This window comes from Dendrobates tinctorius, unplaced genomic scaffold (assembly GCF_039654945.1).
Source record: "Dendrobates tinctorius isolate UK_male_01 unplaced genomic scaffold, ASM3965494v1 ptg000041l, whole genome shotgun sequence".
Taxonomy (NCBI): domain Eukaryota; kingdom Metazoa; phylum Chordata; class Amphibia; order Anura; family Dendrobatidae; genus Dendrobates; species Dendrobates tinctorius.
In genome coordinates, this window is record NW_027361709.1 from 3,845,989 (window position 1) to 3,918,077 (window position 72,089).

At 44.8% G+C, this 72,089-nt stretch overlaps 1 long non-coding RNA gene across 2 annotated transcripts; it reads right to left on the reverse strand.

Annotated features, from left to right (window-relative positions):
* Positions 1 to 22,024: 22,024 nt before the first annotated feature.
* LOC141088883 (uncharacterized) lies at positions 22,025 to 51,082 on the reverse strand. Of its 2 annotated transcripts, XR_012232089.1 has the most exons (4): positions 50,767 to 51,082; positions 40,405 to 40,552; positions 24,312 to 24,481; positions 22,025 to 23,279 (listed from the first exon to the last, which is right to left on the reverse strand). It is a non-coding gene; the product is annotated as an uncharacterized lncRNA (long non-coding RNA). The 2 variants fall into 2 exon arrangements; XR_012232090.1 differs by lacking the exon at positions 24,312 to 24,481 and having other exon boundaries at positions 50,767 to 51,081.
* Positions 51,083 to 72,089: the final 21,007 nt, after the last annotated feature.

A 72,089-nucleotide genomic window follows, 5' to 3' on the forward strand; every position in this document is an offset into this window, starting at 1 on the left:
CTTGTTTTTTTTTTTCCTATTTCTCACAGTATTTGAAGTTTATTGGTTGCAAAGAATTTTCCTAGCAGGAGAACCTAATTCCCAGTCTAGATTAATACTTTATCACCACCGGGACACAGATTGGCAGCAGAGAAAGCACAAAGAGGTTCATTACATTCTGGGCATGGGTTCGAGTGTGATACACATTGGACGTGTTGTGATGTCTCCAGTCCTTTCTTTGTAGACTCTATTAAGTGCTCGGTGGTAGATCCAAAGTAACTAGACTGGCACTGTGGGGAGGAGACCACAGGCACTTGATGCCAGGTCGTCCAAGTGTTAGACGGGCAAAAATATGCGATTATCCTGGATTAATAGTTGATACTGCACCTCCTTTTCTGCTCTCATGTGGATATTATTCATGGTCTTCACACCACAGGAGAAATCAATACGCCCATCTACATGACTATGTCTCCGGGAATGGCTTGTTATACTGTCGTTTCACGATCCCCCCTCAGTCCCAATGACTCTCGCAGTCGTCAGGACTCAGCAGGAAAATTTTATTTCCCAGAAATTGTAAAACAAAATCGTCCTTCACCAATCCAAGAAGTTGGAAAATGATAAGAATTGTCAAGTATCTCAAGTTGTGTCTGGAATCAATAACCGGGAAGATGTGTAGTGAAAGTGATCGTGCAAAGTATCGCCTGCAAAATGGTAAAAACTATGAAAAATGACAAAGAAATACAATACATTGCTTGTAAAAAGGTAAAACAATGAAATATTACACAGATGTACAATGTAGTGCCGGCAAAAGGTAAAAACTATAAAAAAAAAATGCAAAAAACTACAAAGTACTGCCTGCAGAAAGGTAAAGTTTATCAAAAACTAGAGAGAAATACAATCCATCGGTGACAAAAAGGTAAAAACTATGAAATATTACGCAAATGTGCAATGTACTGCCTGCAAAATGATATAAATTATGAAAAACTACAGGGAAATACAATCCATCGCCTGTACAAATGTAAAAAGGTAGAAACATTGCACAGAAATGCAACACTTTGCCAGCCAAAAATGTAAAAACTATGAAAAACATACACAAAAGTTCAATGTACTGCCTGCAGAAAAGTGAAAACTATGAAAAATTACAGAGAAATATAATCCATCGCTTACAAAAAGGTAAAAACTGAAAAAAATACACAAATGTTAAATTTACTGTCTATGAAAAGGTAAAAACTATAAAAAAAATTGTACAAAAGTTCAAAGTACTGCCTGTAAAAAAGTAAAAACTATAAAAAAAAAAAATTGCACATAAATACAATAATGTACTACCTGTAAAAAGTTAAAAACTGTGAAAAATTACAGGGAAATACAATTCATCACCAGTAAAAAGGTAAAAACTAATATATTGCCTGAAAAATGGTAAAAGCTACGAAAAATGTCACAAAAGTTCAATGTACTGCCTTCAAAAAAGTTAAAACTACTAAAAATTATGGAGAACTATAATCCATCGCTTGCAAAAAGGTAAAAACTGAAAAATTACACAAAAGTTAAATGTACTGTCTGCAAAAAAAACTATAGAAAGTTGCACATAAATGCTATCCTGCAAAAAGCTTTTCAAAATTGCAGGGCAGTGGAAGGCACACTTATTTGCTAATTAGTACAATATCTCATATTCCCTCTTCCCATATTTGTTTTTGACCAGGGACCTCCACCAGTCTTGATCAGTAAAGTCTCAGAATGCAAATTATTGCCCTCTCACTATCCCACATCACACAATAATGGCTGCTGCATTTGACTGGCCCCCAGAGGCCGTGGGGTACTCGGTGCCGGGCCCGTTGATTACAATGGGAGATGCCACAATGGCAGTGACCCGGTTCGTGGCCTCAGGCGGTCAATGTAAAAGGGGTAGAGTGATGGGGATAAAGTTGTTGAGATGATTCGTGATGCCATCTGTGGTTTCTGGTTAGTTTGACCAGCGCTGCAGGGTTGCTTCTCTGGGACAGATGGTGTGCTCCAGCAATGATGTTGAAGCTCCCCACAGGTGGAGCTGTAGTCCCAGGGCAGTGTAGATGAGGTTGGCAAGTGGGGAGATGGTGTAAAGTAGCAGAGCCGGGTGTAAGACGCAAGAATAAGTGGAGGACACAAGGGCATGTAGTTCCAAGGCTTTACTCACAGTCTGGTGCACACAGACGCCCGCTTCGGTGCCATGTCCTCCAGGTCAGGGGCTCAGTCAACTCTCAGGCAAGGTGAAGTACACCTTTCCAGCACTCCTCCAACATGTGCCTTCTCTGAAAGTCTCCACACTAGCGCCTAATCTGAAGTATTTGTAGTTGCGTATTAAACTCAAGTTCCTCCTTCTTGATGTTACTTAGAACTCTACTTGTACGGCAGACAGCTGTAGCCTGCTTCAGGGACTCCTTGCTATCAAGTCCCGACTCACCCACGTTGCTGTTGTGCCCCCAAGACTTAGATGGGAATAAAGTGGTGACGACTTCTATTCCTCCGGTTTCTGCTGTAGGAACATCAGTATCCATACAACCTCTGGACCGGACCCCGGCCATGCGCTTCAAACTTGAGGAAGGGCTCTGCTCTGACCCTAGCCCTTAGTTCTCTTCTCCTTATGTTCCGTACTAAAATCAGGCTTTCTATGGCTCTTTCCTGTGCCAGCAGCTCCAGGTCACAGGAGTCTGCTGCAGCACTTCCTTCACTCTATCCCTCTCAGGGGATCTTCTCTCACAGACTGACCTTTTCCTAATATTCTCCAGCTCTCTTCTGCAGTCTAAGCTCCACCCACCTCCCAGCAATCTTCGTGTTCCTAGCAGGGAGCCATAAAGGTTGCTCTACTACACTGCTGGTGTGCGTGTGGGATGTGAGTGTTGGAGTGTATTCAGGTGTATCCACCTTACCTGGATAGTGGGGTACCATACCTCAGGAGGTGCAGTACCTTTGTGGCGACTGAACCCTCAGGGGCGCCACACATTCCCTGCCTCTGCTTTTACACTTGCTACACTTGTAAGGAGAGCTTTAAACTAGAACAACATGGGAAGAGAAGCAAAAGACCAGAAAAAGCCATACACCTGACAAATGCTATTGAGAACTCTGCTATTAGAAGTGGAAAGGAAGAACAAAGACAAAAGAATCTAATTAATAAAAAATATTGGAGAAAGAGAAACCAATCACAAACTAAAATGTTTCTATGCTAATGCACAAAGCATGGGCAACAAACAAGGAGAATTGGAACTACTAACACAGGAAAAGAAATATGATGTCATTGGAATCACTGAAACTTGGTGGGACAATACACATGATTGGAATACAAGACTAGAAGGATACAACTTATTTGCAAGAAACAGACTTGATAAACGAGGAGGGGGTGTCGCATTGTATGTTAGAAACGCGTATATCTGCACAGAGATTGAAGCTTCAGAGACTGGGAGTTCTGTGGAAACTGTTTGGGTAAGAATACAAGGACAGAACAATGGAAAGGACACCATTGTAGGCATTTACTACAGGCCGCCTGTGCAAGCTGAAGATATGGATGAACTCTTTATGCATCAAATGGCCAAGTTCTCCAAAAAATATGACATAGTTGTCATGGGAGGTTTCAACTATATGCTGTATTATTATTTAGTGTTAGGTACCCGTAAGCGTGGAGATCTTTGACGTAGGTTACGGGCTCACGTATTTTGGCCAAAATATCAGCTAATACTCCACATTTTTTTAAATGTGTTTTTTGCACTTTTTATTCGGGGTGCAGTTGGGCCCATTTGGTCTTGTAAACTGCGGTGTCTGTTGTTCACACGGCATGCATTTTTTTAGCGCTGGGCAGCCCGCCTGAACTAATAGAAGGGTGTTGGTACTAGGCTGGCCTGGATGCTGTGCGGGCCATAGTGTGAACAGCGCCGCATACAAGTTGTTTTGTGCATCAACATACCAGGCAATCGCCCCCTCCATGTATTGGTAGGCTGGAGCAGTTGCTTGATTGGTATTTTTGCACCTGTGTTGCCATCTTTATTATATGGGTCCACTGCATCCTGATAGTGCATTTGTTTGGAGGCCTGTATGGGTAAACCTTGTTGTTCTTTTGCTGTTCTCATTATTGAAGGATTTTCAAGTCCTCTTTTTGTACTGTGCTGTATGAGATTTCAACTATCCAGACATTTGTTGGGAATCTCTCTCAGGCAAAACTAACAGGTCAAGGAAATTCTTATCCTCTCTTGCTGACAACTTTATCTTCCAAAAGGTAGGGGAGAAAACAAGGGGAACTGCAACCTTGGATCTAATCCTTATAAACAGGGAGGAAATGGTTGAGGAGGTAAAAGTGGCTGGGACCCTAGGAGGTAGCGACGATGCTATTTTAGAATTTTGGATAACTAGAGGAGGAAGACCTGTGAAGACTCAGACGTCAAGGTTAGATTTCAGAAAGGCAGATTTTAAGGGATTCAGAAAGAGAATTGGAGGGATCCAATGGCTGGATATCCTTAAAGACAAAAATGTCCAAGAAGGATGGGAAATCTTAAAAAATGAAATTCTCAAAGCACAATTGTTAACAATTCCAAAAAGAGGGAAGAATAGGAAGCATTTAAGGAAACCAGGATGGATGAACACAGAACTTAAGCACATGCTAAAAAGGAAGAAAAAAGTTTATAAAATGGAAAGAGGGAGGCATATCTAAAGAATATAATGCTGTCTGCAGAACCTGCAGGGCACAAATCAGATTATCTAAAGCTGACAATGAATTGAGGCTTGCAAGAGATGTCAAAAGCAATAATAAAGGATTTTGGGGATATGTCAAAAGTAAAATAAAAGTCAAAGATGCTATAGGATTTTTACAGGATGAAAATGATGAAATGGTAAGACAGGATGTTGAGAAGGCCGAACTTTTAAATTCCTATTTTGCATCTGTTTTCTCTCAGAAAGGAAATGTAACATCAACTGTTCTTCACTGTCCTATTAAGGGAATAGAAGAATCCGGGATATCTATAAACAGAAAGATAGTGAGGAAACACTTAGCTAACCTAAATGAATTCAAGTCTCCAGGTCCAGATGAATTACACCCCAGAGTACTGAAGGAGATAGCAGAAGAAATTTTTGAACCCCTCTCCATAGTCTTTGAAAATTCTTGGAGAACAGGAGAAGTCCCAGAAGACTGGAGAAGAGCAAATGTTGTTCCTATCTTTAAAAAGGGGAAGATGGTGGACCCAGGCAACTATAGGCTGGTGAGTCTGACTTCTATACCAGGAAAGATCTTTGAACAAATTATTAAACAACATTTATGTCAGTACCTGGATAAGAATGAAGTGATTAAACAGAGTCAGCATGGGTTTGTAACTAATAAGTCGTGTCAGACTGACTTAATTTCCTTCTATGACGGAATCACTGATTGGGTGGATCAAGGAAATGCTGTAGATATAGTATATCTTGACTTCAGCAAAGCATTTGACAAAGTATCTCATACAATCCTTATTGAAAAAATGACTAAGTATGGAATGGACATGGCAACTGTAAGGTGGATTCATAACTGGCTTAGTGATCGGACCCAAAGAGTGGTCGTAAATGGCTGCACATCCAGTTGGAAGAATGTCTCAAGTGGGGTACCACAGGGCTCTGTCCTGGGCCCTGTGTTGTTCAACATTTTTATCAACGATTTAGATGAAGGAATTGAGGGTAAACTGATTAAATTTGCTGATGACACAAAGCTAGGAGGGATAGCTAATACTAGATAAGAGAGAGAGAGGATTCAAAAAGATATAAATAAACTGGAGAAGTGGGCAGCAACTAACAGAATGGTTTTTAACAGGGAAAAATGCAAAGTACTACATCTGGGCAATAAAAATGAAAAAAGCATATACAGAATGGGAGTAATAGGGCTAAGCAACAGCACATGTGAAAAAGACTTGGGTATACTAATAGATCACAGACTGAATATGAGTCAACAGTGTGATGCAGCAGCAAAAAAGGCAAATGCAATTTTAGGATGTATTAACAGAAGCATACAGTCTAGATCACGTGAAGTCATTATTTCCCTCTACTCCTTTTTGGTCAGACCTCATCTGGAATATGGTGTCCAGTTTTGGGCACCACATTTTTAAAAAGACATCAACAAACTGGAGCAAGTTCAGAAAAGAGCGACCAGAATGGTGACCAGTCTGCAAACCCTGTCTTATGAGGAAAGGTTGCAGGATTTGGGAATGTTTAGTTTGCAAAAGAGAAGACTGAGAGGAGACTTAATAGCTGTCTACAAATATCTAAAGGACTGTCACATTGTAGAAGGATCATCTTTATTCTCATTTGCACAAGGAAAGACTAGAAACAATGGGATGAAACTGAATGGGAGGAGACACAGATTAGATATTAGAAAAAACTTTTTGACAGTTAGAGTGATCAATGAGTGGAACAGGCTGCCACGAGAAGTGGTGAGTTCTCCTTCAATGGAAGTCTTCAAACAGAGGCTGGACAGACATCTGACTGGGATGATTTAGCGAATCCTGCTTTGAGCAGGGGGTTGGACCAGATGGCCCAGGAGGTCCCTTCTAACTCTACGATTCTATGAGTCCATTCTGATTGACTGCAGATGTAGAGTGATAACCGCAGGATCTTGTGGAGACGCTCGCCCATTGGCACCCAAGGTCAGGTCAGCCTTTTCTGGTGATGCTATCTTTGTCAATGTATAAAATAATAATGGTAGCCATTTTAGGAGAGTTGTGTAAAACGAATCACAATTTTTTTTTACATTCAACACGCCCAGTAAATCCCTAAAATTTCAATACAAATTTTGATTTGCATTGAATCGATTCTCTCGTCGTAGTTGATATATGTTCCCTGATATTAGGGTTGATGTGGAATATGCAAACTTTTGCAGCACAGACGGAGCGGAGGTCTTCTCTCCCCGCCAGCGCTACTACCAGAAGTCTCAACCTGTTTATTGACTGATCGGACACTGGGGTCTCTAAAATGATTTCTGTCAATTCTTGCAAAATCAGTAAAGAGTTAACCAGAATGTGCGTGACGCCAGAGCGCGGTGACTCAGCTCTCCATATGGTTTCTATACGTTGCATGGTGGACCGGGGCTTATTTTCGGCATTTAGCTCATGATACACAGTTTCAGCTACTTTAAGTCTCTCATCATTCACATTTCCTGTATATATGGATGATATATAAAAGTCATTCGGTGAATCCACAGGCACCATATTCTGTTCAGTGGATACAGCAGAATATATTCCCGTCCATTGCTGCCTGAGAAGCCATAACATCCCCATAGTCTGATGTGCTCACGTATATCACGCTCCGACGCTTGTCAGTGGAGGCTCTAAAGTTTCAATGAGCGAATATATCACATCCCAGCAGTAACCATGATGCCTTTATTGCAAATCGAGCTGCGAGTTCCTGCACAGAAAAGGTTTTGTGCTTTCTTCCCAAAAATGGTGCATAGCTGCTCTGCTTCCAACCACAAAACAGAATTACAGGACCCTACAAGGAAGATCAGTGACGATCAGTGGCCATGGAGGCCCATTGGACCCCTCAGTGCTGATTAACATACAATTATAAAGGGCATTTTCCCAGATATGTCGGAAATCTGGGTTCTTAAGACCCTACACGGAAGATCAGTGACGATCAGCGATTGCAAATCACAGAGCTGAAAACTGTACATCACCACAGCTCCGTAGAGCGTTTGACGTCCCACCGCCTCCTCTGACATCGCATCTCCTGAAGTTGCTTGCAATTTTTGGCAAAATATTTGGCTTTTAGTGCAGAGAGTAGAACTTTAAAAGAGTTATTCCAAACTTGGCAAGTTATAACTTGCAGATCGCTGGGATGTCCGACAACCACGGTAACCCCCCACTGAGCCCAAGAATGGGGCACTGTAGAAACAGATTTTGGTGTCCTTTGCATCTCATTTATTTGGTAGCAATGTTTGGTGAATGATGTGGCTGATAGTTCATGAGAGTACAATGTTAAGGGGTTATTCCTAATTTGGCAAGGTATCATCTATCCAGGTCACTGGCCGTCTGACTGCTGGGACCCTCATACTACCGAGAATGGGATTCTGAAGAGTGGTGCCGAGTGGTGGCCACGCATGTGCATCTCCTCTCCACTGTCTGTGGGACTGCTGATGAAAGCCGGTTCGGTCTTTTGCAGAGGTGACAATGTGGCGCCCCCAGGAGTATGGCCGCCACAGTGGCTTTGCCTTCCTCCAGGGAGGGTGAGGTCATGCTTGGAAGCAGTGAAGGGTCTCTCTCGCAGTTAACCTATACATGCAACACAGTTCCACTCCAGGCCAGCAGGGGGGACTCTGAACCGGAATTGAGGGGAGGAGTGCTCTCTGAGGGCCAAGAGGAAGGAGTGGTCAGTTAGTGTGAGGAGGGACACGTGTGCAGACGTGTGGAGAAGCGCGGAGATTGAACGGAGAGGAAAGGCTCATCTCTAGTGAGAGTGCATGAACTGGAGCCTGGTCTCCACGGTTGTACGGATACTAAAGGTCCTGCAACAGACACCAGAGGAGTAGGAGGCTGTAAATGCCCTACCCCCATCTAAGACTTGAGGGCACCACAGCAGCTTGGATAGTGAGCCGGAGCAGGAGAGAGGAGTCCCCGAGATAGGCTACAGCTGTGTGCCGTGCAAGTAAGGTTTTTGAGAACATCTGTCAGGAGGAACTCCAGTGTAACTCAGTACTGGGAGTACTTTATTCGAATAAGCGCTAGGAAGGAGACTGCACAGCCCATCTGCTGAGAGAGCATCCCTGAACTGCTTCCAGGCTAGCCTGCTCCTGTACCATCTGTAATCAGGACCCTGGACTGCATTTATCAAGTAAAGGTACAGAAATTGCATCCCTCTGTGTCTCTGTCTGCTTCCTACTTTTCCGGCACTGCTACATCCCCGTGCCAACTACATCTACACTGCCCTGGGACTACAGCTTCACCTGTGGGGAGCTTTTACATCTTTGCTGCACCATACTATCAGTCCCAGAGGATCTGCATGCAACGTCGGCTTCACATCTCACTTGCCGAACACCACAGGTGGCGTCACGAACTATTCCATTAACTACAAACCACCATTCAACACCCCTAATTACTTGGGCGCCCAGGGCCATGGACCGGGTCACCACTGCTGTGACACATCCCACTGACACCGGCCCGGTACCGAGTACCCTACGGCCCTGGGAGGGCGACCCAACAACTTTTAATTTTAGCAACACTTTAAAGGTCACTAGTATTTCCCTATATAAACCGTATTCACCAACCTTTAGACCTCTTTTATAGTGTAGATGTATCGCAGTGATGGGGAATCTTTCTTGTACCAAGGTCCGTTTGGAAATTTACTTTATATCGTCCTTCGGGGGCCGTACAACTCTGCCCAAAAAGCGTGCTTAAGAGAAAGAAGAAATTAAAGGGTCAGTGGCCAGCAAAACAAAGCACGTCAGTCCCGGGATTCTGTCCGGGGAAGGGGGGGACCTGAGAAAAGGTCATAGAGGGCCGTAAATAGCACGCGGGCCTGAGGTTTCCCACCTCTGATGTAACGTCTTCATGACAATTGTCCAGAGCCATATGCTATTTGGCGGCAAGCAGCCCGTTGGGCATCTCCAGACCGTGCCTCCTCTTTCCCCACAATCACCCTCTCTCCAACCTTGACTGACACGGCTGTCGTAACCTGCACAGGTCTTTTTCCCTATTGTCTTGAATAGTCTGCGGGGATGACGTATGAGATGTCATTTATGTCAATCAAGGCTGGAGAGGTGGCAATTGTGGGCATAGAGGAGGTGCCAAGCTTGGTCCGGGGAGGCCGATTGGACCCCTCTCAGCAAAATAAATAGACATGCTGCATTCTGGAACGACACGCCGCATGTCCGTCTCTGCTGGTGAGCTACGGACGACTGTGAATGCATAGTGGGCATGGGATTTCTTGAAATCCCATCCACTATGCTGTAACATCTGGCTGCCTTACAAGTACGCAGCATTCAACCCGCAGCGTTTACTGACCGTGGGCACCTACCCTAAGGCTTCATTCCCACAATGAGTTTTTAGTGAGTTTTGTACGCTGCATATTTACAAAAAAAATGTAAGCAAAGTAACGTATTTTACTTAATGCTAAAAAGCTGCAGAAAATAAGAAACATCAAAAGCTCAAGAGAAGCTCATCGCGAGAACATAGCCTAACTCTTTTTCATCTTTTTTTCTGAGCTCTTCTCAGCTGATTTATGACCACAAACCACTTAAAGTTGAATGTGCAGGGAAACAAAGAGTCAGTAAAAGTCAAGCAGTGCTAAATTTTTAATGAAACTCAGTTCAGTTGCAAAAAAGTATTTTTTAGCCCAAAATACATGCATTGAAGTAAAAAAAAAAATCCTAAAAAGTGGACAATCCCTTGAAATGACAATAATTAGGGTTAAAAGTAATTTCTGCAATTGGTTTCAATTAAAAATGTTGCACCATTTACCTTCTAATCTGTTACTGAGCTCATTCTAATAGGGAATTTCTAACTTTTGTATCGATTTTGCTCCTCTCAGCTAATTTATGACTATAGATGGACAGACCCGTGGATGTTCGGGTCAGACGGGTTTGGCCGAACATATTAAAAAAAGTTTGGTTCGGGTACCAGAACGGCATACGAACTCGATCCCGGACCCCATTCAAGTGAATGGGAGCTCAAACATCTGGTGTTTCCCACGCTCTGATCGGCGGTAACTTTGTTACTGCCGGTCACAGAGCTGCTTTTCCCACGCTGTCACACAAATGTCAGCATGTGAGCCAGGAGCTGTGACTAGCGGTAAAAAGATTAGGTGAGTACTACAGCGAGAGCAGGCGTATGATGATGAGAGTAAACTTCAGTCGGCGCCTGTGCAATAAATTAATAAATAAAATTTTTAAATGCGATGACGTCATTGAGGTTACCGCCGGTCACAGGCAGCAGATCTCGGGCTCAGCTCAGTGTTTGCTGTATTCATGGCTCAGCGCTCACATCATGCTACTGCTCAGCCATACAATCCCGATATAGCAGAATTGCAGCACGTCATAGAACATATAGATTATTGTTGGACAGGTGAGGAATATGGTGTTTTATTATTTTTAATTTTACAGTAATAGGTGAAAGAGGGTTTGGAGAGTTTATATCAAATAGCAGAGTTTATCCTGTGTTTTTATTTTAAATAAAGGACTTTTTTCTGGATTTGTCTTTATTACTTTTGATTACAGGGTTCGTAATGGGGGTGTCTTATAGATTGTTCTTCATTACTAACCCCTGGGCTTGATGTCAACTGACAATACAAAGCTCACATCAACCCTACAAATATTAGCCCACTTGCCACTGCACCAGGGCAAACAGGAAGAGTCGGGCAAAGAGCTAGAACTGGTGCATCTACTAGATGCGCCTTTTCTCGGGTGACTGCAGGCTGCTATTTTTAGGTTGGAGACAGCTAATATCCATGGCCCCTTCCCAGACTGAGAATACCAGCTCCCAACTTTCTTCTTTATCTTGGCTGGTTGTCAAAAATTGGGGGAACCCCACGCTTTTTTTTAAAATTATTTAAATAATTAAAAAAAAACAGCTTGGGGACCCCTATATTTTTAACCAGCCAAGATAACGATAACAGCTGAGGGCTTCAGCCCGCAGCTGTCGGTTTTGCCTGCGCTGGTGAGTAAAAATAGAGGGATCCTCATGCCATTTTATTTTATTTATTGCACATGTGCCAGCTGATGAATAGTCTCATCAGCCGCCGCCTGCTCTCGCTGTTATCAGCGAGACCGGGAGTACATTGTTGAGAGTAGTACTCTCATCAGCAGACGCCTGTGACTGTCGGTAACCTTTTACCGCCAATCAAAGCTGCTGGCTCAAAAATGTCATCTATATACCTGCATGACACTGTGGGAACCGCAGCTCTCTGATTGGCGGTAATGAACTTACCACCAATCAGAACTGGTGTTTCTTGTGCTGTCACACAGATGACAGTGTGGGAAACACTGGATGTTCGGGCTGCCAAACCCGAACAGTGACACAGAGAAGTCCGTGTTCGGGGTCCGTGCATGAACAGCAGATGTTCAGTACAAACCCCGAATTTTACCGTTCGGGTTCGCCCATCCCTATGTATGACCACAGACCACATCAAAGTTGATTGTGTAGGAAAACAACAAGCCTGTATAAGCCAAACGGTGCAATATTTTTAATGAGACTGAATAGCTAAAATTAATTTTACCCCCAAATACATATATTTAAGTGTAAAAAAAAGTCCCCAAAAGTGGACAGATCCCAGTAGTGGCGCTGTTTTTTGTAAAAAAGCAGTCTTGGATTTTTAATCTTATCTAATCCCTTTAAAACGGCAGATGGAGGACACAAATTACCTCTGTGTGAGTGCAGATATTTCATTTTTGACTGCACTTTTTCTAGAACTTTGACGTTCTCCGGATTCATTTTCCTGCCATCATAAAGAAGAGATTTTCTAATTACAAAACAATTTGAAGTAAAATAAATGATATTTGACAGATGGTGGAGGCGTGAGAGGCGCCAGTCAGTCAGTGGTAAAGCTCTGGGGTACCGGACCATGAAGAAGATCAAACAAAAATTACAACCAACATGAAATCATAAATAAAAAGCTATTTTTTAGTTTTATCGGTTCACATTTTGACTCTGGTCGTCTCTTAAAGGGGTTGTCCATTTTACACTGTGCCCTTTTATACATTGTCCTACTACTATGACCCACACTGATCAGGAGATACCAGGCAGCCAGCCTTCAATTTCTTTACAGCGCCACCACAGGTGAAATACAATATTACATGGCTCCAGTTCAAATCAGTGTACTGATATTGGTGAAGTCCACAGACTATTGGGTTCTACAAGGTGAGAGACGCTACTCTGCTCTTCATTCCGATTAACAGATGAAGATCCTGATTGGGAAATTCTACCAACTTAGAATCTCTTATGAAGTGTGTTTGAAATCAAGTTTGCGGACTATTTCCATTAGGGACCATCATCATATTAAAAGCAGCTGTGGAGAATAATACAGGATGCAACTCAGGATCAGTAATGTAATGTATGTACACAGTGACTGCACCAGCAGAATAGTGAGTGCAGCTCTGAAGTATAATATAGGATGTAACTCAGGATCAGTAATGTATGTACACAGTGACTGCACCAGCAGAATAGTCAGTGCAGCTCTGGGGTATAATACAGGAGGTAACTCAGGATCAGTAATGTATGTACACAGTGACTGCACCAGCAGAATAGTGAGTGCAGCTCTGGCGTATAATACAGGGTGTAACTCAGGATCAGTAATGTAATGTATGTACACAGTGACTGCACCAGCAGAATAGTGATTGCAGCTCTGGGGTATAATACAGGAGGTAACTCACGATCAGTAATGTAATGTATGTACACAGTGACTGCACCAGCAGAATAGTGAGTGCAGCTCTGGAGTACAATACAGGATGTAACTCAGGATCAGTAATGCAATGTATGCACACAGTAATGCCACAAGCAGAGTAGTGAGTGCAGCTCTGGAGTATAATACAGAATGTAACTGAGGATCAGTAATGTAATGTATGTACACAGTGACTGCACCAGCAGAATAGTGAGTGCAGCTCTGAAGTATAAAATAGGATGTAACTCAGGATCAGTAATGTAATGTATGTACACAGTGACTGCACCAGCAGAATAGTGAGTGCAGCTCTGGGGTATAATACAGGATGTAACTCAGGAACAGTAATGTAATGTATGTACACAGTAACGCCACAAGTAGAATAGTGAGTGCAGCTCTGGAGTATAATACAGGATGTAACTCAGGATCAGTAATGTATGCACACAGTGACTGCACCAGCAGAAAAGTGAGTGCAGCTCTGAAGTATAATATAGGATGTAACTCAGGATCAGTAATGTAATGTATGTACACAGTAACGCCACAAGTAGAATAGTGAGTGCAGCTCTGGGGTATAATACAGGATGTAACTCAGGATCAGTAATGTAAGGTATGTACACAGTGACTGCACCAGCAGAATGAGTGCAGCTCTGGGGTATAATACAGGATGTAACTCAGGATCAGTAATGTAATGTATGTACACAGTAATGCCACAAGTAGAATAGTGAGTGCAGCTCTGGAGTATAATACAGGATGTAACTCAGGATCAGTAATGTAATGTATGCACACAGTGACTGCACCAGCAGAAAAGTGAGTGCAGCTCTGAAGTATAATATAGGATGTAACTCAGGATCAGTAATGTAATGTATGTACACAGTAACGCCACACGTAGAATAGTGAGTGCAGCTCTGGGGTATAATACAGGATGTAACTCAGGATCAGTAATGTAAGGTATGTACACAGTGACTGCACCAGCAGAATAGTGAGTGCAGCTCTGGAGTATAATACAGGATGTAACTCAGGATCAGTAATGTAATGTATGTACACAGTGACTGCACCAGCAGAATAGTGAGTGCAGCTCTGAAGTATAAAATAGGATGTAACTCAGGATCAGTAATGTAATGTATGTACACAGTGACTGCACCAGCAGAATAGTGAGTGCAGCTCTGGGGTATAATACAGGATGTAACTCAGGAACAGTAATGTAATGTATGTACACAGTAACGCCACAAGTAGAATAGTGAGTGCAGCTCTGGAGTATAATACAGGATGTAACTCAGGATCAGTAATGTATGCACACAGTGACTGCACCAGCAGAAAAGTGAGTGCAGCTCTGAAGTATAATATAGGATGTAACTCAGGATCAGTAATGTAATGTATGTACACAGTAATGCCACAAGTAGAATAGTGAGTGCAGCTCTGGAGTATAATACAGGATGTAACTCAGGATCAGTAATGTAATGTATGCACACAGTGACAGCACCAGCAGAAAAGTGAGTGCAGCTCTGAAGTATAATATAGGATGTAACTCAGGATCAGTAATGTAATGTATGTACACAGTAACGCCACACGTAGAATAGTGAGTGCAGCTCTGGGGTATAATACAGGATGTAACTCAGGATCAGTAATGTAAGGTATGTACACAGTGACTGCACCAGCAGAATAGTGAGTGCAGCTCTGGAGTATAATACAGGATGTAACTCAGGATCAGTAATGTAATGTATGTACACAGTGACTGCACCAGCAGAATAGTGAGTGCAGCTCTGGAGTATAATACAGGATGTAACTGAGGATCAGTAATGTATGTACACAGTGACTGCACCAGCAGAATAGTGAGTGCAGCTCTGGAGTATAATACAGGAGGTATCTCAGGATCAGTAATGTATGTACACAGTGACTGCACCAGCAGAATAGTGACTGCAGCTCTGGAGTATAGTACAGGATGTAACTGAGGATCAGTAATGTAATGTATGTACACAGTTAGGCACCAGCAGAATAGTGAGTTACGCTGAGTAGTAACTTATGATCAGTACATGAGAAATTATAAAAGGATAATAATTTTTTCCTTTACATAAGTCCATAAAGCTCAACCTTTGTTGACCAGGTAGACATTATCTTAAATAAGACATTAATACAAGTCATCAGTGGAGTAAATGACCCTTTATACACATCTAGCCCTTGGTACGGCACCACCTGGATGTGTATGTATGACTGTAGTCCTGTTGAGTGTTATGTAGGTTGTGGCTATTAAATAAGCCATGCTGCCTGTTGTCCGTCATATGGTCGTGGTTTTTCAACAACGCTGGCGGCTATGTACCTGTGCCCCTCCACAGTCCTCTGCCCAGCATCTCATTAACAGGAGAATTCACTGGCTTGAGCTTCTTTTCATCTTCCTCACAAGCTTTATGTTAAATCCACCAAGGAGCTCTCCTGGAGGCTTTGAAGTCATCGGGCGCGTGAATAAAGATGTCACGCACACGCGGTGCCTTTTAATGAGGACACAGGGTTTGATGTTGCAACACTCCAGTGCCCAAAGGAAGAAAAATTGCTGCAAGAATATTATTCGAGGTGCCTGCAAGGCCTCGCGTCTTATCTCCAGGTGTCTGGACAGCATGAGAACTAGGAGGAAGGCTTTGAAGCTCAGCGGCAGCGGTTCATCTTATAATACCCCCGGCAATTATTTTAGATTGTCAGCGTTAAGGAGTCAACACCTAGATGACATGTCATACATATATATGTGAGCAAGATGCATCCATGAGTCTCACACATGACTGGCTAAGGCTGGTTTCACATTTGCGTTAAAACAACGCTGCGCCCTGCGTCGTTGAGCCCCGCCCTGAGCCGGCTCACTGCCCGCCCCATCCGGGATCACCGCCTACTTTCGCATTTGCACGCATGCGATCGGCGCACCCTATCTTTAGCATAGGGTGCGCAGATCATGCGCTGCCAGTGTGAAAGTAGCATGTTGCGCACTTTTGACGGTGCGCCGTGCGCGCCGAAATGCAAATGCTGCATTTCGGCGCGCACGGCGCACCGTCAAAAGTGCGCAACACGCTACTTTCACACTGGCAGGCATGATCTGCGCACCCTATGCTAAAGATAGGGTGCGCCGATCGCATGCGTGCAAATGCAAAAGTAGGCGGTGATCCCGGATGGGGCGGGCAGGGAGCCGGCTCAGGGCGGGGCTCAACGACGCAGGGCGCAGCGTTGTTTTAACGCAAATGTGAAACCAGCCTTAGATATACCACTCATCGGACTTAGATACAGCTAGCTCAGCAGATAGTATCACAGATGTTGGACTCAATTCAAGTCTTTGCAAATCTCCTCCAAGGTTCTAAGAAATTTTAATAAAAACTATGTGAGGGGTGGCAGGGTCATAGTCGTGCCTGACAAAGATTGCTCGATCATGCCCTGGCTCCCCGCCACATGCATGCAATGTCCTTTTTGTGGCATACCTTTCGTTCCATTTTTGGATCCATCCGGATCCTCTCTGATATGCTGAGGTTTGCTTCCAGTCGGAATCACGCAAAGAAAGAGTGAGTCCAGTTCCATCTTAACATAAGCAACTTTACTTGGTTCCATTCTCAGTATATCCGGATCAATCAGTTACATCACAGGGATCATCACAGAGCACACCCTTTGCCTTTCCTGTGCTTTCCCTCACTTCTTCCAAAATGCTCCAGGGTCATACTGACTCGTCCGGTACCACAGCGTTCCATCGGGTCAGCCCAACTATCTTCAGGAGTACCCCTGTCCGTTTTGCCCCAGACAAAAGGGCATCAGCCCACATAGTTAGCTGCCACTTACTGCAGCTGCCCTGCATTCTCTCACTGGTGTTACCTTCTGCCACCAGGCCCCAGGCGACTGGGCTCCTTTCTTCACATTACGGGGTCAACCTGCCCTGTCTGGGCTCCCAGGCCCTACTAACTAGAATTCTGGAAAACCTACAACTTACTCACAGTTGGCCCCTCCTAATTTAACTAGTTGCTATCTTCTTCCATTTAGTCCTAATGTTCCCCCTCTAGTGGGCTAACTTGAGTACTGCACTCTCCCTATATACAATGGACACATAGCAGCATCATATATAATCATATATAGAGTAGAACATTTACAATTACCAACATTTAACTGGGACGTGTGTGAGGCTTAAAACAGTCTTTGTAACCCCTTACAACTACATGAAGGTAAAAGTAATATTTAACAATTCTCCAAAACAGTCTCATACATGATAGGGTTAGGGATAGACTGTCCTGGAATCTTCTTTAGCTTATAAAACTTATTTCCCATGTGCCTATGATTTCTTGGTGGTTTGGTGACATTTTCCAGACTCCCAATGGATTAATAAGATGTCCCTGGTGTACTAGTGATGTAATAATGTTACCCTGATGTTGCAGTGCTTAATGAGATGTCCTATGCATCCTAGTGATTTACTAATATCCTCCTGATGTCCCGGTGTTTAATAAAATGTCCCTGCTGTCCCAGTGATTTATTAACATTTTCATATGTCCCAATTTTAATGAGATTTTCTGGGTGTCCTAGTGATGTAGTAATGTTTACCTGATGACCCAGTGTTTAATGAGATATCCCTGGTATCCCAGTGATGTAGTAATGTTTCCCTGATGCTCCAGTGTTTATTGAGATGTCCCCAGCATCCTAGTGATTTAGTAACATTTTCTCATGCCCAAATGATTAGTGAGATGTCCCTGGTGTCCCAGTAATGTAGTAATATTTCCCTGATATCCTAGTGGTTGTTGGTATATGACATCCTAGTTGTCTGTACCTAGTGTCCTAGAAGCTTAGTGCTCTGTACCTGGTGTCCTAGAAGCTTAGTGCTCTGTACCTGGTGTCCTAGAAGCTTAGTGCTCTGTACCTGGTGTCCTAGAAGCTTAGTGGTCTGTCCCTGGTGTCCCAGTGATAAACTGTTCTGTCCCATCCCCTTTATTATGGTCTTTGTTTGTCCTCACTCATGTGAATTGTAGATTACTCTTATTATGTACATTTCTGCTACTTCCGCATCCATCCCGTCTCTTCATTTTCTGCCATATTCCATCAGCTAGAAACTTTGCAAACAACAGATTTTATCATTTTCATTTGTGTCGTTATCTATGACCACAGAACATCTGAGGTCGGTTCCAACAAGGTGCGGGTTTGGAATGAACTGAAAATGAGACAAATTACCTCCAGATTTTCATTTCCTGTTGACGAGAACTAGAAATGATGTTACAGGAATTACCAATTAGCTACTTAGAAGTAAAAGTGACGATACATTTAGCACACACAAGAGAATCCGGAGAAAATCTCATTAGGAAGAGAAAAAAAAAGAGCAACAAGAAGTCTCCATCTGAAAAGGAATTACTGTCAGTAGGATTTGTTTTTATTTCTATAGACTTCAGATCAAAGTGGAGGATCGGAGTATATGGTTTTACTGGGAAAAGGCACATGTCTAGAATTGTTCTGGCCCTGTGACCTGTTCCTCCACTTCAACACCATTTACAATCAATAAGCAGAAGTTCTTTATTTCAGTATTTCTAGATGTGATGCACCTTAGATTATTTCTAAAAAATAAATAAATAACATAGCATACAAACCTTCAGATTATTCTAAACATTTCCAAAAGTGTTGCGATATCTACAGAGTTACTACTGATTCTGTCCAGGCTCCAGCATAGAGTGCGATTTTCTTGTTCTTTTGGCAATTCTTTCTGTTCTTCGACAACCTTTCGCGCACAATTGGCGTCCCTCTCCCAGGCCTCATCTTCAGATAGTTTGGTATCCAAACCTCTACCGTGAACTGCTTCCTTGTCCTTGGATCTCTTTCATTACTTGTCTCTCCTCCCAGCTCTATCTTGGGTTCTGTGACCAACCCAGCTCAGTGGTGACATGGCTGAGTAAGCCTGTCTTATTGCTGAGCAAGCTTTGCCATGTACCCTGTGACAAACTAAGCTCTGTTTCATCACTACGTAACCCTGTTCATTGCTGAGCCAGCTCTGCCTTGGGTTAAGTACAAACCCAGCTCTGGTAAACCTTCTTCATCGCTGAGCCACCTCTGCCTTGGACTATGTTATAACCCAGCTCTGCTGATTTCTGAGTAACCTTCTTCATCACTGAGCTAGCTCTGCTTTTGAACCAGTGAAAAACCCAGCTCTGTTTCATCACTAGGTACCCTCTTCATTTGCTGAGCCAGCTCTGCCTTGGACTATGTTACAAACCCAGTTCTGCTACATTGCAGGGTAACCCTTTGCTGAGCCAGCTCTGCCTTCAACTCTGTGACAAACCCAGCACTGCTGCTGCATTACTTTGTAACAGCTACATTGCTGAACCAGTAGTATGACATTTGTCTCTGCTTTGTTCTCAGCTCTATTGGATCACTGTAATTCTATATCTCTGGGCCAACTAGCTATTCATAATGAAGACTGCTGACAGGTCACTGATCCCACACTGAATAGCTAATCAGAGCACCACACGGTCCCACAGGCCGTCCCGGAGCACGAGCATATCATTAACTCAAAACTGAAAATAAAGATTAAACAACAACCACAAGAGGGATTTCATCATCCAAGGTATCATTGTAATCAGTATAACGACGCCGACCTGACAGTCTTTAGGTTACCTTGCACAATCCTGCTGACAGGTTCCCTTTAACATAAAAACCTAATTTAACCACTTTACCCCCCCCCCAAGGTGGTTCGCACATTAATGACCGGGCCAATTTTTACAATTCTGATCAGAGTCAATTTATGAGGCAATAACTCTGGAACGCTTCAACGGATTCTAAAGATTTTTATTTTGTAACACGTTGTACTTTATGATACTGGCAAAATTTCTTCAATATGACTTGCGATTATTTGTGGAAAAAAAACCCTGAAATTTGGCGAAAATTTTGCAATTTTCAAACTTTGAATTCTTACGCCATTAAATCACAGAGATATGTCACACAAAAGTAGTTCATAAATAACATTTCCCACATGTCTACTTTACATCAGCACATTTTTTTAAACCATATATTTTTTTTTTTTTGTTAGGACATTATAAGGGTTAAAAGTTGACCAGCGATTTCCCATTTTTACAACATTTACAAAATCATTTATTTTAGGGACCACATCACGTTTGAAGTGACTTTCAGGGGTCTATCTGGCCGAAAATACCCAAAAGTGACACCATTCTAAGAACCGCACCCCTCAAAGTACTGCAAACTACATTCAAGAAGTTTATTAACCCTTCAGGTGCTTCACAGGAACTAATGGCATATTTTTCACAAAAAATATATATTTTAGACCCCAACAGTAAAAAATGGACCCCAAAATTTGTGCTCTTACAGCACCGATCCTGGACTGGACATCATTGTTTCAGGCAATCTGATTGCCTGAAACACTGAGAAACGCTGCGATTGGCTGTTCAGAGTTGAACAGCCAATCACAGCGATTGTAGTTGGGAGGACGACTCCATGTGCCCAGCTCCAAGGTGGCACTGAATTTTAATACTAGCACCATTATTGCGGCCGTGGTGCTGTATTAAAGGTAAGACATATCCAAGAGACCAAGACGTATGGATACGTCTAAGGTCGTCAAAAGCTGAACTCTAAGACTTAAAGGGAATCTGTCACCTATTTTTTCAACTATCAGCTGCCAGCACCACCATCAGGGGCTTATCTATAGCATTCTGTAATGCTGTAGATAAGCCCCCGATGTAACCTGAAAGAGAAGAAAAACGAGTTATATTATACTCACCCAGGGGCGGTCCGGGTCCGGTTTTGGTCCGATGGGTGTCGCGGTCCGGTCCGGTGCCTCCCATCTTCTAGCGATGATGTCCTCTTCTTTGCTTCCCGTCGCAGCTCCTGCGCAGGCGCACTGCCGGAGTACTGCAGTGCGCAGGCGCCGGACCTCTCTGACCTTTCCCGGCGCCTGTGCACTGCAGTACAGATTCCCTTTAAAGTCTAAGTCATTATTAAATACCACATTCCCTTTAGTATGTAAATGAAGGATTGGGCGCCCTTTATTCTATTCAGTGTAGAAACTTAAAATTGCAGAATTATAGACCACCTGGCTGAGAGCAGGACCGATCAGCAAAAAAAAATAAAAATAAAACTTCTTTCATTCCAGTACAATTTTGGCAGTTCTTCCTTAGCGCAGAGGGGATTATTCTCCTTTCTTTGCTCCGGTGTCTTCTGGTTATCAGAGTGAAGTAAGGACTATTATTGTTTCTTCTTGCTGGCTGCACAAGTCTCTCGCTGCTGCCTGGGGTTAATCATGGTGTTAAGCAGGTCGTGAAGAAAAAAATAAATATAAAATAAGTAAAAAAGTGAAGATTTGCTGGGAAGGGTCTGGTTGAGCGATTTCTCTTTCCTTAGAAGTTGCATCACTGAAAAGAAGCAGCGATTTCAGCCCTGGAATCTCCGATCCTTCCATTATAATCCTCCTCCATCTACGCTTTGTCTTATATTCCCCTTTACTCAATTTAAATCCGAGGTTTAAATTGTTTGAACATTTTTGAAAAACAAAAATTGATTTTTCATTGCAGAATTTTTAATTTCATTCTGTGGGGATTAGTATCATTTTTTATTTTTTGCTAACGGACCAGTCTGTGGTTATTGATGAGCAAACTTTTTGCCCAATTTATTTATTTTCTAGATTCCACTGTGAAAATCGAACCTCAACCCCATCAAACTGAATTGACTGGTAAAGATATTAATAACCACGAGTTTTCCCATTTCCGGGACTCACTTGTGACTATTGGTGGTCATGGGGCGCATTACAAATGCAGTCATGGGTTGGACTGGTTTAAAGTTGGCCAACTTTTTACGAAATTGTGTAAAATAAAAAAAAATAAAAACTATTACCCATTATTAAAGGGGTCTTTCCACCAGGTCAAAAGTTTCCTGCATTTGCTCCTATTTTATCCTTACTGCTTTGCATTGTTGTTTTTTTTTTCTTTCTTTTAATTCGAGATATGATTCTTTCCATTTAGAGCAATTTTTAATGATTTTAAAGGGGGCGTGGCAGAGCAGCCTAAAGACACATCCCCAGAAGATCCTGTAAGCCACACCTCCTTGAAAAAGACCTTAAAAATTAGTACTTAATATATAGGCCCAGATATCTGGAACCAAAAAACGTAATACTCAGGGGAGGAGCAAGAATAAAATGAGAGCAAAAAGTGCCACTTTTGATCTGATGACAGACCCCCTTTAAATCTCTTGCAGGTCCACTGCCGTTGCTCTGTTGGTGCTTGCCAGTCCTCATGTCTACCTGCAGCCAATCACTGACCTAGGTGTCTAAGTTTTCATATACGGCACATTACTGCTGATCACATGACCACTAATGCCAGTGATTGGCTGCAGTGATCATACGAATAATGGGTGTGATGTCATTGCTGCAGATCGTCGGCAGCACTGTCTGCTATAGACTTTGCCAATGGCCCCTAATCTTTATTGACCAACAGAACTATTCATCAAGAAAACTTTTAGAAACTTTGTTTGTTTTCCATCCTCATCTCCCCTCCTAACGGTCGCTGACGTTATCCTGCGCCTCTTCTCACAGTCAGGCGGTACGTCAGGAACGGCACATACCGGCACGACGTCTCACATAATATCACATCCATCTCCCATCATTAGTCAGAGCAGATGTACGACGTCGGGGAAATTCTGAAAAGTCGGCGCTCCTACCTGAACTAACACTTAGTTCTCGCACAGTTTTCCAACATATGATGATGTAAACAGGTTTATTTCTGAACCGAGTCCCCTGGGAAGCCATTAATGGTGCGATGTATGTCTTAGGATTTGCTTAGTTGGAAAACAACTTTCTCGGCAAAACTAATATTTAGAGGCTTTGTCCAGAATTTGTAAAAAAAAAAAAACAACAAAAAACATTGCTTCAGTTTTACAAAAAATAGTGCCACCACTGTCTGCAGGTTGTGCAAGGAATTGCAACTCATTTCTGTTCACTCCAATGGACCGATGTGGGGCTGTTTCTAGAAAAAATAAATAAAATTATTTTTTTAAATCCTGGAGATCCCCTATAAGAAAAAAACAAAAGTCCTAAATTATAGGAAATCCTGATTCTTATAAAGTTCTGCAGTGATTTTCCTGTGATCTAAATATTGATTATCATCATGAATATACCTTTTTTATATATATATCCATCCATAGTGAAGAAAGCGGATAGGCACTGACCGTACCGTGCAAAATAGTCCTCTATTGTGGCGTCATCATATCAACAGCAGGCAGATAAAACAATGGAGTAGGAAACCGACGACAATCGTTTCGCACTACATAGCGCTTCTACAGGTTCTGACCTGTAGAAGCGCTATGTAGTGCGAAACGATCGTTGTCTGTTTCCTGCTCCATTGTTTTATCTGCCTGCTGTTGATATGATGACGCCACAATAAAGGATTATTTTGCATAGCACGGTCAGTGCCTATCCGCTTTCTTCACTATGGATATACAGAACTTTTTTCATTGGAAGTGGCACCTGTAATCCCTGGTGTGTGTGCAGCTTCATTATCCCGAGGTCATACAGATGTGCCAGATTCCTGTTTCTTCTCTATGGTACGTGAGATATATATATATATATATATATATATATATATATATATATCTTTAACCCCTTTCCTTCCCTCACCAGGGCAAATTAGGTTTCCAGCTGAGTCGAATCCGCCATCTTTATCCAAGCTCAGGAATTTGGCTCATCTCTAAGTGTTACCTTTAAGCCAGAAGTTTCACAAAGTCCCCAAGAACCAAGCTTGGCAAGCGATTCTAGATTTACTATGCCATCCCTTTAAGAGAGCCATCCAGGACCAAGCGGAGGCCATTTGAAAGTGTAAATAAGGACACCCTGCCGCCTCTGCTGTGAATTCGCAAGCATTGTTCACTTTGCGCCCGATTACACACAGCGGCTAAGGTGTTTTATTGCATCATCACACCACAAATGATTCCTACCCATAAAGATCCCGATGCGGCTTCTCAGGTGCAGCCGACGGCTAATAGGAATATCATGCACGCACCTTAATGACAATGCTTCTCCGCCAGCACATTAACGGGGAGTAAACAGCCAGGTGTGAACAGAGCCGATAACGAGATATCATAACAGAGCCGTTGTCACCGGGTGGAGGGGGTTTCGTAGACCGGTTTTTGCAGCGCGGCGCCATCCATGTGCAATGTCGCACCTTATCGCCTGTGTGAGGTAGAGGCATGAATCCACACAGATGTCTGCTGCTATATATAACTGCTGACTATAACACGATTATTAGTAATGCTTACCTACAGAGGAGTACACAGCAGCTCTGAGCACAGGACACAGATAATGCAATCCTTAAGGGTTAATGCTGGCATTGATATGCCCTCCTTACACCAGTGCAGTAACGATCGTGGTTGCAATGTCTATGACCGTGATCAGGCTCATCCGGAAGGGAGGCCCACCAATGCAAGCCCTAATTTCACCTGGATGTCCACATTCAGCTGGAATATATTGTGGCTTAGAGACTGCCTAGGATGGAGGACATTATATCAGGAAGGGGCTCAGCATGGGGGCATTGTATCAGGACGAGGTCCAGGATGGGGGATATTATACCACGAAGGGGCTTAGGATGGGGTTATTATACTAGGAAGGGGTCCAGGATGGGGGACATTATATCAGGAAGGGGCTCAGAATGGGGGCATTGTACCAAGACGGGAGACATTATACCAGGAAGGAGCCCAAGATAGCTTATTATACCAGGATGGGGGACATTATACCAGGAAGGGACTCAGGATGGATTATCATACCAGGATAGGGGGCATTATACCAGGAAGGGGCCAAGGATGGGGAATATTATACCAGAATGGGAGACATTATACTAGAAAGGGGCCCAAGATGGGGTTATTATACCAGGAAGGGGTTCAGAATGGGGGCATTGTACCAGGACGAGGTTCAGGATAGGGGATATTATACCACAAAAGGACTCAGGATGGGGTTATTATACTAGGAAGGGGTCCAGGATGGGGGACATTATATCAGGAAGGGGCTCAGAATGGGGGCATTGTACCAAGATGGGAGACATTATACCAGGAAGGGGCCCAAGATGGCTTATTATACCAGGAAGGGGTTCAGAATGGGGGAAATTATACCAAGAAGGGACTCATGATGGGGGCATTGTACCAGGATGGGAGACATTAAACCAGGAAGGGGCCCAAGATGGGGTTATGCCAGGAAGGGGTCCAGGATGGCTGACATTATACCAGGAAGGGACTCAGGATGGGGAACATTGTAACAGGAAAAGGCCCAGGATGGAGTAAATTATACCAGGAAGGGGGTCAGGATGGCGGACTGTTGTGAGTTCATTTTCCCCTTCACAGTCGATGTCTGATGAACTCCCTCTTCTGGTGAAGGAAGTTAGTGAGGCTGATTACCAAACACCTGATCTAGTAGATGATGACTGGGTAACAGGAAATTCTGACTGGATATAAGGCAGCCAACGCCCTTCTGAGTCGCTGGTGATTTCTCTGCTGGATTCTTGGAGACCAGTCTGATTCCTGCTTCCAAAGATAAGTTTTTGCTCTGCTTTTGAACTTATTAGTTTTGCTTTGTTTTCCTTGTTTTTTGGAGTTCAGCCATCCCCGGTCTGGGGTGTGCTGAGTTCCATTTTTGTCTCTGTTCAGTTTGTCTCTTTGCTCTGTCTTCAGAATTTACCTGAGTGCTGATATAGTCATTTTGAAGTCCTAGTGACTTCAGGGCCTGTTTTTCCTATCAGACGGTTGGGACATTTTTTGGTAGGGTTTTTTACGGATTGCAGACAGCAGCTTTTCTATGCTGTCCTTTTTAGTTAGCTTAGGCCCCATCGTTTGCTCAGCCTATCTTTCTATCTGTGTTGGTGTTTTCATCTTGCTTCACCGTCATTATATGTTGGGGGCTGCCTATTGCTTTGGGGTCTGCTCTGGGGCAGTTTAGATTTCCACTTTCTTTAGGCCTATTTAGTTCTCCGGCTGTGATCGAGGGGTCTAGGGCATCGTAGGAACCCCCCACAGCTACTGTTAGTTGTTGTGGATAGGATCAGGGGTCTGCAATCCGATAGCTGCCAACCTCTCCATTTTTCTGGACTTAGCTTGTATTTTTGTTTTTTCCTCCTTCGGTGACTCATTCATAACAGCGGACATTATTCCAGGATGGTGGCATTGTACCAGAATGGGGGACATTATACCAGCAAGGGACTCAAGATAGGGTTATTATACCAGGGAGGGGTCCCAGGATGGGCAGCATTATTAATTGAAGAGGTCAAGGATGGGAGACATGATCGCTGAACGTGGCCTGGGATGGGACATTATGACTGGAAAAAGGCGAGGATGGTTGGCATGATTCCAGGAAGGGGGAGATTATTATATGTTGGGAAAACACACATATCTTTATGGGATTTAGAACACTATAAGGACCCATACATCTGACCAACATGCAGGTGGGGCAACAGGTCCAAATTTTGCATCGGGGCCCATTGGACTCTATTTCCTATAGTATATAAGTACACACCAATAGGTGAAGGACAGAGTAGCAGCCTACACTAGACGTCATATATCTGCCCTCTTGAGGCTAATTTCCCTATTTTTGCCATGATTTAGAGGAAGGACAGAGACACAGCCTATATCAGAGCTCAATAAAGGAAGCAGCTAAGCTGCAGTCAATAATTATAACTGAGGTCTAACAGAACGGAGCCTAAGAAGCAGCCGACATTGCAATAGTGGATAGGATTTAAAGGGAGCTTGTTACACTGTACATTTCATCATCCAATTTGCAGGCAGTATGTTACAGAGCAGAAAGAGATGATCAGATTGATATATAGGTTTGTGGAAAAACATTTACCGTAATAACTTGTAATTTATTGTTCTAGACTTAAGGTCTTCCTTTACTTAGGAGTCCAGTGGGAAGGTAGTCACCCATTAGGACCGCCCACTGGACTTCTACACTATGTATTAATATTAACTTAAACTGAATGAATTACAAGTTACATTAAATCTTTTCTCACAATCCTATATATCAGTATGCTCAGCTCCTTCTGCCCTATAATATACTGCCCTCGGATCGGACTGTTTCTATAACATGACAGCTTCCCTTTAAGGAGGGCAGTGCAGTCCAATCCAAGGTCAGCAAATTGATATGTAGGCTTGTGGGAAAAGATTCAGAACATCTTGCAATTTATTGCTCTATTCCTCTTGACCTGCCCTCCATACATACGCATGCTCAATTCGGCCAAGAGTGCATGTGTTCTTAATGGGGAGAGAGGAGTAAGCTGCTGCCAGACACGTCTACTGGAAACTCTTTCCATGGGAAGAAAAAGACTGGGCATTGAAATTCAATATGTCCCATGCTTATTTTCTATTTCTCGGTGCTAAGGAATCGGAAGCCCACCTTACACATGGCCAGTCCCGTCCAGCCCATTTTTCACTAATCTGTACGGTCTTAAGTCTGTTATTCCCTTGAGGTCCCTCTTGATCTCCATCTATCCCCGATTGGGAGTGCTTTGGTTACATCCATCGTGTCTTCTAACATCATGTCTGAAATCCAAACTTTTTCAAGACTTTCCAAGTCAATTGCACAAATTCTTTATCGGGGGCAAGAAAACGTGTTCTGCTCCTCATTGTACATGGACAGTTTGACTGGGGAGATTACATTTTTTTGGGTGAATCCAACAGGGCTGCCGAGATAATCCCCGTGAATGTGAATTTGGAGAGCTGAACGTTCCAGAAGTCTTTCTACAAAGACTCATGGAAGAATTAACACAGAAAAAAAAAATCACGTCCTGAGAGATTTATGAAATCATACAGACCGGTGGCCCTTTTGCCTGATGAAGCAGCTCCATGCGAGAGTTTAATCTCCTGAAGCCATTGTTATTCTAATGTCATATTTCCTGCCTGTGAGCGGAGGTGCTTTTTATTTGCATGAGAAATGTTGGTGTTTTTGAGGCTTTTTTTTAAAGCTTATCACATCTTTCAACAAATTCTTTATTTCTAATCATCCCGGAGATATATGGATGGCCTATTCTTAGGTGCTGGGAGTTGGACCCCACCGATCAGCTGATTTAGGGTGCACAGAGGCATATATTGTATAATGGCCATGAACAATACTGCAAGCTTTCTCCAATACAAAGACCCATTAACAAATCTTGCTATATGATTTTGTATAAAAGAAAAAACAGAATCTCAATTTGCAGAAGCGTGTTTCGGGGTGTTTGCTCCACCTCAGTGCAAAGCATGAAATTTGATTTGGCAAGGCTCGTTAATGGGTCGATATTGACCTTTAAGGCTACATGCACACGCTGCGGAATGGGGTGCGGATTTGGTAAAATCCGCAGGTAAATCTGCAGGTCAAAATACCTGCGGTTTTACCTGCAGATTGCTCTGCGGTTTTGCCCTGAGGTTTTTCATCTCCGCAATGGAGATGGCAAACCGCAGCGGAATCCGCAGAAAGAATTGACATGTCAATTCTTTCTGCGGTTTCAAAACCGCGCAGAAAAATCCGCACCGTCTACACTGTGGTTTTTTATTCCCATAGGGAATAATGGTACTGTACACCGCAGCAAAAACTGCTGCGGACCCGCAGCGGCCAAATACGCTGCGGAACCGCAGCAGAATCCGCAGCGTGTGCACACACCCTAAGGTTGCTACTTCCATAGGTGACATTAGAGTTCAAGTCCTCTTCCTTTCTGAACAGGAAATTTACATATGTAATTTCCCACAAGAGCATTGCATGGCCTACAAGTCTCCTTACACTAGCCTATCAGGCATATCACTCTTCATGATGACAGACCTTACCCCTTAAAATCCTATACAAGACAAAAGATGAAAGCTTATATAGGTGGCGCTAGAGTTCAAGTCCTCTTCCTCTCTGAAAAGAAAATTGGCATATTTATTTTTCAAGAGGAGCAGTGCATGGCCTACAAGTCGGCATGTCAGTCATGTCATTCTCCACATAGAAAGACATTACCCCTTAGACTCCTATACAAGACATTCTCCCACCAGTCCCATAATCAATAAATGGATCCATGGATTTATTCCTGACCTTTTATTATTGCCGGAACTTTGCCTTTGAGCCTTCCTTTCTATCATCTTATGCCATAGGAAACTGGGAAGAGACAAGTACAGAGGATGGGAGTAGTAGTCCTGCATGTAGGGACTGGTTATTTTACAATACTGATGCGTCCGGCGGTTAATTTCTACTCACTTAACAAATGGATTCCGCATCGCCGGGGCCTTTCTGTGTCCCCATTGTGATTTACGGCTAATTCTCCAGCATTATTTCTATCAATGATTCCATTATAAAGTACGCTGGGACGGTGCGGGTGAGGCAGCGGTCTGCCAACTCCATGCTGAACGCTAATAAATGTGATGAGGTCGTACAGAGAACGGCGGATATGAGAGTAGATAGAACAGATCAGGCTCCGACGGATGCCAAGAGCTCGGTGCCAGCGCTTCACGCTGGATTTTAATCCCTTGAATCAATCACCTTTACAGTCCTGAGTGCCGGCGAGCCATGCATGCCAAGCTGCCTCTGTGAGTTGGCGCTATTGGCACACCCAACAGGAATTGGGCCCAGCAGGTGCTCGAATGCACAGCGCGGTGTGAAATTAAACATTTATCCTAACATGGCACCTCCATCACAGCTCTCCTCCACTTTGGTGACAGATGCAGCCGCCCTTGGTCCCTGCCCTGTCTGAATCATTCATTTGGTCTCCAGATGTGATGGCACCTGAACCCAGAACAATGTCAGATTCCTTCAATTCCAAACGCCTGGCGCAGCCATCGTCTGTCATATCGCATTTCGCAGACGTCCCAACGATCTTTCTAAGGGGATGGTTTGGAATTCTCAATGACTCGTGGACATTATTCTGAGGGTCCTTAAAAGTCCCATTGACAGTAGGTGCCGCAACATTACACTGACAATTGTGATTATTACCCATCTCCATCATTCCAGGACCTGAAAGCTGGCAGAGGTGTCGTTGCAAAGCCGTGATGTTATATGTAAGTGTTCCCAGATTGCAATCAGAAACGTCCGGCCCAGAGAAGCGAAATGCAAATGCTCGGAACTAAGTGTAAAGCTTAGTAACCGCCATGGATGGATGGTGCACGCTTCTATATAACTGGTGCAGTTTGTCTAATTTTTCTAGTCTAAACATGATTGTTCTATTTTCATTTTTACCTTGATTTTTGTAAAAAAAAAAAAAAGAGCAAAAAATATCTTCAAACATTTTTGCATATGTTCTCTTACCACAATTTTTTTTAAAAATAAAAACTTGCTGCAAAATGTGACAACAATGTAAATCCCTTTTCTTGGCTCCAGTGTAGCATCCACTCTCTCCAGCATTAGATGTTATTTTAGTTCTGCTGATTCAGCCTCAATAGTTGTAACACTCCTAAATCCATCACTGGGCCTTTGTGCTTGGCTACATTAGTCATCACTGTTCCAGCTCTGCTACATCAGCTATTACTGTTTCAGCACTGCTACATCAGTCAGCACTGTTCGAATTCTGATACTTTAGTCAGCACTATTCCATCTCTGCTACATCCACCACCGCTGCTATATCTCTTCTATTCTGGGCTTTGTTGTTCTAGCTCTGATATTTTAGCATCAATAATTATAACACTGATAAATCAATATCTGTTGTTCCAGCTTTGCTACATCAGTCGTTACTCTTCTAGCTCTGCTACATCGTTCATCACTGTTCCAGCTCTGCTACGTCAGTCATCACTGTTCCAGCTCTGCTACGTCAGTCATCACAGTTCCAGCTCTGATACATCAGTCGTTACTGTTCCAGCTCTGCTACATCGTTCATCACTGGTCCAGCTCTGCTACATCAGTCATCACTGTTCCAGCTCTGATACATCAGTCATCATTGTACCAGCTCTGCTAGATATGTCCTCTACAGCCTGTTACATCTTCGACAGCATTTCACCCAGACTCAACCATCCCGCTGCATCAGCATCACTTGTCTGAGTCGCTGAAACCACTCATCCAAAACATGGACCGCTAAGGCTGGTTTCACATTAGCGTATTTTAGCGCAGCGCATCGTGCGCGTCCATGCGCCCCTATGTTTAACATGGCGGGCGGATGGTCTAGCGGTTGCACACGTTCGTATGTGTTTTCGTGCGCATGCGTTTTTTTGTAATGTGCGCCTAGGTGCGCCAGACGCAACCTGTTGCATTTTTGGGTCCATCCAACTGTGTAAAAAAAAAACCACATGCGCATGCTTGCGCACGGAATGCGACAAAATAACACATTACAGTCTATGGGAACGCAGGCATGCGCATGGACATGTGCATGCCTGCTTTTAAAATCGCATGCACCTAAAAATGCAATCGCATGCAAAACGCATGATGCATTTTTTTTTGCATGCGTTTCTATTGCGCATGAAGCGCAGTGCTAAAAAACGCTAATGTGATAGCAGCCTAAGATCCACCTCAACAGGTGATACTTAAAGAAAGTGTTATCCATCTCCTGACTCTGACGTATCGATCCTATGACACTTGACATAATTGTGCTCTTCTGCGCTTTACATCCAATGTTTTCCTGGAGCGCTCCTTTATTCAATATAGTCGCTTTTCCTGGAGTTTTCCGTTATACAAGGTTTATCATTTTCCTGGTGTGCTAGTTTATACAATATATTACTTTTCCGTAGAGTGTTCCTTTAAATGAAAACTATTTTCCTCTCTCATTTTTATGCCTTGTGATTTTTCTGACTTGGAAGTGAAAAAGTAGCTGAAAGTACAATTAGCTAAAAGCTCCAACTGTTTCCAGGTTGTGAAGAGTCCTGGATTGATCTCCATGGCTTATGTGGTTTGATTCACGGTTTATGTTCTTTGTGCCTTTATCAACTCGAGTACCTGCCAGATTTGATAAAAAAATAAAAATTGGAATTTCTACCCTCTAGCCCTGATTCACATATAAACCAACGGCGAGGACTATGAGACAAATCTCATAACTGCCAAAAATTTCTCAAAATTCTAAAAAAGAACATTGGAATTGATTTACTCAGTCGTAAAACTGCTAATTTCCAAGTGGCAGCACGGACTGGCCGCATGTTTTGTGCAATTTGCAAGCTATTGGGACGCTCATTGAGGGGGCCGAGGGGAATGTGATGGATTTTCATTCTTGGACCTGGGATTGCTTGGAGGTCAGTATTATTGGAGGTGATCTCTCACTCTACTGAATGTTAAAAGGCGATTGGTTTATAATTCTCTTACCTCGGCTGATGAGGATTTAATTAACCATTTACAATTTCACAAATCAAATCGAAATTTAAAGGATTAGGAATGTAAATGAGCCGGTCCCAACCTTCGGTAGAAAGACAGGAATAGGATCTGGAAATCCAGCAATACAGAAGGGAATGATGGAAACATCATATCATTTCCATTTATTTCAATAAACCGTGATCATCAAGCCCCTCTAGTTTAAGGGTTGAGACTTGATTCTTTTTGGATTCTTGAAAATCCAGGTGACCTTGTGTTATCCTCCAATAGTTTTTTTTCCAGAAGGTGCTAATAGACTATTATAGTATAATAAAAGATACCGCCATATCAGTCAATGGCGAATCACCATCAAGCAGCCCTCTAGTTTAAGGGCTGGGATTTAAAGTAGCTCATTTTCTTGGATTCATAAAGGTCCCACTGGCGCTATCCTGGGTTACTTCCCAGAATTTTTCTGTGAATAAGCTTTGAGAATATTAAAGTATAAGAAATTATTCCGCCATAGGGATCAGAAGCAAATTACCAACCGTTGCTATTAGTTTGGGAGTTTATTTTTTTGGGGATTAATAAACGTACAGTTGGAACAAACCTGTAACTCCCTCTCAGGATTTTTCCCTGAAGGTGTCTGTAGACTAATAAGGTACGATAAATGATACCGCCATATTAGTCAATAGTGATTCACCATCAAATCTTTCTATTTTAAAAAGTTGTGACTCGGCTAAGCAATTTTTTTGTATTCATGAAAGTCCAGGTGACATGAACTTGAATTTTTTCTAAAAAGTGCATATACACTTCTATCATATAATAAATTGTACCGCTATATCAGTCAATGGTGAATCATCATCAAGCCCCTCTATTATAAAAGGTGGATCTTAAAATGTATTTTTTTTGTTTATTTAAGATCCTGCTGGCACAAATGTTTCATTGAAGGTGGTTAAAGACTGTTATGGTTCGACAAATAATGCCGCAATATAAGTCAATAGCAAATTACTAATAAGACTCTTTACTTTAAACTTTGGGACTTGAACCAGTTAATTTTTTGGATTCTAGAAGCTCCCATGTGTCTTCCTTACAGAATTTTTTTCTGAAGTTGCTTGGAAACTATTATGGTATGATAAATTATACAGCTATATCAGTCAATGGAAAATCAATCACCAAGTCCCTCTAGTTTAAGAGTTGGGAACCAGCTAATTATTTGGATTAATCAACCTAAAACTGGCACAAATTTGTGTCTCCCTTTTTTTTCTTTGAAGGTGCGTGTAGACTGTAAGTCTATGTGAACACGCTGCGGTTTTTGCTGCGGTTCCGCTGCGGTTTTGGCCGCAGCAGAACTGCAGCAGTTCTGCAGACCGTGTACAGTAGCATGTTATCCTATGGGATTTACATTCTGCTGTGCACATGCTGCGGATTTTTAACTGCGGATTCTGCTGCGGTTTACCATCTCCTCCATTGTAGAGATGATAAACCGCAGGGAAAACCGCAGCCAATCCGCAGGTAAAACCGCAGGTCATTTTACCTGCGGTTCCGCAGATAAAAAATCCGCAGACCGATCCGCAGCGTGTGCCCATAGCCTAATGGTGTAATAAATAATGCCGCCATATCAGTCACACTGTAAACAAGTATAATAATGGTTTAAATGCAATTAAAGCTTTCATAACATTCCAATAATGGATCGATAAAGAAAACAATACCAGTCCAACTTTTCTTCTTTAAGAATGGTTTTGTTCATTGCTCTACAGGTCGCTGATTGTGTTTGTCATGAGGACGAGGCGGCAGCCTCCAGAATTGCTCCTCTGTCTTCTCTACATCTATTTTATTTTGTTTATCTGCTCTAAGGCGGCTAAAGGTCTCCTCATTCCCTTCTTCACACTTCCCGCTTCCTTCAGTATCATTCATTTGAGCTATCAAAATTCAATAAGCGGTGACAGAGAGTAAATTGTGGATATGTTAAAGTCCCATTTGCCTGCATGGCATGACTTTCCATGGATAATGTTTGCCGCCGCCGCTGCCTCTGATTATTATTCAGTAAGGAGGCCCATCGTCTTCTTGTTGATGCATTCTATTGTATGGGAAGATCAAAGAGAAAGGGACGACCAAGGGCTTCAATGCAATTAACGGAAGCAAAAAATTAACCCTGGAGCCAGGAAAGGCTATTGATTCTGTCATCGAGAAGATAGGGGATGACAAACAGCAGCTGCCGGGCACTGGAAGCGCTAACCACCGATCCCAGATGAAGTATTATTTTTATTTCAGGTTTTCTTTTAACTCCTGTAGATCCATTTTTCTGTCTTCATATAACAGGTTTCAGTGTTAAAAGGAGAACTTTTTGAAACACTGATTACCAATATTTTACAATATAGAGCATCCCCTCTCAAAATTCTTGCTCTTCTGCCAAACCCCTATAACAACCCCACCCTAACTGTAAAACTCCTTGTTCTGTCCCTGCATGAGGTGAATGAAGATGTGGCTGGTGAATAGGGGCTGGGAGAGATTTCTACCTTCGTTTCCTTAATGCAGGGCAGACAGGACCATGTTGCTGTTCAGCGTCCATAGAGATGATACACACCAGGGATTGTGAAGTCCAGACTTTTTTTGGGAAATCTGGACATACAGTGTATGATTGGTAATGCAAGTGTAACAACCAAGGTGGTACAGCAAAGTGTGAGCAACGAAGTGTGGTCGAAAAACTGATGCCTTTCACAGCTCGGTACAAGCATGTCTCTCCCAGGTGAAAGTGAAACTAAGACTGGCTGCAAAGAGTTAGAGAAGCCCCGAACCTTGACCTTGAAAGGCATGTACAAGAATTAATTAGCTGCAGGCTGCCATACAGAAAAAGGACCAGTGGGTGGCAGCGGAGCAAATGCAGGACTAGATTATACACAGCATGAAAAATAATACAGTCTATGAAACCATATAAGCATAACTTAGACGGAACATGCGACATGCTTCACGTAAATAGCCTTAAATGGCCACTATCATTTTACACACTGCGGAAGATTGCATCAGCCATAGAAGGCTCATCTGATCATAGAAGGCTTCCCCATAATGCTTTGCAGTTATCACATCGCATGTACAGCCAATCATGAGGGAATATGATAGCATGTATAAAAGCAGAGGCAGGAAATGCAGCGTCCAATTTAAAATCTGAATAGAAGACGTCAGAGCTCACAGTTCAGCAATAAAGCCATAAAATACCAAAGAAACATTACAAATAGTGTGACAGCATAGTAGTAAAGAAGGGTTATCATCCATTTACCCACAGTCTTATATATTGGAGGTAACTATACATTACAAGTCTGTGCTGGTGTTAAAGAGTAGGATACTAGTTAGATACAGTGCTAGGCACCTCAGAGTGTTACACTCATCTTTTACAGAAAATTGGATGCTTTGCAGTATTTGCAACTGACAACAATTCAATTAAAAAAAATTCTAATCTACCGAATTGGAATGTGAAAAGATTAGCGAATCACCAATAGCCTCCATCTAGCATCGTCCTACATAGCGTACATAGCGCGATGGCTCAGTAAATCACCGGTACCACACTTTATTCCTCCACTAGCACCAGGCTCTTCCTGGGCATGCCTATGATCACGGCGAGCCGCCTCTGTGACTGTCCCCTGAAGAATCTCATTCCTTTCGCCCATCACAGCAAGATCAATGTTCATACTAATTCTGTGAATCCTGCAAAACAAGAACTGACCGAACAAGACCGTGCGTTACATAGCACGAAAGCTGCCTGGCATGAGAAGAGAGATCATCTGACCATTGTCAAGTATCATGGCATGGGCGCCCACAGACAGGAGCTATAGTTAAAGGCAAGGAACTTTGGTGCCTCCTTGCCATAGTCTTACTTCCACCACCTGCTCTCCACATATTTTTACGGGTCCAAAACTGTTTTAAGATCATGAAACTCACATAAAAGTAACAATATAATACAGTATCTGAAATAAAAAAATGAAGAATTTCAGAACAGACACATCTGTGCACAGAAGGATTGTACTGTATATACTAATAGAATCACGTTTCTGTAGACTCTGGTGGGTACAGTCCCCGAACATGTCACAGTCATCACAGCTTCACCAGGGACGTAATGCTCCCTGACAAAGCCTTAGTTACGGCTATACCCCCTGGAGTCTATAGGAACGTGATTCTTTTAGTATATACAATCTTTCCCTGCACATAGAGCTCTGTTCTGAAATGTGTCATATTATTTTGCATTATTATTTATAGTTACACTATCATGTCTTTGAGTGGTTATTAAAGATGAATCTATTGAGATTCCAATTTGCCATATTCACCGAGCTTTCTCAGGAAATTTGATTTGCAGCAAGTTGAAAGTACTCCACAGCCTGCAATTGCCTTGAAAAACGGATGACACGATTTTCCTTTCCTCACACCCTAATGTTCTTCACTGCTGTGCATTCACACACTTCCTATACAGTTTCTTCACTGGCTTTCTTTCCCTAACTCTGTGGCTCAACTGTGCTGTGACATCCTCTCACTGTCCAGATTCACCATACAATGGCTGCTGCATTCCCTGCCTCTGCTTTTATACAGGCTCTGCTAGTACCTCCTGATTGGCTTTGCTATACCATGTGACGTAATAGTTGCAGGGCATTATGGCGAAGCTCGTTCAAGGGCATGTTGATCCTTCTCTGTATAATGAGGTCATTTAATGCAATTCAAGTTAAGTGAATGACAAATTGTTTGATCTGGTGGATTCAGTGGAATTTCTAAAAATTCAGTTTTCAGTGTTATCTAGATGAGTACTTACACACTGTCACATCATGAGGAAGTATCCAAGAGTACAAAACTTTAGTCTGGGCATTGGTGAAGAAGTACATTTGTCTGGGTCATGGATGCGCTACGGGCTGTAACATAGATATCACTCATTTTATATGTGCCCTTTAGTACTTGTTTATAGCATATAAACTTGGCTGAAAAATTAGAAAAAAATAAAACTACTTTGTGCCTTTTTTCCAAAAACTTCAAATTAAAAACTCAAAATCCACTGTGAATTTCTCCTTATAAAGCCTCCTTACTCCGTAAAAATAAAAAAGTACCGCCATAGTGTAATAAGAGAAGAAGATCCCTAGTAAACGTTCCTCCCTGGATTTACTTTTCTCGCATCCTTCATTTTCTTTTCCCCCTTTTTATTTTGCATTTAGATTTCGCATTGCAGAATTGTTTTTCTTCCTTAAATAATGAGGAGTAGACAGAAAGCGTAACAAATTGAAATAAATGAGACCAACGGAGGGAAGGTGCAGCCGGATCTGGAGAAAAAGCAGAAATTGGATTTGTCAATATAGCAGCAGGGAGTGGAAAGGATTTCTGAAATTTAGTCCGAGGCGAGAGTTAAATCCCACCCGTGTCAGTGAGTGGCAGGGAGGTTTATTGCCCGTGACCTTCCAAGCATTTAACATTGATGAGGAACAGATAGGAATGCACACATTACCATATCAGTGACAGAGAAACACTCCACAAAACGCTCTATGAGGAAGGACAAAGTGAGGCAGCAGGTGAAGTGTGGAGTCTCAATTATTGGCGGCAAAACTAGATCCTGACATTCTCATTAAAGGTTAAAAACCGAAACTCCCAGAAATATTTTTGGCATTCATCAGTTGAGCGGCGGACCTGGGAGGTTGGTTGCCTCCCAAAAAAAGTGACTTTGCATGAAGCTGGACTGGGCTGTGTGCACACAGTGGTTTTTTAAGGAGTCTTTTCAAGGTGTTCCAGGGTTATGCTATTTATTTGATGAATCTGGGTCCCTCTTTTAGGACCCCCATGTAACCAGACAATAGGGTCCTGTAAATGCAGGTGGTCATGCACGCTTCCTGGGCTATTGAAGTCTCATAAAAGCAAGTTGATAGAGCCGCACACGCTCAACCGCCTCTACCTCCCCTGTGGATGCAAAACTAGTTTCTAGAAGCCTTAATCTTAAAAAAGTGAGAAAGTCCTAAAGGTGAGCCTGCCTCTATAAGACATTTATGGCATAATAAGTGGAGAAAAAGAATACCCCTTCCAAACTTACTAACTAGTCAGTAGTTTAAGCCTTGAGAGCCAAGACAACCTCATGCTACCCTTGACATTTCACTACTACAATTAAAGCCCATGCCCCTAGTTCTGCCAAATTAAAAAAAAATAGTGAAAAGCAGAGAACATAAACCTATGAAGAATTTGAATATTTGATCTATTAAGTAATTTTGCTTTCATGCTTTTAGGTATCCAATATCTTTGTACAGAAGAATGGAGTCCCTGGCACAAACATATGTGTACCTACTAAGATCTGCAGCAGAAAATGCACATGTAACATATAAGCCAGTTTCTGTTTCAATAGCGCCACACCATTATTATCGGTGATGCTTGATAGCATCAATCCTATTTTATTCCTGGGACTTGTGGGTCTGGCCAGTCCGAAAGCTACATGGTTGTCGATTTGGTTTCTGTCTGCTGTCAGCACTGGGTGGGGCTGTTCTATATAAAACCCTAAGAACAAACTCCCATTGCCAGTCAATAGTTCTGTCATCCTGGTTCAGACCTCTGTTCTGCGCTTTTGTGTTTTGTCTTCATTATTCCCGTTCTTTGACCTTGGCATGATGTTTGACAACCCGCTTGTTTTAGGATTCAGTTCCTGATGTGACCTCTTGGCTTTAACCCTACTTAGCAAGTGCAACACTCCTACCACTGGTTCACACTTTCGGACAGCAGCCTTCCTTGGTAACAATCCAATGGATCCTGTTGTAAAACCAGATCCCTCTAAAGGTGTTAAAGGATATCACAATTTTTCTGAAACTTGTCAGACAGAGTGGCTTGTGCAAAGTCTGTCCATGGTAGCCTTTTTGAGCCAGGGACCTTAAACAGACATGACAGCACACTTATCAAAAGTTGCCATATTTTTTTTTTAAAACCTGATATATACTGTAGTGTGGTGTCCAAAAAACTCACACAGTGGAAGGCAGCTGTATCCTCCAGATCACAGTCGGGTTATCCAATACAGTCTGTACGAAAAACCTTGTTGCTGTGGGCGACTGCACCACCGTGTCACTCGTGGGTGCGCTGGTTACATTGCCTTCTCAGGCCTGTGTTCAGCCTTCACACAGACTTGCACTGCACAGAGCTTCCTACTCTGCAACTATCAATCCAAACACTGACACACCGAAACCAGCACAAAGTTTAAATGGGAATGGAGGGCATAGAGCCACTCCCAAAACCCATAGTGGAGGGAGAGATTTGCCCCACTACCAAACATGCAAATCTCTCCAAAAATAAAAGCCTATGTTGGGTTTTCCTAAAATCTGACTTGGTCAAATAGTTTGAACAAATCCAAACTCTCTTTTATTCTGCATTGTAAACACAGGCGTTGCTGTAATCACAATCCACTCCAGATGCTTTAATATGTCTCTCTGCGCATCCTGGGGGTTACATACCGTCCCTCGTATATCATTCCCCTCGCTGCCTCACAAAATTTAAAATGGATCAGTCTAATCTCTTATCGGAGGGCACAATATGATAGAAAAGGAGATGCTGAGCTCAGGGATATATAGTTTTCTGTAATTTTCTTCAGTATTTTCATATAAAAAGCTATTTAAATGTCATCCAGACTCATAGAGAAAGCCTGTGAGTCCATGTCACCACACCCACAAAGCCTTTTTTGGCAGTGAGTGGGCAGAGAAAAATGACTCACAGGCTTAGCAACTTATAAACAGTTTTTTTATTTGAAAATATGAATTCAAATAATATGTACTATATATGTATGCTATATCTCCCTGAACTCAGCACCTGTTCCTGTATTCTATGCTGCCATTAGATAAGGAGCTAACAGATCTGATTTAACAACTATTGATAAACAGTTTGAAATCATAAAAAAAAGTTCAAGCAGCTCAACTTACAGGCTGGACCGGCAGATTCGTGGTCTCCAACTTGTGTCATGGTGCTGTCAGGGCATGCTTGAAGTTGTGGTTTCTCAAAAGCTGGATCGCAGTCATCCCTGTTCTGAATCAATCATTCCCAGGCCTCAATGTATGCAGCAGCTCTGCCCTGTGTATTAAAAGGACGCAGTAGTGAGAATTAGATTGCCAAACCCAAACTGTCTAAGTGGGTCACAGTCTTCATTCCACGTCGTGTTTTCCTGACAGCTACAGAAAGGTTAGTTTGCTCCTTTTCAGCTTAAGATACACAACACGCAATGTTCTCACCTATTAGAATGATGTTAGCGGTGACCTTATTAGAAACACCATGGGCTTCTTGACTTTAAGCGTGTATATAAGACTTCTAAGCAAAAGTCTCAACTGCGCTGCAGTACGGTAGGATTGCACACACGCCTGGGCGAGGGTGAGTGCTGCCCTTTTCAAGTCTCTGTCAGTCCTGTTTACAGAAAAGAGGGAAACTTTTCACAACTCACCTATGTATTGTGGGCAATCTGTGCCAGGCTGTGAGAATCAAATGCCATCTGAGCATGGTCACTAGTAGTGCAAAATATACAGGGGCATATACATGTCAGCGCCATTATCCTACACCTTGTGTCAGCGCCATTATCCTACACCTTGTGTCAGCGCCATTATCCTACACCCCTTGTGTCAGCGCCATTATCCTACACCCCTTGTGTCAGCGCCATTACCCTACACCCCTTGTGTCAGTGCCATTATCCTGCACCTCGACTGTCAGTGCCATTATCCTGTACACCTCGACTGTCAGCATCATTATCCTGTACCCCAAGTGTCAGCATCATTTTTGTGTACCCCAAGTACCAGTGTCATTATCCTATATCCTGGGTGTCAGTGTCATTATCCTGTACCCCAAGTGTCATTATCCTGTACCCCAAGTGTCAATTATCCTGTAAACCAAGTATCACTCCCTTGTTCCCCAAGTGTTGGCATCATTATTTTTACTTCAAGTGTCAGTGTCATTACCCTGCTTCAAAGTGTCAGCATCATTATTCTGCACCCCGAGTGTCAGTGTCATTATCCTGTTCTCCAAGTGTTAGCCTTATTGTTCTGTACTATAAGTATCAGTGTCATTATCCCAGAGGTGTATCTAGGTTTTTCGGCACCCAGGGAAATCAGTTTGGCATCCCCTCCTAACCCCCAAGCACATATGCGATTTTGACACTTACATTCCAGGGCCGATGAGCTGCTCTTCCTAATTTTCTCAGTATTCAGTGAAAAGCAGGAAGAAAAGCTTTTTGTAACATGACCAGAAGTATGAAAATCACATATGAGTGAAGTGTCTATATGCTGACTCCTGGAACCTGTAAGCAGGGCTGACTCCTGACAGTGAGTATATTACACGCTGTTAGGATTGTAATGCTACAGGGCTTCATTTTTTAATTAAAGGGCTTGTCCAAGTTTGTGATGAAAGTCTGCATTCATTATATGTGACGGCAGGCTTCTGAATTCTCACAGCGTGTGTACTGCACACGGTTAGCATTCTCCCTTGCCAGTGGCGAGAGTGGATGGTCATGTGAGTGTGGCGCCCCTGAGGCTCAGTCGCCACAGAGGTACTGCACCTTCTCCTAAGGTGTAGTGCCCCACCATCCTGGTAAGTTGGGAGCTCCTTTCCACACTTCAACACCTGCATCCCACACACAGGATAGTTCAGAACTGATCACATTGCGGCTCATGCTTAGAGGGTAGCAGAGCACCTCTGGTGATTCCTTGCTTCGTAACACGAGATGTGCTGGGAGGTGGGTGGAGTTGAGATCCATATAAAAGAGTGGGAAAGTTTAGAATTGGAGTTCAGTCCCTGAGAGGGGTCGGTCCCTTAGGGGGCCATCTGACAGAAGGACTGTCAGTCAGGAGAGCCTGAGGACCGGTCCGAGGAGAGAAGGAGTGCTGCAGCTGCCTCAGTGACCTGAGCCAGCTGGCACGGGAAAGAGAAGAGAAGGAGAACGTAGAACTGCAACCTAAGCTTCCATAAGAGAGAGAAGGAACAGTGCGGAACGAAGGAGAAGGAGAACAGAGAGGAGGAGTGGGTTGGATAGGAACCCTGCCTATAGGTTCTCAGCGCAAGGCCGGGGCCCGGTCCCCAAGGCTGTATGGACACTTATGGTTCTGCAGCAGACACCGGTGGAGTAGTTGGCTGTAAATGCACTACTCCCATCCAAGAATTGGGACACAACAGCAAACTGATAGAGAGCCGGGATCCAGGAGCATCCCCGAGCAGGCTACAGCTGTCTGTCATACAAGTAGAGTTATTAGGAACATCTGACAGGAGGAACTTCAGAGTACCACGGTACTGGAGTTCTTCACACTAAAAGGCACAATAGAGGGGTCGTTCAGGAAAGGCACATGTCGGCGGAGTGTTGGAGAGGAGAGCCCTGACTTGCCCGGGAGGTTGATTGAGTCTCTGCCCCGGAGGACACGGCACGGAGGCAGGCACCAGTGTGCACCACGAACTGTGAGTAAAGCTTTGAAACTGCAAGCTCTGGTGTCCTCCATTCATTTGTCACTAGCACCTTCAGCACCGCTACATCTGGGTACCAGCATCCACACCGTCCTGCACCTATCCTCATCCATAGCGCCTACACTGCCCTGGGACTACAGCTCCACCTGTGGGGAGCTACAACATCTTTGCTGCATCACACCATCAGTCCCAGTGGATCTGCAAGCAGCGTTGGCTTAACATCTTACTTGCCAAACACCACGGGTGGCGTCACGAACGTTCCATATAAACTACATTGCAAACATCATCCGCCATTGATATTGGGCGCCCAGGGCCACGGACCGGGTCACCGCTGCTGTGACACATCTCCCCCTGACACCGGCCCGGTACCGAGTACCGACGGGGGTGAGCCATGAGCACAAGTATGTGATTTGTAAACTTCTGGTCACATTCTGACTAGATGTGGCCGGCATCGGTCAATTAATTTTCATTGAGTGAGGCCACGCATATCCAGTCGGCACGTGATCGCATGTATGCAAATCGCATACTTGCGGTTTTGTGACCTCCCATTCACTATGCCGGCACCAGAGAGTCCTAATGTAATCTAAAATCCCAGATGCATTCTAGATGCCGGGGTGATGACACAAATTGTGACACATCCTACAAAGGAAAAAGCCAAAATACATGGAAAAATAGGAGAATCAGGAGTACTGGATTATTGTAGTAAAAACGTGTACACATTTTATTAGACTATTAAAAAGACAGTGGGATAAAGTGACGAAATACATGAACAAACACATGAGACAGGGTCAAACCTTATAAGATAATGGTAAGAAGACATCACCTATATGCTTAAATAATGAAGCAAAGAAAAGTATAATGCTATCAAGTGATACACCCCGGTAAGACCTGACTCAATACATGAAAGTGCATGGTACTGAATAATTTCAGTGGGGGAACATGTAAGGGAAAGGGGGAGAGCTTACCAGATATGGAAGAATGACCCTCAGCCGGATGGTAAGACCCCAACGCGCGTTTCGCATTCTCAAGGGGATGCGGTGAGGGTGTACAGAAAGGACCATCTAATAGCCTTGCTGATCGGTCGCATGGTCCAAATGGACAATGAAAGTGGCATATTCGGTGCATGCGCACTGTGTCCGGTGGGTCCCGGCAGCTACAGCACAAGACGTCAAGCATCATTGCGCACGCGCAGGAAAGGGGAAGGTCCCTGGGCATGCGCAGGAGGCATATAGATGTCCAGCCGAGCGCAGGACGCAGAGGGCAGAAGTGTGCACATGCGCAGCCACAAAATCAGAAATACACAGCGTAAACCCTTAAGGAGAACTGGATCAAGGGGACAAAAAGTGTTTAAGCCCAGTGCAAACAAAGTAGTACAGCAGGAAAGCTGGCACAACATGACAAATTAAATCACAGGAAAGTATATGTCGACAGGCACATTTGCAGGATGCTGTGTAGGAGAATCGCTGGGAGTGATAGTAGCTGGAAGGGCAAACTAGAAGGTCACCATCAACCCCACAGGTCACAGGTAGCTCTAAATAATGTGAATGACAAAAATAAATACAAAGAAAATAAGAAAAAAGAATATAAAAGCATGGTTAAAATCAGCAATACAGTACATGGTACATCGATTGTAATGTCAGGTTAGACCCATATACATTTGTAACGCGTGAACCTACAACTTCCACAACATAACAATGGTAAGGAGATACTGGGAGTTGTTGCTATTTGTCATCATCAGGAGCCACAATACTGATGAGACATAATCAGTATCACAAAGAACTTTTACATCCAAGTACCTGAGAGATGACGTTGTCTCTGATTGGAGTACCGTAATTCTTTTTTTTTTCTTCGTCTTGTCCAGACCCTATGATGATTCTTCACAACTACTGCTTGACTCTGCAGATTTCCATCTTCTCTGATCTCCTGCAGCACATCCCCACCCAATGCCCTTTAGAATAGCAGTGTCATTATAATGCTCCTGAGTAAAAATATCTGCCCTACGCTGTGCGCCTGAATAAATAACTGCCCCTCGCTATATTACCTACACAAAATATGACCAACACACTGTCCCTCTTATGGTACATGGCCTCCACAATGTCCTCTCCTTTCCATACTGGGCCCCCTCTATACACTGTGTCCCCCATATAGGGTCCAGACTCTATACTGTGCCCCATCATCACACTCCTCCTCCTTGACATGAACTGTTCCATCCTGGCTGTGCCCTTACAGTATCCCCCATGCTACCCCACACTACTCAGTCTCATTTCTGTGCCCACTCACAGTTTTCTCCCCATACTGTCTCCTCACACGTTTCCCCCTCCCTCCTCATACTGTTTCTTCTCACATCCCCCAGCTAACCATACTGTCTCCCCACACATTTACCTCTACACTCTCCATACTGCCTCCTCACACATCCTCGACTCCCCATACTATGTCTGTACCAATCCCTTCTCCCTTGCTCCCTATGCTCTATCCGCATACATTCTTCCCCTCACTCCTCATACTGTGTCTGCATACATTTCCCCCTTGCTCCTCATACTGTGTCCGCACCCATCCCCCACTCATCATACTGTGTCTGCATCCTTCCCCGCTCCCCATTCTGAGTCCGCATATTTTCTCCCTCACTCCACATGCTGTGTCTGCACCCACCCTCACTCACCATACTGTTTCCACAAATATGCCACCCATCTTTTCCCTTGCTCCTCATACTGTGTACTCAAATTTATCCCGCTTCTCCTCCCCTACTCATACTGTGTGCTTGCACCTATCCCTTCCTTGTTCCCCAAACTGTGTCTTTAAATCTTATTCACCCCCTCCGTTAAAATAAATCTTCAGTGTCTTCAGCTCCACTGGAGCGCTTACCACCAATGCCCTTCATACTGTATGACAGTCAATGTAGGGCCCATTATACTGTATGGAGGGCTATATGGGGCCATAGACTGAATTTAGTAGAGGTCTGGTCCACGGTCTGAATTAAGTAAAAAGGGTTTGGTCCTTAATAAATTGGTATCCCTCTTGGAAGAAGTTATACCTATTGGCAGGATACCACCAGAACAAGATGCTTTTAACTTTGTTACAACCGACAGTGCAACCGACGCTCCAGTCATTCTTTATGTGCATTTTACTCTGTCATTCCCATAAGAAATAAATGGATTGGTGGTATTGTAGTGGGGGACACGTGCCCTGTTCCAGTCATCATTGAGAGTCCTGGCGGTTGGTCCCCACCGAGAGAGGAGAACTTCTTCCTACTGACATACTCCTTTTTGTAGAGAGGCTATGATCTGAAATCTAAATTATAGGAAATCCAAATTAGGTAGGGGAATGTCTAAAATGGAGTTTTCATTATTGATCATATTTGCATGATTGTCCGTGTATCTATGGTCCACTTATAATGATATAAGAGCTTCACTGGAAAATGGTGACTCTCCACCTGTTTCTCACCTTGACCAGTCCAGGAACAAGCAGCTGAATCTGTGTTGTAGGTATGCCGTCATCAAGCAGTTTCATTCATCCCACCGGCACTCCAAGCCATATCCAAGTAGAGAGTACAAGGATCACAGAGGAGGGACCAAAGTCAACAGCACTCTACGCAGGATGTCTCGTTGGCAGCCAAGAAGCGAACAGGGGTGAGGATATCTCTCGAGTCTGTGTGGCAAGTGACGTCAGCAGCATGATCGCATGACCTGATCACGCTGCTGACGTCGCCCTGACCCCAGCGGTCAAGGATTTAATTTTACCCCTGAGCACAATTGATCACTTGTACTGAGAGTACAATTGATCACTGAAAGCCGACGAGCTGCACCTTTTCTGACAGCCAGCTAAGAGAACGTCCGACTCCCAGTGACGGCAAAATGCAGCTACCACGGAGACACCTCGGACCGCCGCATCAGAGGGCCTGATGGCGCCCCCCTGCCGGCTGCGCCCGCTAGATTCGCCTCTGCATTAAGCTATACATCAAGTGTCAGTTTCATTATTCTCTGCCCCATGTGTCATTATCCTGTACCCAAAGTGTCATTATCCTGTTCCAGAGGGGTCAGCATCATTATTCTGTGGCCCAAGTATCAGTATCATTATTCTGTACAGTGTCAGTGACATTATAATTCATATACCCCAAGTGTCAGTGTCATTATCCTGTACCCCGAGTGTCAGTGTCATTATCCTGTACCCCGAGTGTCAGTGTCATTATCCTGTACCCCAAGTGTCATTATCCTATACCCTGAGTGTCAGTGTCATTATCCTGTACCCCAAGTGTCAGTGTCATTATCCTGTACCCCCAGTGTCAGTGTCATTATCCTGTACCCCGAGTCAGTGTCATTATCCTGTACCCCGAGTGTCAGTGTCATTATCCTGCACTCCGAGTCAGTGTCATTATCCTGTACCCCGAGTGTCAGTGTCATTATCCTGTACCCCGAGTGTCAGTGTCATTATCCTGTACCCCAAGTGTCATTATCCTATACCCTGAGTGTCAGTGTCATTATCCTGTACCCCGAGTGTCAGGGTCATTATCCTATACCCCGAGTGTCAGTGTCATTATCCTGTACCCCAAGTGTCATTATCCTATACCCTGAGTGTCAGTGTCATTATCCTGTACCCCGAGTGTCAGTGTCATTATCCTGTACCCCAAGTGTCAGTGTCGTTATCCTGCACTCCGAGTCAGTGTCATTATCCTGTACCCCGAGTGTCAGTGTCATTATCCTGTACCCCGAGTGTCAGTGTCATTATCCTGTACCCCGAGTGTCAGTGTCATTATCCTGTACCCCGAGTGTCAGTGTCATTATCCTGTACCCTGAGTGTCAGTGTCATTATCCTGTACCCGTGTGTCAGTGTCATTATCCTGTACCTGAGTGTCAGTGTCATTATCCTGTACCCCGAGTGTCAGCGTCATTATCCTGTACCCCAAGTGTCATTATCCTATACCCTGAGTGTCAGTGTCATTATCCTGTACCCCGAGTGTCAGTGTCATTATCCTGTACCCCAAGTGTCAGTGTCATTATCCTGTACCCTGAGTGTCAGTGTCATTATCCTGTACCCGAGTGTCAGTGTCATTATCCTGTACCTGAGTGTCAGTGTCATTATCCTGTACCCGAGTGTCAGTGTCATTATCCTGTACCCCGAGTGTCAGTGTCATTATCCTGTACCTGAGTGTCAGTGTCATTATCCTGTACCCCGAGTGTCAGTGTCATTATCCTGTACCCCGAGTGTCAGTGTCATTATCCTGTACCCCAAGTGTCATTATCCTGTACCCCGAGTGTCAGTGTCATTATCCTGTACCCTGAGTGTCAGTGTCATTATCCTGTACCCGAGTGTCAGTGTCATTATCCTGTACCTGAGTGTCAGCGTCATTATCCTGTACCCTGAGTGTCAGTGTCATTATTCTGTACCCGAGTGTCAGTGTCATTATCCTGTACCCCGAGTGTCAGTGTCATTATCCTGTACCTGAGTGTCAGTGTCATTATCCTGTACCCCGAGTGTCAGTGTCATTATCCTGTACCCCGAGTGTCAGTGTCATTATCCTGTACCCCAAGTGTCATTATCCTGTACCCCGAGTGTCAGTGTCATTATCCTGTACCCTGAGTGTCAGTGTCATTATTCTGTACCCGAGTGTCAGTGTCATTATCCTGTACCCCGAGTGTCAGTGTCATTATCCTGTACCTGAGTGTCAGTGTCATTATCCTGTACCCGAGTGTCAGTGTCATTATCCTGTACCCCGAGTGTCAGTGTCATTATCCTGTACCTGAGTGTCAGTGTCATTATCCTGTACCCCGAGTGTCAGTGTCATTATCCTGTACCCCGAGTGTCAGTGTCATTATCCTGTACCCCAAGTGTCATTATCCTGTACCCCGAGTGTCAGTGTCATTATCCTGTACCCTGAGTGTCAGTGTCATTATCCTGTACCCGAGTGTCAGTGTCATTATCCTGTACCTGAGTGTCAGCGTCATTATCCTGTACCCTGAGTGTCAGTGTCATTATTCTGTACCCGAGTGTCAGTGTCATTATCCTGTACCTGAGTGTCAGTGTCATTATCCTGTACCCGAGTGTCAGTGTCATTATCCTGTACCCCGAGTGTCAGTGTCATTATCCTGTACCCGAGTGTCAGTGTCATTATCCTGTACCCCGAGTGTCAGTGTCATTATCCTGTACCCGAGTGTCAGTGTCATTATCCTGTACCCCGAGTGTCAGTGTCATTATCCTGTACCCCAAGTGTCAGTGTCATTATCCTGTACCCCGAGTGTCAGTGTCATTATCCTGTACCCGAGTGTCAGTGTCATTATCCTGTACCCCGAGTGTCATTATCCTGTACCCCGAGTGTCAGTGTCATTATCCTGTACCCTGAGTGTCAGTGTCATTATCCTGTACCCGAGTGTCAGTGTCATTATCCTGTACCCGAGTGTCAGTGTCATTATCCTGTACCCCGAGTGTCAGTGTCATTATCCTGTACCCGAGTGTCAGTGTCATTATCCTGTACCCCGAGTGTCAGTGTCATTATCCTGTACCCGAGTGTCAGTGTCATTATCCTGTACCCCGAGTGTCAGTGTCATTATCCTGTACCCGAGTGTCAGTGTCATTATCCTGTACCCCGAGTGTCAGTGTCATTATCCTGTACCCGAGTGTCAGTGTCATTATCCTGTACCCGAGTGTCAGTGTCATTATCCTGTACCCGAGTGTCAGTGTCATTATCCTGTACCCCGAGTGTCAGTGTCATTATCCTGTACCCGAGTGTCAGTGTCATTATCCTGTACCCCGAGTGTCAGTGTCATTATCCTGTACCCGAGTGTCAGTGTCATTATCCTGTACCCCGAGTGTCAGTGTCATTATCCTGTACCCCGAGTGTCAGTGTCATTATCCTGTACCCCGAGTGTCAGTGTCATTATCCTGTACCCGAGTGTCAGTGTCATTATCCTGTACCCCGAGTGTCAGTGTCATTATCCTGTACCCCGAGTGTCAGTGTCATTATCCTGTACCCTGAGTGTCAGTGTCATTATCCTGTACCCGAGTGTCAGTGTCATTATCCTGTACCCCGAGTGTCAGTGTCATTATCCTGTACCCCGAGTGTCAGTGTCATTATCCTGTACCCGAGTGTCAGTGTCATTATCCTGTACCCCGAGTGTCAGTGTCATTATCCTGTACCCTGAGTGTCAGTGTCATTATCCTGTACCCCGAGTGTCAGTGTCATTATCCTGTACCCTGAGTGTCAGCGAAATTTTTCTGCACCCTACCTGGTTACTGGCTGTATGCTGTAGAGCAGTCAGGTTAATATCACCAATGGGGCAGTGGGTGGATTCTTTGTACTTCACTACTAGCTATGTCCCCGCTCTATAATTAATGATGATTTATTTCAGAGTCACTGGATTTATTTTCAGCAGAGAACATATGTCTGAGGCTTTGGATGCTGATGAATATTGATTCACAGTAATACATTTCTACTGGAAGCTAAATTTGGCCACAATTAGCTGCACTCCAGGAATATTATAAACATTTTGTAGCCGCTCTTGGCAAGACTTCCGCGCATTACAGGTAGAAACAATAGGGTCCATTCTTGTGTTTCTTAAAAGCCAAACTTGGAAGAAAACTTTTTTTTGGGCTTATGAACAGAGACACTATCCTTGTATGTTATGGGCTGCAATATTTAGAGGTCATGCTGTCTACACTATAATAACAGCTACCATATCAGTAGATCACATCTGTAGATTGCCATGCCCGCCATGTCCGTTATGTCTGTCATGCCCGCCATGTCTGTTATGCCTGTCATGCCGCATGACTCCTGGAGCGGTGTGCACGTGCACTGAATTCTCATGCCCGTTATGTCTCGTGCTGCAAGATGCCTGGAGCAGTGTGCACGCGCGCCTTACCTCATGGCTGCACGCCGTTGCTAGGTAACCATCCGTCTCTGCTCTGACTCTGCAATCCTCTATGTATTCCTGGAGCCCCTGATCATGTGACCTTTCCTATGTTCCAGCACTGTCTGATTCTGCAATCCTCTATGTATTCCTGGAGCCCCTGATCATGTGACCTTCTCTATGGTTCAGCCCAGTCTGATCTAGCAACGCTCTCTATGATCCTGGAGGATCTGAACCGGAAGTCCTTCCCTGATCCTGACCCGGAACTGCAGGTGCTATGGTGCTATATCAGACCGCCCCTTCCTATGGTCGGGGCCTGAGTATCATGTTGCTTCCCTGCATGGCTGCTTGGTCTGCTCGGTCACTCCCTGTATTCTGTGCCCCTGCACTCTGCCCTGTCGTGCGTCTCTGCACACGCTCTGTGCTTGTACTCTGTCTCTAGTCTCTAGCCATGCCTTATGTTGTCTCTCGTGCCATGTTTGTCCTTGCTATGCTTTGCCTTGTAGTACTTCCTATGTTCTCTGCCTTGCCTGTTTCTCCATGTCTGGCCTTTGCTATTCTGAGCCTTGTAGTGCTTCCACGTTCTCTGTCTCTGCCTGGTTTTCCGTATTCTGTCTTATGGTGCTCTCTTGCACATTCCATGTCTAGTCTCAAGGTTCTGCCTTGACCCGGCTCTGGGCTTCGGCCTACGCTCCGCTGCTAGACTTTGTCCTGTCGTGCTCTCTTGCACATTTCCACGCTAGTCTCAAGGTTCTCCATTGACCCGGCTCTGGGCTTCGGCCTACGCTCCGCTGCTAGCTTTGTTCTGGCTCTGACCTGGCTCTGTGTTTCTGCCTTCGTTCCGCTCATTGTTCCATACCCTGCCTAGCTGTCACGTCACCGCCAGACTCAGGGCCTGCTATCCCGGCCTCGGCCAGTAGGAGGCGCCGGACTATCACATCGCCGTCAGACTCAGGGCCTGCTGTCCCGGCCTCGGCCAGTAGGAGGCGCCGGACTATCACATCGCCGTCAGACTCAGGGCCTGCTGTCCCGGCCTCGATCACTAGGAGGCGCCGGACTGTCCCATCACCGTCTGACCCGTGGCCTGCAGTCCCGGCCTCGGTCTCTGGGAGGCGCTGTGCTTCAACCCCGAGTGGTGGCGGCGATAGTCATGAGGCTCCTGCGCAGGCGTCCGCTGGACGCAGGCTTCGCTCCTCGGTCAGTCATGAAGGGGTTGGTGCATCACCATCCAGTCTGGTCCTGGGGGCGGTCCGGATGACATCATCAGCCCACGGGCCTGTGAGGGATGACCTGATCCCTCAAATACCTTGGGACTGCTCTTGCAGGCCGCCGGATATATTCTTGGTTCCCCTGCGTGTTACTGTGTGTATTACTGTTGACTGACTCTGACTTTTGCCTGGACTTCTGACCCTTCTTCTGCCTAACGATTCTGTACCTCTGCGACTCTCCTGGTTTATGACTCTGACTTCGGCCTGGATTCTGACTCTGCTTCTGCCTAAAGATTCTGTACCTCTGCGACTCTCCTGGTTTATGACTCTGGCTTCGACCTGGTATCTGTCTTTGCTGCTGTCTACCGTTTTTATACCTTTTCTGCCTGACTGGTTTAGTCTCGGATATCATTGCCTCTGTGTCCTGTATTGGAACACCTTTCTGGCGACCGCCCTGCTCTGGTCATTGCTCCTATTCAGACAGCGCCTACTGGGCTCTGCTATAAATCCAGATCCCTGTATAGGGGTAAAGGGTGTCAGTGTTTCTCGGAGTGTTGTCTGGCTGCAGCCCAGACCGCAGGCAGACGTCACATTATATCCGGCCCAAGAAATAAAACTGCTTTTTGTGTCTATACTTAACACATATAAAAGCAGTTTTCCTTACCTTTTTTTTTCCTTCCTCCTGACTGAGCTGATTCTTGGCCCAAACACCTGTTACATTGCACAGCCTGGAAGGTCACTCTCAGGCTCAAGCATGCTGCAGCCTGGAAGCTTCAAGGAAAATGCTGGCTGTTGGAAATCCACATTCCTGGATCATCGCCCCCTGGACAGCTCTGGGGGCCAGGTATTGCCCGCAAATGCGGTCAAACTGTTGTTACCAGTTTCTCTCTCTTTTGCTAAGAAACGTCCTGTGTGTGAAGGCTTATGTGGATTGTGGTGCTGCCGGCAACCTTATGGATTTTTTATTTGCTAAGAGTCTGGGTGTACCTCTGTCAAGGCTTAAAGCGCCTATTCAGACTATTACAATTAATGGTACATCTATAGACCAGGGAGGCGTGGAATTAGTTACTGCCGAAATTTCTATGTCAGTGGGGACATTACATAACGAACAAATGTCATTTCTTGTTATATACAATTTATTAGATCCAGTTGTGTTAGGCATGCCATGGTTACACCAACATAATCCGGTTATTGACTGGCGCATAGGTGACGTTGTGCGCTGGAGTCCATGGTGTCAGAGAAACTGTATGTCTTTTTCAGTAAACCAGATTAAAATTAAAACACCTTCTATTCCACATGCGTTTAGGGATTATGAAGATGTTTTCTCTATAGTGGAGTCGGAGAAACTACCTCCTCACAGAGAATACGATTGTCCTATTGACTTGGTCCCTGGTGCCCGTCTCCCTAAGGGGAGAATATTCAACCTCTCTGGTCCTGAGCGTGTAGCCATGAAGGAATACATAGCAGACAGCCTTCGAAAGGGCTTCATTAGACCTTCCACCTCACCTGTAGGAGCTGGGTTTTTCTTTGTAGAGAAAAAAGATGGTGGACTCAGACCATGCATTGACTACCGTGAGCTGAACGCCATAACCGTAAAAAATCAATACCCACTGCCACTAATTCCTGATCTGTTTAATCAGTTACTGGGAGCCCGCTGGTTTACTAAGCTTGACCTCCGGGGGGCATATAACCTGGTCCGCATAAGAGATGGGGACGAATGGAAAACGGCCTTTAATACACCCCTTGGCCATTTTGAGTACTTGGTAATGCCCTTCGGACTCAGTAACGCTCCTGCAGTATTTCAGCACTTCGTCAATGATATTTTCAGAGACATTTGTGGGGTGTATGTCGTCGTATATCTGGACGACATTTTGATTTATTCTGCTGACCCTGTGACACACGCTCAACACGTCCGTTCAGTACTGCAGAGACTGCGCGAAAACTCTTTGTTCGCGAAATTTGAAAAATGTGGTTTTTTTTGCCGAAGAGGTGCAGTTCTTAGGATACATGGTCTCAGGCAAGGGGTTCCGCATGGATCCTGCCAAGATTCAACCCATTAAGGATTGGGTACAACCCAAATCGCTGAAAGCACTGCAGCGATTTTTGGGATTTGCGAATTATTATCGCAAATTCATCAGGGGATTCTCAGAGATTGCCAAGCCACTCACGGACCTTACCCGGAAAGGGGCGGACGTGACTAATTGGAATCCTGAGGCAACCCGGGCTTTTTCTACACTAAAGGAGTGCTTCGTGGCCAACCCGGTGTTGATTCAACCAAACTTGGACCACCCGTTTATTGTGGAAGTAGATGCCTCCGAAGTCGGAGTGGGAGCAGTGCTCTCGCAAGGCACTGCATCCCTCACTCAGCTTCGCCCATGTGCCTTTTTCTCCCGCAAATTCTCTGCCACGGAGAGAAACTATGACATCGGCAACCGAGAACTATTGGCAATCAAGTGGGCCTTCGAGGAATGGCGCCACTTCCTCGAAGGCGCCAAACACAAAGTTACTGTTATTACCGATCACAAAAACCTAACCTACCTAGAGTCGGCTAAAAGACTAAACCCTAGGCAGGCCAGGTGGGCCTTGTTTTTCTCCAGGTTTGATTTCTTAATCACCTTTCGCCCCGGAACCAAAAATGTGAGGGCAGATGCCCTCTCCCGCAGCTTTTGTCACACACACACCGAGGACTATGAACCAGGTCCCATATTGGCTAATGGCATTGTCGTGTCGGCAGTATCTCTGGACCTTCTGGAGGAGATCCGTAGGTCATCAGAACGAGCTCCTGACACTACGCCCCCCCAAAAATTATTCGTTCCAGCTACCTTTCGCTTACGAGTGTTAAAAGAATCTCACGACTCCGTCCTGGCAGGCCACCCGGGTCTTAATAATACCACTAGGCTGGTAACCAGGAACTTTTGGTGGCCAACGGTGGCCAAGGACTGTAAGGAGTACGTCTCAGCGTGTGAAGTCTGTGCCCGCGCCAAGTCCCCCCATAACCGTCCTACCGGCTGGCTTCAGTCCTTGCCCACCCCTGACAGTCCATGGACCCACATCTCCATGGACTTCATTACAGTCCTGCCACCCTCCGAGGGGAAAACTTGTATTTGGGTGGTGGTGGACAGGTTCAGTAAACAGTCTCACTTTGTTCCCCTGTCCGGCTTACCCAACTCTGAAACCTTAAGCAAGTTGTTTGTTCTTCACGTTGTACGTTTGCACGGCGTTCCGGCAAATATCGTATCCGACAGGGGTAGCCAGTTCGTCTCGAAGTTCTGGAGGGCGTTCTGTAGACGTATTGGTGTTGAGTTGTCCTTCTCCTCGGCATACCATCCCGAGACGAATGGCCAAACTGAGCGTGCCAACCAAACGCTGGAGCAATACCTCCGCTGCTATGTCTCAGCACATCAGTCAGATTGGGTGGAACATTTGCCATTGGCAGAGTTCGCTCTCAATAATAGATACCAAGACTCCATCAAAACTACCCCCTTCTTCTGTAACCTTGGACTACATCCGCGCTTTGGATCGTTTTCGGCCAAGATGTCGGAAATCCCAGGGGTTGAGCAAAATATACATCGTCTGAAGACTATTTGGTCCGAAGTAAACTCTAATTTAAAAGGGGCTCAAATTAGACAGACTTCGGCGGCTAATAGACGACGATCCCAGGGGCCGCACCTGGGAGTTGGTGACAAGGTTTGGCTCTCTACAAGAAACATCAAACTTAAGGTACCGTCGGCCAAACTGGGTCCCAGGTTCATCGGCCCATATGAAATTTTAGAGGTAATTAACCCGGTAGCGTTTCGGTTAAAGCTCCCGCAGTCGTTTAAAATTCCTAACGTTTTTCATAAGTCCCTCCTCAAGGTATACCGTTCCCCAATTCGTCCCGTCCAGTCCCCTCCTCCTCCAGTTTTGGTCAAGGGCGCCTTGGAGTACGAGGTCCAAGGCATATTTGATTCCTGTCTAGTGAGAAACTCAGTACAATATTTGGTGCATTGGAAGGGCTATGGCCCAGAGGAGAGGTCCTGGGTCCCCGCTAGTGACATTTGTGCTAAGCGGTTGATTAGAAGGTTTCACCTCCTCCACCCTGACAAACCGGGTTTTGAGGGTCCAGAGGCCCCTCTTAGAGGGGGGGTACTGTCACGTCACCGCCAGACTCAGGGCCTGCTGTCCCGGCCTCGGCCAGTAGGAGGCGCCGGACTATCACATCGCCGTCAGACTCAGGCCCTGCTGTCCCGGCCACGGCCAGTAGGAGGCGCCGGACTATCACATCGCCGTCAGACTCAGGGCCTGCTGTCCCGGCCTCGATCACTAGGAGGCGCCGGACTGTCCTATCACCGTCTGACCCGTGGCCTGCAGTCCCGGCCTTGGTCTCTGGGAGGCGCTGTGCTTCAACCCCGAGTGGTGGCGGCGATAGTCATGAGGCTCCTGCGCAGGCGTCCGCTGGACGCAGGCTTCGCTCCTCGGTCAGTCATGAAGGGGCTGGTGCATCACCATCCAGTCTGGTCCTGGGGGCGGTCCGGATGACATCATCAGCCCACGGGCCTGTGAGGGATGACCTGATCCCTCAAATACCTTGGGACTGCTCTTGCAGGCCGCCGGATATATTCTTGGTTCCCCTGCGTGTTACTGTGTGTATTACTGTTGACTGACTCTGACTTTTGCCTGGACTTCTGACCCTTCTTCTGCCTAAAGATTCTGTACCTCTGCGACTCTCCTGGTTTATGACTCTGGCTTCGACCTGGTATCTGTCTTTGCTGCTGTCTACCGTTTTTATACCTTTTCTGCCTGACTGGTTTAGTCTCAGATATCATTGCTTCTGTGTCCTGTGTTGGAACACCTGTCTGGTGACCGTCCTGCTCTGGTCATTGCTCCTATTCAGACAGCGCCTCCTGGGCTCTGCTATAAATCCAGATCCCTGTATAAAGGGTATCAGTGTTTCTCGGGGTGTTGTCTGGCTGCAGCCCAGACCGCAGGCAGACGTCACACTAGCTTTGCCTTGTTTCTTGCTTTGCCTTGCCTTGTTTCTTCGTGTGCCCTTTGCATGCGCCTGGCCTTCCTAGCCTCCTGCTTGTGCCTCAGCTGTGCCCGCCCTAGCCGTGCCCGCCTGCTTGTGCCTCAGCCGTGCTCGTTGGTCAGTGACAGCTGTGTCTCCTGCTATGCCCCAGTCGGGTTCGCTGGAGTCTTACCCACCTGTTTTTGCTGCAGCCCGTCCAGCTAGCCAGTGTCCCAGCCGTGCTCTCTGTGCTTCCTTGCACTCACACTGTCTCTGCACTGTGCTCTCCGTGCTTCTCTTAGCACGCGCAGGCCTTCACCTGCTTGGTGGCATACCTCCCCGTGCTTCTGTAAAAGTATGCGCAGGGCTTGCCATGTACCCTGTCGTGCCCTTCAACACGCACAGGTCCTAGCCTGTACTCTGTCCCTGGTGTGTCTCTCTGCACGCACAGGACTATGCCTTGAACCCTGACCCTGGCGTGCCTCTTTGCACGCGCAGGAGTCAGCCTCTGACCCTGGCGTGCCCTCTGCACGCGCAGGACTTTGCCTTGAACCTTGACCCTGGCGTGCTCCTCTGCACGCGCAGGACTCTGCCTTGAACCTGACCCTGGCGTGTCCCTCTGCACGCGCAGGACTCTGCCTTGAACCTGACCCTGGCGTGCCCCTTGGCATGCGCAGGACTCTGCCTTTTACCTTGTGCCTTGGCGTGTCTCTACACACGCACCCTGTCTTGTATGTTGAACTTTGAACCCTGGTGTGTCCCCTACTCACGCACCTTGCCTTGCACCTTGCTTTGAACCCTGGCGTGACCCCTACACAGGCATCTTGCCTTGCACCTTGCTCTGGACCCTGGTTTGCCCCTAGCGCGCACCCTGCCTGGAATGTTGCCTTGAACCTCGGCATGTTCCCTAACACGCACCATGTTTGGAGATCTGTCGTGCCTCCTTGCCTGAACCCTGGTCTGCCTGCCGGATGCCCGGAACCTGCCGATCGCTGCCAGAGATCGTAAGCCTGATGACTGCGGCCTGATGTCCGGAGCTAATGTCCGCAGCTGGATGCCCTGTTCCTGTCAATTGTTGCCAGTTGTCCGGAGTCCGATGCCATTGAGCCCTTGCCTGTACCCAGGCGTGCCACCTGGCACGTACCATGCTATGGACCTTGGCATGCCCTCGAACGCACCTTGCTGTGTTTTGCTTATCACATCTTGCACCTGATGTAACCTTGAGTTTGCCTTAATGAAGATACCTTTGAATTCACGTCCTGTCTTGTCTTGTTACCTGCACGTCCTTTGTCGTCAGACACTCGTTCTTAGTGTCTACCTGAGCCGGCCGTCTGGTTCCAGCAGTCGTGGTGGTTCACCCCCTTGGTCTTGCCCCTGACACTCCCTGTATAGGGGGTGGTTCCTCATAAGGTCAGCTCGTCCTAGGTGGGTGGGTGCCACGACCCAGAGGGTCCACGCTAAAGAAAACGACTCAGTGTAAGCTGACTCCGTCACATAGATCATGTGAATGGGTGAAGTGGGCGTAGGTATTTGTTCTCTACAAGAAGTGGAGGCAAGTAATTGTCTCTCTACAGGAAGTGGGGGCAAGTAATTGTCTCTCTACAGGAAGTGGGGCGAGTATTGCTCTCTCTACAGGAAGTGGGGCAGGTATTGGTCTCTACAGGAAGTGGGGCAGGTTTTTGTTCTCTACAGGAAGTGGGACAGGCATTTGTCTCTCTACAGGAAGTGGGGCAGGTTTTTGTTCTCTACAGGAAGTGGCGGCAGGTATTGGTCTCTCTATCGGAAGTGAGGACTGGTATTTGTCTCTTCACAGGGAGTGGGGGTGGGTATTTTTCTCTCTACAGGAAGTGAGACAGGTATTTGTTTCTACTGGAAGTGGGGGGGGTAGGTATTTGTCTGTCTACAGGAAGTGTAGTAGGTCATTGTCTCTGCAAGAAGTAGTGTCTGGTCTCTGACTCTCTAAAGAAACACTGTCAAGTCTTTGTCTCTCTACAGGAAATGGGGGAAGGCATTTGTCTCTCTACAGGAAGTGAGGTCTGGGTTTTGTCTCTACAGGAAGCTGGGAATGTATCTGTCTCCACAGGAAGTTGGGTACAGTCTTTTCTTTCCTGTCTGTCAAATGACATACAAATATAAACAGAGCACTGGGCTTTGAGTTTACGGAAAGAAAATCACTGGACAATGTGAAGAGCAATGCATCCTGGGAAGTGAGTGAATAGAAGTTTCAGCTCCTATAGTACCAGTAGAATGCTAACGGGGAACCAACACTTAAAAAGAGTGGATGGGCGAGTTCCTGGACACAAGCTTATATGGTCACCTAAAGCCATTGTTATGGGGGATAATATGACAGGACAATATGCCTCAAGCCTAGTCCTAGCCATAGTTTCAATGTTTAGTACCAGACAAGTTTGCAACTGAAGCAACTTTACTGCAATCAAAAACTGTAGCTAGGCCGTTTGGGGTTAGTTAATATTTCAGTCACAGGTTGGCGACTGTGGGTCAGAGGTGCCCTATGGCTGGCGCAGAACTTTCCAGCTCTTGGGAAGCTTTTACGTCCTATTCCAGCTTATGATTATGCACAAAAACATGTTTTGGAATAAATTACCTTATCTTCTTCTGAAGAATTAATTCAAGTCCCCGGAAGGAGAAGTCAGAGGAGTGAGGTTGATAAGGGCAGCGCCGGGAGATGCTGGGAGCGACTGTGATCTCAGCACAAAAAAAAAGAAGTAAATACAAAAAAAGGGTAAATACAAAGTGTGCGCTCCTTAGAAGTCAATCCACGCGTCAGAGCACCGAGCAGCAGAACTACAGATCTTCAGATGTGGAGAAGTTGTGCCAAGGTCAGAAGGGATTCAGTATGGCGGGATATGAGCAGAAAGCAGAGTAGGGGTAAAAAGGGTGAAACAGTAAAGCTAAAGAGCCACTCCATCGCACACAATGGTCCCTCTGTTACATCGTGTCTGTATGCAGGAGCATAACATGAAACTCCTGGACCAGCGTATAAAATCTGTAACAGACCCCCCCACACCATGTGCCATTATCTATGCAGCCACTTATGCACATGGCCCAGGTGTCACTACTACTCCTGCAACCCTATAACAGCACCCCACGGTGCCTGGATGCCAAGCTTAGGAGCTCGCTCTACTCAGTATGGGTAGTTACCAACATAGGCATTGGCAAATTATGAACACACTAGTCCCACCCTTCAGTCCTGCCGACGACTGCCAGAATCCTGGCCAGAAATGCCCATTTTGGGGTGCGGTTTGTGTAACACCAGCTTTTTTTCTCACCAGTACATCTAAAATTTGCTGAGACTATTTCTGAAAGACCTGGACAGTACTGGCATATTCAGAACTGTTGGCATTTATGTTCAGTAAAAGTCTGCATGAAAATTGAATGAAGGGGCAGAGTGCTCTCAACTCTCGCTCTGCCCAGTCCCAGAGGTAACAGAGCAGCAGTGCATCAGTATCTGGAAACAGTAACTGTAATGTACACTTGCCATTTTCAGTACTCTATACCACCAGGGAGCCTAATCTAATTCTTTTCCTGTCCTAAAATAGCAGATATATTGGCATTAACCCCTTCACTCTTCTAAAACATCAGGGATTCTTAGAATGAATTCCCCTAGGCCACCAGGGATCCTGATTTTAACCCCTTTACTACCAGGTTTCTTGACAATAACTCCTCTACCGACCTGTCGTAAAATAGCAGATATATTGGCATTAACCCCTTCACTCTTCTAAAACATAACGTATTCTTACAAAAGCTTCCCATAGGCCACCAGGTATTTGAGCCAAAGGATGGCGATCGGTGATCAAAGGTTTCTAGAGGACAATAGACACTCAAAAAATGCAAGAACATCATGCGAAGCCCAAAACATAACATTAACCACTTCACTAACGGGATTCCTGACATTAACCACTCCACTGACCTGAAACACCAGGGATTCTTACAATAACCTCTTCCACTGCTCCTCGGCCACCAAGTCTCTTGACATGATCTCCTATACTGCTATTGAGCACCGGATATATTGACACGAATTTCATGTTTTCTCAAAGGGGTGGTAGGAGATTGATAAAAATTGCTCCATTCACATTCATGTGGCTGTATCTGGTATTACAGCTCAATCACATAGATAAGGCTGAACTGCAATACCAGACCCTACCACATGTATGAGAATGGCGCTGTCCAGCCTTATCCAACCTCTCTTCAATAAGGATATGAGAAAGCTTAAAACTGTTCATAGATAATCTGTTGCTTTCTATAAAGAATCCGGAAAAAGTTGCACCTCATCTTCATTCTAGCCAAGAGGTCACTCATATAAGACTTTCTATTAACGATCGGATTTTCTGATAGATATAATGCAGCGATTGCTTTCATATCCACAGAAAGGGTTAATGGTTGCATCACAACCATGAAAAATTAATTTCTCCTTTGACCCGTCTTGTTGCGATTCCCACGAATGGCAAAAGGTTGATTCATTATGCATTTGTTCATGAAGCGCTTTAAGTTTAAATTTGACATAGGTGCCCGGCGAGACGAGGGAATAAAATGAGAATCTCAGCTTAGGATATAATGAGGAACGTCTACCCTGACCCCATGTGGCACCCTTTCATTCCTGCAACGCTGCCTTGTATGAGATGCTGCTCAGATTAGTTTCCATCTGAAATGAGCCTCCCCCTGTCAGTGAGTGATGTTATATGGCACACAAAATCCTCACCTATCTGTGTAATCAAGGACCTATGACCTTAGTGCACAAAATGATTGCACCAGGACCACCCATCGTGGCTTCAAGGTGTCAATCATGGAAACTTCTTCTTCTTTGCACAAAGCCATCAGTTCCTTTAATTTGCTATGAAGGTTCACTTCTGTATCTTCTGTCACATCACCAAAAATGTCATTGGTTGCTGTCTGGAAGCTTCAGAAATCGTTAGAATTTAGGAGCCTATGGCATTTTCTGGCTTGGTGTCCTTTCATTTTTTAGATTCAACATATCAGATGGGTCTTGGTGGATCAGTTTGCAAACCCAACTATGAGATCCAAAGATCTCCGACCTGAAAGTTAAGAGGGTGCAGTGCCGTACACTGTAGTGGCTGTTCTCGGGTAATGCAGCTCAGCTCCTATTGAAGTGAATGTGATCTGAGCTGCAATACCCAAGAACGGCCACTACATGGCGTATGGAGCTGTGCATCCTGCCAGAGTGGTAACTTGCAAACGGTTGATTGGCAGGAGTGACAGTAGTTGTCAGACCATCCCAATCCCATATATGAGTTTTGGACAACCCCTTTAAATTTAGCCCCACCCCTCCTGGCAGCACATTTCTTCTTTGAAATAATACAGTAAAATGTTCATATTGCAGTCTTCTTAATTCACTCTGTAGGACCCTGAAGACTTCTGTGTCAATAAGCAAACCTGAAGCAGGCAATAAATGTGGTGGCCGGGCGCAGAGTGCTGACTCTGTTGTGTTGCCCAGTTCCCCAGTGGGCTTACACTGCCAGGGCACGCAAACGTCCACTATGTCGTCTCAGCAAACCAAGCTCATTAGAAGTCTGCACCAGCCATAGCTCCGGCCTCCTCCACATTTGCATGGAGAGTGTGTGAGTCGGGCAGATAAAGAATTCAGGAGCTACAAGGATGCTGAGACTCTTCTGCAATCAGATAAAAGGCGTCGCACCTCAACAGCAATAAGAACATTCATATCAAGAGATGTAGTTCATTAAGAAAAACTGCAGAGATCAATGGAGCTGCTCTGTCCTTAATGATACTGAGCCTACGCATTGTCCTTGGCTCTCTTAATAACACGAGGCAAGGGACCTGTAAGAAATGGCCGCGGTGCATGCCGGGAGAGGATGGAGCACAGGAAATGGAAGCGAGATAAGAAGAATTGAAGTCTGCGACAAATATTTTCAGATTAAGGAAATGTGCATTTTGCAACTCTCGAAATTCCTCCAGGACATGAGCAAATCCTGTCGGCAAAACGCAAGAAAACTCGTGGAGCCACAGGATTCTTGGATTAATATTATGACTAATAAAACCTAAAATATGGTATTAAGTTCAAAGGGTCTCTTGGTCTCTGTCTGGGTCCCCACATTGCCACCAAACATTCATACGATCTACCATTTGTCAGTTCCTCTGAGGATGCTCAAATTGTGAATCACTTTTCTCAAGACTCATCTGTTGTAGATTCCTCCTTGGATGTCCACATTGTAACCAAACATTTTTGAGATCCACCATCATTCAATTCCTCTTTGGAATCCCAAACTATAACTAAATGTTCTAAAGGTTCTCTCTTTGGATAGACAATATGTGACCTAATATTGTTGAAATTCACCATGGTTTGAGTCCTCTATGAATGTCTCCATAATGTGACCAATTGATGTTGAAACCAAAAATTGCTTGGTGTCTCTTTGGATACACAAATTGTGATTACATTTTCTTAAGATCTATCACTTGTTAATCCTTGGATACCCACATCGGAAGTAAACATTCTTGATATCACCATGGGTCACTTTCTCTTCTGATGTCCACGTTTCAATCAAATATTCACCATAGGTGGGTTTCCCTTTGGATGGTCTTTAAATCCACCATTAGTCAGTTCCTTATTTTTCGAATGGTCTTAAGACCAACCATGGTTTATTTCCTCCCTGGACATCCAAATCAGTTATTGATGTCCTCCATTAATTGGTTCCTCTTTGGATGCCCACATTGTAAAGAACTGTTCCTAAACAACTTGTGCCTGATATTGCCATCAACCATTTTTTCCTTTATGTTTAATGTCCATCCTACACCCTGCGATAAAACTTGGTTTTACCAATGTTTTCTACTTTGAAGGGTTTTCAAAATAATTTTTGGGAAATTATTTAATAAAATCACATCAGTGAAGGTCCAGTGGCAAGAAGGGGTTAAAAATTGTTAAAACTCGATGGGCTATTAAAATCGATCAGGACAGGACCGTATCTAAATATTTCCTACTCCAGGTGGTCAGGAAGGGTATTACAGGACAAATTTTTCAACAAGTTAAATTTGAAATATTAAAACCTTTTGAAAATGTATTATTGGGCAGCGCCAAGTTTGTCAGAGTCCAATATAGAGATGGCAGTTGCACAGCAGAGCTGACACAGAAATATAGCAGAGCTAAGTTTGTCACAGAGTTCGTCTAGCAGAGTTGACTTAGCAATAAATCAGAGCTCAGTTTGTCATACAGTCCAATGCAGAACTGGCCATCCGCATTACTGATTTACCCAGTAATGTAGCCAAGCTTGGTTTGTCACAAAATCCAAAGCAGAAATGGTCACTGGTATAGCAGAGTTACTCTGCAATGTAGCAGAGCTGAGTTTATCACAATTTCCAAGCATCTGTGCAGGGTATAGCATGGTATATAGCTATGTAGCAGAGTTGAATACTGAGGTGGCGTCCTGCCGCCTGAGCTGACTTTTAAGACCGGGGTGGTTGATGCACAAAAGTGCATTGGGGTAAAAGCGCAGAGAGCCGGCTGAGGTAGGGATAATACAAGGAGCCAGGACGATAGATAGGTTGATTTTTTTATGGGTGCTTTTTCTTTAAAGTCTCAGGTATTTCCATGTTCTTTGTTTCTAGATTAACTGCAGTAGTTCATCTATAAAATAAATAAATTGAAAAATAAGAGGAAAAGCTGAACAAGATATCTGGTCCCTGTGAGAGAGAAGCAAAGCAAACTAATTAGAAAAACTGGATGTAAGTGGACAGAAATGTTTGGGAATAAATTGCTCTTTGACTAAAATGGCGCCTTAATAATCTCAGGTGAGCATTTAGCCGCACTCTCCATTTAATAAAGCCCTAATTCATGTCTGTGTTTTCTCCTTGCTCAGGAGCCGTGTTGGTGATCTGCATTCTCAGCATCCAGATATCTGTATGATGTCATTCCGGATATCACAATATGCAGAAATTTGCCGGACTCTACCTCTGTGATCAGACCCAGTGGTAGTGGGGTATCTACCTTACACACCAATATCCCCCAAACCACAAAAATGTGATTAATAAAAAATTCTGGAGGTGCTCTGTCTTCATAATGTACAGAATACAAGAAACTGTGCATGATGGAAGGCCTGTGCCTATGGGGGCTGAGAAGAGAGGGGCGGCTGCTCCACAGGGCTTGATTATATATAGGTATGTGCACACTATCGTACCCGCTGAGGTTTTCATAGACAAAGCTACTTCAGGTAAAAGGTTCTAACGTTGTACTTGCATATTTTTCCATTTTTGCAAGATGTAGCTAGGCTCTTTAGTATTGGTTGGCTGAAATGGGGCGACTGTCCTTGTGTGGTGCACTCATATAGCACTGGACAGTCTGCCTGATCTAATAGTATGGGCGTCATTAATAGGCTGTAAGCCAGACACTGTGCATTACTCGTACCCATGTGACTGGCGTCCTACGTAAGCCTCATTTGTGTGCCTTTTTTTTACTCAGCAGCCATCCCCTCCATGAATTGGTAGGTTTGTGAGTGGCTGTTTTCATCAGTATTTTGCATGTGCGCTGCCCCCGCCTTTATTATGGGGGTCATCTGTATCTTGCTAGTGCATTTGTAATCTGACTTGGTGTTGATAAGGCTGTTTCTGTTCCTGGTATGTTTTTTTCTTTTAACCACTGCAAAGTTTTCAAACCCTAAAATGGTAAAAGCAGCAACAAAAGGCTCAACATGTGCTCAGTAATTACGTTTTTACATCACTGTGCATTATGTTCACTTTTTCTGAACGTTTGCAGGCGAAATCCACCTGAAAACAACCTTGTGTGCATTTAAACTAGAACTGTTTTTTCATTCCAGTTTCTAACAAGAATTTCCCTTTAACAAATAAAGTATAAATTATGTAAAATTCTTGATCCAAAAAAGTCCTACAATTTGTACATACATGTCCTATGAGTTTCCATGGTTACAGACTACAAGCAGAACCTGCATAGTCCTCTCCTTCAGTCATGTGTTAAGAGCCCGTTACACACAGCGATCTCGCTGGCGAGATCGCTGGTTTTGTGACACATCAGCGATCTCTCCAGCGAGGTCGCTGTGTGTGACATCCAGCAGCGACCGGCCCCCCTGCGGGGTATCACTGATCGTGCTGGATCGTCCTGGGCCGTTTTTTCATCGCTGGTCTCCCGCTGGCCAGCGCGCATCGCTGCGTGTGGCAGCGGAAGCCAGCGGTGAGCGACGCTGCACGCTGGTTACCTACGTAAACATCGGGTTTCCAGGAGCCGCGAGGCTCTTAGAAACCCGATGTTTACCCTAGATACCAGCGTGCACAGTAGGCAGGGCGGGAGGTGGAGGCACAGCGGCGCACAGACAGACCGAAGTAGCAGATAGCAGAGCTACTCTGGTCTGTCTGTGCGCCACTCTGCCTCCACCTCCCACCCTGCCTGTAGTGCAGGCTGGTATCTAGGGTAAATATCAGGTTTCTAAGAGCCCCGCGGCTCCTAGAAACCCGATGTTTACGTTGGATACCAGCATGCACGCTGGTTACCAGGGTAAACATCGGGTTTCTAGGAGCCGCGCGGCTCTTAGAAACTTGATGTTTACATTGGTAACCAGCTTGCTCGCTGGTCCTGATCGCTGGAGGGGCTGTCTATGTGATAGCTCACCAGGGATCAGCTAACAATGTCCCAGCGATCCAATCCACGTCGGATCGTTGGTTGGATCGCTGGGACATCGTTATGTGTAACGGTACCCCTACTCCGGATGGATGAAACTGCGGTATCAGACTACACGGTTTGTTTGTAGTCTGTCACCATGGAGATTGCATTGGAACTGTAAACACAAAAAAAATGTTTCAATCCAGACAATTTGAAAGATTGTAACCAGGCAAATTCATAGCGCTACGTTAAGACATTGTAATGAATATTCATGACACCTTTAAGCACCTTTCATGTCAGAGCTCCTAGGCACCATGAGATCTAAAGGCGATACTGGAGATTAAGGGACAAATTAACTGTTGGATGTAGAGATGAGCGAATCTGGCGAAAATCAATTTGCCAGATTCACTCGAATCTGGCTGGATAATTGGATTTGTGCAGAATAAATTAAAATTGCTGGGAAAAGTCTTTTATTACACTCTGGAGTCTCTCCAAATCCCAGAGAATAATAAATAATGGGAATAAAAAATATCATACTCACTTTAGGCCTCACCTGTCCTGGCACAGCTGCTCTCGCCCGCTCTCCTGCTGACTCGCTTCCTCCCTCTGACTCCAGTCTTTGTTTTTTCAGTCTTTAGCGCCTCTGGTGCATCACATGATGTCATTGGAGGTCTAAAATTAATTAAAAAAACTTGTGAAATTCAAAGCAAATTTGATTAGGTGGTTAATTATAAGGCAAGAGGGCACATAAGTGCTCCCAGGTTGATAGTTCCCACCCCAAACCAGTTTTTCCACAACCAGAATGATCTATATTATTCTGGGTTCCATCATCGAGAAGGTAAGTTGTCACCGCTGTTTCACTTTTTCTGGTTTATCTTTTCTCTTGCTCCTTCTCTGCCCGTCTGATGGATGAAACCATTAGTGAAATCACTGTAAATAATGTGTTAAGTTAGAACTTACAAGAGGATCCCTCATTAAGGAGGTTTCACATATCCTACTTCCCAATTAATGTTTAAGGCTTTGCTGGAACACAGATATGTCACAGCGTGTCAGCCAACGGAGCGCTAATAACGCAGCGGACCTTAAAGAGCGCGCTCAATGTCACATCCCTTTTCTTCAGCCGTAAATAAATATTTCAATGTATTTTTTCCCCTCTTTGATGGCGGCTTCGTCTTCATTTCGACAGAGAATTTTCTCCGCAATAACATCATTATCTCATAGAACTTTAATTGCTCCCTGGAAGGAGACAGATAATCTGAAGAAGAAGAAAAATAATGATACGTATTGATGAGCCGAATGCCGAAAAGCAAAATATTGAGAGATGCGAGCGGAAGATTAAATGCAAACAGGTGACTGGTGATGAGAAAGAGGAAATCTGGCCAAAATTAATGATCCAGTGCCGGAAGTGTAGAAATATCTCATGTTGGAAAGTTCTGAGCAAATGATTTACCTTTATGAGTTCTGCAACTGTGATACGTGTTTATTGTGAGCTGCCGCAGGGATGAAGCGGAGAACATGGAGCAGGTTGTTTTGCAAATAGAGCAGAGCTCAGTTTGTAATTTAAAAAGGTTTCACATAGAGGGTCTACCCTCACCGGAGCAAGACGACCACTTTATGCAAAACCTAAAATATCTGTGCATGACTGGCCGTGTCCGATACTGCACTCCAGCCAATTAAGGTGCAAGAAGCTGAGCTGCAAGACAAGCTGTGGCCCAAAGGGTAAATGTGTCAGTCCCAGACAAATTCATTACTTTCTACCGCTGTATCCACATAGAGGTACATAAGTCCCCTTCTATAACTTCGTACATCCATGGAGGGATATAAGCCCCCTACAATACTGCCATACACCAATAGAGGCACATAAGCCCCCTTCTATAACTTTGTACACCCATGGAGGTACATAAGCCCTTTACTATACCTATGTGCACCCATACAGGTACATAAGTCTCCAAATTTAACTCCGTACACCAATTAGGGTACATAAGCCCCCTAGTATACCTCCGTACACATATGGAGGTACATAAGCCCCCTACTATATCTCCATACACTCATAAAGGCACATTACCCTCCTTCTACAACTCTGCACAGCCATAAAGGTACATAAGCCCCCTACTATACCTACCTATACTCATAGAGATACATAAGCCCCCTACCATATACACACATGGAGGTACATAAGCCCCCTACTATATCTCCATACACTCATACAGGCACATTACCCTCCTTCTACAACTCTGCACAGCCATAAAGGTACATAAGCCCCCTACTATACCTACCTATACTCATAGAGATACATAAGCCCCCTACTATATCTCTCTACACCCATACAGGTACATAATCCCCTACTATACCTCCCTATACTCATGGAGGTACATAAGCCCCCTGCTATATCTCTGTACACCCATACAGGTACATAAGCCCCCTACTATACCTCCCTATACCCATGGAGGTATATAAGCCCCCTACTATATCTCTGTAGACCCATGCTGGTACATAATCCCCTACTATACCTCCCTATACTCATGGAGGTACATAAGCCCCCTGCTATATCTCTGTACACCCATACAGGTACATAAGCCCCCTACTATACCTCCCTATACCCATGGAGGTACATAAGCCCCCTGCTATATCTCTGTACACCCATACAGGTACATAAGCCCCCTACTATACCTCCCTATACCCATGGAGGTATATAAGCCCCCTACTATATCTCTGTAGACCCATGCTGGTACATAATCCCCCTACTATACCTCCCTATACTCATGGAGGTACATAAGCCCCCTGCTATATCTCAGTACACCCATACAGGTACATGAACCCCCTACTATACCTCCCTATACTCATGGAGGTACATAAGCCCCCTGCTATATCTCAGTACACCCATACAGGTACATAAGCCCCCTACTATACCTCCCTATACTCATGGAGGTACATAAGCCCCCTGCTATATCTCTGTAAACCCATACAGGTACATAAGCCCCCTACTATACCTCCCTATACCCATGGAGGTATATAAGCCCCCTACTATATCTCTGTAGACCCATGCTGGTACATAATCCCCCTACTATACCTCCCTATACTCATGGAGGTACATAAGCCCCCTACTATATCTCTGTACACCCATGCTGGTACATAATCCCCCTACTATACCTCCCTATACTCATGGAGGTACATAAGCCCCCTGCTATATCTCAGTACACCCATACAGGTACATAAACCCCCTACTATACCTCCCTATACTCATGGAGGTACATAAGCCCCCTGCTATATCTCAGTACACCCATACAGGTACATAAGCCCCCTACTATACCTCCCTATACCCATTGAGGTACATAAGCCCCCTACTATATCTCTGTACACCCATACAGGTACATAAGCCCCCTACTATACCTCCCTATACCCATGGAGGTACATAAGCCCCCTACTATATCTCTGTAGACCCATGCTGGTACATAATCCCCCTACTATACCTCCCTATACTCATGGAGGTACATAAACCCCCTGCTATATCTCAGTACACCCATACAGGTACATAAGCCCCCTACTATACCTCCCTATACTCATGGAGGTACATAAGCCCCCTGCTATATCTCAGTACACCCATACAGGTACATAAGCCCCCTACTATACCTCCCTATACTCATGGAGGTACAAAAGCCCCCTACTATATCTCTGTACACCCATACAGGTACATAATCCCCCTACTATACCTCCCTATACTCATGGAGGTACATAAGCCCACTGCTATATCTCAGTACACCCATACAGGTACATAAACCCCCTACTATACCTACCTATACTCATGGAGGTACATAAACCCCCTGCTCTATCTCTGTACACCCATACAGGTACATAATCCCCCTACTATACCTCCCTATACTCATGGAGGTACATAAACCCCCTGCTATATCTCAGTACACCCATACAGGTACATAAGCCCCCTACTATACCTCCCTATACTCATGGAGGTACAAAAGCCCCCTACTATATCTCTGTACACCCATGCTGGTACATAATCCCCCTACTATACCTCCCTATACTCATGGAGGTACATAAGCCCCCTACTATATCTCTGTACACCCATACAGGTACATAAGCCCCCTACTATACCTCCCTATACTCATGGAGGTACAAAAGCCCCCTACTATATCTCTGTACACCCATACAGGTACATAATCCCCCTACTATACCTCCCTATACTCATGGAGGTACATAAGCCCACTGCTATATCTCAGTACACCCATACAGGTACATAAACCCCCTACTATACCTACCTATACTCATGGAGGTACATAAACCCCCTGCTATATCTCAGTACACCCATACAGGTACATAAGCCCCCTACTATACCTCCCTATACTCATGGTGGTACATAAGCCCCCTACTATATCTCTGTACACCCATGCTGGTACATAATCCCCCTACTATACCTCCCTATACTCATGGAGGTACATAAGCCCCCTACTATATCTCTGTACACCCATACAGGTACATAAGCCCCCTACTATACCTCCCTATACTCATGGAGGTACAAAAGCCCCCTACTATATCTCTGTACACCCATACAGGTACATAATCCCCCTACTATACCTCCCTATACTCATGGAGGTACATAAGCCCACTGCTATATCTCAGTACACCCATACAGGTACATAAACCCCCTACTATACCTACCTATACTCATGGAGGTACATAAACCCCCTGCTCTATCTCAGTACACCCATACAGGTACATAAGCCCCCTACTATACCTACCTATACTCATGGAGGTACATAAACCCCCTGCTCTATCTCAGTACACCCATACAGGTACATAAGCCCCCTACTATGCCTCCCTATACCCATGGCGGTACATGAGCCCCTTACTACAGTGCTGTACACCTATAGACATGCATTTATTTCCCTATAGCTATACGTATGTACACGCCTGGAGGTGCAGCGCTCCATACTGAGCCTCTGTAGACAGACTTGTCTTCTGTCGGGACTCACAATTCCGGTGGATCCATACGGCAGTGCACACTGTATACGGGGGGATATCACCACGTTTATGGCCCAGGACACTCCTATCACATTCACATCACTTCTATGTCTTTACATCGGAGCAGGCCGGGAAGCTACGAGGAAAGGAAGTTCACCGCGGCGGCGCCGATCTCAACCAGATCCGTCCTGCGTAACGTCTTCATTACTGCACGAATAAAGAAGCGCAGCCCGCGACATGTCACCCTCCGAGGAGTCAAATCAGCGCGGCCGGACGAGCAGACAGCGTGAGAAATGGTTTATGCAAATACGTCCAATGGACAAAAATGTCACATTAATTGTCGAGAAGGCGAAAGATGTGAATGGGAGCGAGCGGCGAGTCCATAACTCGGGATTAATGGCGCTGGGATGGCAGCCACGTCCACGGGGACGGACAGGAAGCCGACGCCGCCACGTTCTGGAGGGATAAAGTGTCGCTAACAATAGAGAAAACCTACGATCGTATTTATACGGACAATTCCAGCTGAACTCTGACCAGTAATGGACGCCGGGGGGCTTACATGTGA